The following is a 71,744-nucleotide window of genomic DNA, read 5'->3' as shown; positions in this document are numbered from 1 at the left end:
TGTGTTGCGCGCCACACTTATAAATAGGAGGCTTCAGGGCATCATAGGATGGTTGTCCTTCCTTATTTTCTAGATCATGTAATAGAGCTATGTTGTAAAAATTTAGCCTTCTAACAAAACGTTTTATATGCAGCAATGTCGCCAAAGAGACTTACATCTGCCTAGAAGGGAAAAGTCGTTGCTAGCCAGGGTACTAGCAGAGTACCCCCTAAGTTAGATGAGCATGAGAAGTCCAAACATGAGGTTACATCCGGAGTTTCACAGACTCCGTCTGTTCAGAGAGAGGTTAGGGGTGCTCTAGTTACCGCACCTCTGGCTCCTTAACATGACAACATGAGAGAGGCGTCAGATTGTTAACTAGAATTGTAGCTACTCAGGCTAGATGGCAGCATACAGGTCCTCGGAATGATGATACGGGTTCTAGTATTCATGATTTTCTCAAATTAAAGCCTCAAGTTTTCATGGGATTTAGTATAGCAGAGGAACCCTAGGATTTCCTAGACAAAGTAGCCAGAGCCCTTAGATGTATGCATGCCACAGATAGAAAGTCAGCTGAATTGGCAGCATATAGATTACAAGATCTAGCAACAGGTTGGTATACCACTTGGGAGATGTCTAGGGGAGCAAATGTTGCTCCAGCTACATGGCGGGAGTTCTCAGAGGCATTCCCTTGCCATTACTTACCTACATGGATACGTAGAGCACGATTGGATTAGTTCCTGGCATTGATACAGGGGGTATGCATGCTGTAGACTACAACCTCCGCTTTAATTCTTTGGCGAGAATTGCTCCTACAATTGTATCAGACATAGAGGACAGGTACATAGGTATGTAATGGGACTTGGTCATCACTTATTAAATAAGTGTATGACTGTATCTATGTAGTCGGTTGTGGACATTGCATGTATTCAAGCATTTGCCTTAACACTTGAGGAAAGGAAACAGAAGTAGAGGGCTGACAAATATAGAAGCTCAAACAAGAGAGGCAGATTTTCAGGTTTATTTGGTGAGACATCTGGTTCTAGTAGACAACAGAGTTTCAGGCAGCCAACAGCTAGTACTCCTTCACAATTTTAGGGGCTGAGATCTGATCAAACCCCACAGCCTAGAGTTAGTCAGGCATCACGGGCTTCAGAATCCCATCATCGAGGTGTTTCTAGTCAAGGCGGTTCACTTTACCCTAGGTGTCCTGATTATGGTAGACACTATTTGGGCCGATTCTATATGGGTGTAGATGCATGTTATGTTTGTGGTGATTCAAGCCATTTTATGAGGGATTGCTCATCTAGGGGTGTTAGCAATGCAACTCAGCCAGCGAGATCAGTTGTTGCTTCTTCAGCACTAGCATACCCGCAAGGGCAAGTTTCTCATACACCACCGGGCCATGGTAGAGGCCGAAGTAGAGCTCCTACTACAGGTGGTCCCAAGAATCACACCTACACTATGGTTGGTCATATAGATACATTATCAGTGAATTCTCATAATATGTATGCATTAATAGATCCTAGTTCTACTCTATCGTATGTTACTCCCTTTGTTGTTACTAAGTTTGGGATAGAACTAGATGCAATTAAAACTTTGAGGTAGCCACCCCAGTTTGTGATTCATTAGTAGCTAGGCGTGTTTTAGAGGTTGCGCTGTTGTGATTGGCAACCGTAGTACTACAACTGACTTGATTGAGTTAGAAATGGTTGACTTTGATGTTATACTTGGTATGGATTGGTTATCTTCTTGCTATACTAATGTTGACTACAGTGCGAAGAAGGTCCGGTTCAATTTTCTAGAAGGGTTAGCTATAGAATGGAAATGTGTTTCTACATCGCCAAAAGGTAGATTTATTTCGTACCTTAAGACGAGGAAGATCATCGCCAAGGGATGCTTATGTCATATAGTTCATGTTTGAGACATAGAGAAGGGAATGCTGACTCTTGAATAAGTTCCAATAGTATATGAGTTCCCTCACATATTTCCAGATGAGCTTCCAGGTCTTCCTCCAGAGAGGTGAATTAACTTTCCATCAATATAGTGTTGGGTAAGCAACCAATATCTATTCCTCCTTACAGGATGGGACCATCAGAATTAAAAGAACTTAAGAAGAAGTTGAAAGATATGTTAGATAAGGGTTTCATTAGACCCAACACTTCTCCTTGAGGAGCACCGATCTAGTTGTGAAGAAGAAAGATGGCTCCCTATGTATGTGTATAGATTACAGGCAGCTGAACATGGTCACGATCAAGAACAAATATCCTCTTCCTAGAATTGATGACTTGTTCGACCAACTTCATGGTGCCAAGTGCTTCTCGAAGATAGACTTGAGATCAGGTTACCATCAGGTTAGATTTAAAGATGACGTGATGTCTCGCTTGATGTTCTAGAATAGAGTAAGAAAATCTATGGTGCTAACAAATAAAATAAAGGTTGCGAGTAGTATGAATAAATACGTGTAGGTCGCAAGCTAAAGTATGGTAGAGTGACAAAGTTTTAGGTAGACCAGGGAAAGAATAAGAAAAGGTGAGTGAGGAGGTGACGAGAATAGGTAAGGCCTTGGGATTGAGCCTATCAAAACAAGAGAGTTGATGGTTTCCATAAGTTATAGAAAGCTCAGCATAGCCTGAATAAACTCGGGTGAGTTTATAACTAGGAGCATTTAGAAGATATGGAATGTTGCTCTGGTAATAGAATAAGAGTGTAATTGTGATAAATGATAAGAGGATGATGTTTAGGCATTCGATTGAGTAATGATTCAAATAGAAGGGATTTCATGATTTGCACATGATTAAATACCCCCATAAGATGAATCATGTTGAGATGCTATGAAATACGATTATTGAAGTATAGTATCATCCCTAGGTGGATCAGCAAATAACTTCAAATGTTCCCCGATGAGACGTGAGCCATAATGATAATGTATTATGTAAGAGATTTCAAGTTATCAAATGTAGATTATAGATCAACATTAAGGTGAATCAATAATAGATAGATAAAAGTTCCAAAGTATGAGATGAGATTAGACTGTCATTCTTAAGATGAACAGAATAAGAAAGCATTAAATGACTTAGATTTATACATATAGGATAAGCAGGGAGGGAGTAACATAGAATTGGGTAGCAGAGCTCGGTAATAATAAATTGAAGTAAGTGTTATGGTATAGTATGACCTACCTAGATGCAGTAATACCATAAGAATAGATAACCGAGGTTATGAAACAAAATGTGGCAATAGTCATAAGTTCGACAAAGTACCAAGCGAAGAACTTCAGTACACCTATAGATGCCTAGAGGGACAACATGTCAGAGTTATGTATATGTTCACAAAGTGATGCCTACAAATTGGATAAAAGCTGGAGGAAAAAGGATAAAAGAGTTGCATAGGCGTGCGTGCAATGGCAGAAGGTAGTAACAATTATGAGATTGGAAGAATTCCTACCACAGGTCATGGTGTGAGGAAGAGGCCTAAAGGGGGAATTCCTCGGCCTTTGAATTTGTTCAAAGAATAGTTACCTACATGGCAAGGACAATATTAAAGTATTTGTATGAGCTATAGGTTATGAGACAGATAAGCGCATCAGTCAACATTCGAGGACGAATTTTCTAAAGGGTGGAATGATGTTACACTCCAGGTTTTCGTACGTAAAAGTATGTCGTAAGTCAATTGATGTAAGCTCGAAAATGAGATCATCTTTGAAAGTACATAAAGTAAGTTAATCATGTTACCTTGTAGGCTAAAATATTTAATATCATGAACTGCAAGTGCCAATAGGATTGGAAGGTTTAGAAGCTAAACAAATCGAAGAACATAAGTTTCGTCGAAACAACAAGTTGGGAATGTTATAACCCGTACTTTTGGGGTGATACTATGGTGATTAACATGTTAAGGAGGTGATATTATGAGGTATTTTAGTTGTATTATAGTCGTGTGTTAAATTTTGAAGTCAAACGAGTTAGGAAACAAAAGTCGACAAAAGTTATCGCAAGTTACATTCATAATTTTACTTAAAATTTAAGTCTAATGTTACTGAGATTTTATCTCAATGTAATTGGAATTACGAGGTTATCCATACACAAAATTGAAGATCTACAAGTTTATTTTCCAACACATTAAACCGTTATGGATACAATATCGAAGTGGAGAAATATTTGCATTTTCGTGATATTGCGCAAGCAGCTCCCTTTGGGACCCATAAGGTCGGTTGAGGACTATCTTGGTATGTAAAGTTGTAGCCTTCATCTCTAAGGCTCATTTAGACCCAAATCAAAACTAAAAAGTTTCTCTAGATATCCTAAATACATTCTTAGGATTTTGAAGCAATTCCATCATCTGCAACACTAAGTCAAGAGACGAACATATCAATGCGATCCTTACAACGTAGGTAAGACTTTGTCATCCTCCTTTCTCCTTGTAACTCAAATTTTGGGAAAGAGCTTTGTGGATAAGGAAGATTATCACATCTTTATTTTAGCTATACTATCATGAATAAGGATTTGGATCAAAGGGAACAAGGTTTGGAAGCAAGAACACAAGAGGTATGTAGGGGTTTCATTTCGTTTTCGACATGATTTGGTTTAGCTATGTTCAAGCCTTTCTTCTTGATCTTTTAAGGGTTGTTCGAGGTAAATATCAGCATTTATTGTATCCATGTATATTATTCAATTCCATATGTGAATTATAGAAGAAAATAATTTAGGTTGGAACTTCAAAACACAATAAAAACATCATGGCCGAGCATCCATTCCCATGTATATTGTAGTGATTGCTGTTGTTTTTAGGATTATCTAGTTTTAAGGGAAACTCTGCCAAAATTTTTGGAAATTCAAAAAGTTGGACAAATCTTGAGTTCCTTTGTTCTAAATTTATTACAGAGGGATCCTAATGAGTTAATTAACCTTAGTATCTCATGTACATGCTCAGTTTCTCCCTAAAATGGTTAAATGGGGATAGGCTCCTCCGTCGAATATGCCTCATACATGCTTACATTGATTACGCTGGGGCGGGAGGTGGGGTATAGCCCATAACACCAGCGAGGCCTATTGATTATATGTTGGGGGGGGAGATATTACATAATGTCATGCCCCGAACTTGGGGGGCGAAACCAGCACCTAGTGCCTCACCTATCCTTGCATACCAACTTGCAACTAAGGGACTCTGAACATATGATGTCATACTTTTGGCCATGGGCCACACTGCAACACGACAGCGAATGCTGACTAAATATCAATATAAAACTTGGCCGACAAGGCCGTCATATTTAATATAACTGACAAACCAAACAAATATACATACAAGGCCTGAAAACCCAACATACTACACTAACTGACAAGATATGTCTACAAGCCTCTACTGATGGATATACTGTGATCGGAACGGCTCTCCGACCTACTCATGGCATATATACGTATATAAATAAGATATATATAAGGCTCTAGACCCGAAAACTCCGAAAGGCATGGAGCTTACCGATCAAGCTGAACTCGGGCAACACTTATTGAAGAGGCCTACTCGTATGTCTGTCTGACCTGCACGCATGAAATGCAGCGCCCCCAGAAAAGGGACGTCAGTACGAAATAATGTACTGAGTATGTAAGGCAATATACTGAAAGCTAAAATTGAACTGATAATATAATAACTGCAAGTAGCTGGAAGTCAAAGATAATCTGAAGATATGCTTACCTGCTGATACTGACTCAATTCTCTCAATATAGTAAGTAAAATAGCTGTCCAGCCCTATAAGGCTCGGTATACATATATATATCTGCTCTGCCGTAGTAGGCTCGCTCATAAGCTCTCGGCCATACTAGGCTATGTATCTCGACCAACTGGGCTCACTCATATGCGCTCGGCCACGGTAGGATCATCATATAACTTACCATCTGATCAGAGGTTGCCCAATAAGGGCCTGCCATCGATTATAGCTCGATGGTAATGAAAATACTTTTAATACTGTATATATAAATTCTCTGCTCTCTTGACTGGAAGAGAAAATACTCAATTGAATATAAAGTCCCGATAAGGAGAATATTGTAACTTACAAAACTAGAAAAATATACGTAACTTGCGAGACAACAAAATATATGTAAATTTTGGGATATGAATTTTTCTCTATGGCTCGTTACCAAACTTGTGTAATGACGAGATCATGAAAAATGAAGGAAAAGCTTAGCCTTAACATACCTGAACCTATTCTCTTGATAATTCCTTTAACACACATTGATTGCGACAACACGTAATGGCGAATCGAAATAGGAGAAAATTCGTATGAATTTCTTCACAATTTTAAAAACTGTCATTGCTATTTTAACATGAAGTCCCATATGAACTACAAAATCTCCTCCAATAATGCATTTTTGATATCAATGTTCAATTCTTTCATTTGATTCGGTTGTTGAATCTGCATTATGCATGTCTCATAATTTATAAGTTTGCATGCTTACATGCTGGGCAGCTTTCCCGTATGAAATATTTATTCCAGTGGTAATTGTTAACTTTGGATATAAATTCTTTCTAAGACATTGATGAAAGAGAATGTTGTTGGCTTAAATTGATTAGGAACTTTTATATTGGATATCAATTGGAAACAATTATAAAGATGACTAAATCTTTCCACGTTTTTGAGGGCTAATGTATAGTCCATGTGTCTTGCTAGTTTTGAACCTAAAGCAAGAGTCATTAGACTCCCCCCTACTTGCTGCCATGTGGGTTTTACCCATCCTTATCCAATAAATTCTTTAATTAATTGGGTAATACTCCATTACCCAATAATTAATCAATTACTCGCATAATTAAAAATTATCTCAAATTATTTAAAATACTACTTATCTTAACACACTTTATACATAATACCGTCATGGTCATATGGTAACTTATATGACACTAGTTCATAAATACCGGGTATTTTAGCTCGGACTATATGTTATCCCAAAATGTCAAATTTTGACGAAAATTCATTTTCTTCGATTTCCTTATCCTCTCACCTTCACGGATTTACTCCTCACTTGTTTGAAATAGCATAATGCTTATAATCTCCAAATAATCTTGTCCTAGAACTGAGGTCAATTATCTTACGACAATTTCATGTATATTACTGCAGGGCGTAATATCGACGTAATACTACGAGGCGTAACACATAATGCCAGCGAGGCCTATTGATTATATGCTGGGGGAGATAACCCATAACACCAATCAGGCCTGTTGATTATATATTTACCTGCTGGGGGAATATAGCCCATAACACAGTCAGACATGTTATATACACGTGTATAGTTATAGTTTGCATTGCATGACTATACATAAGGCTAGTTTAGTTGTACAGTTACCTGATTGGGGGGATATAGCCCATAACACTAAACATGTACCAGTTCAGATAGTTGTTCAATTTCAACATAGTTTCAGCTTAAACTTCGGTTCAGTCCCACATTAGTTGCTAGTTTAGACTCTTGTTTAGCTTTCATATTATATTTAGATTTTTAGCTTACAGTCATACTTTAGTATGCTTTACATATGCTTTCTACCCTACATAATTTGTACATATCGTACTCACGCCCCTTCGGGGGCGTTGCGTTTCATGTCGCGCAGGTACAGATAGATCAACGCTTGAGCCACATAAGTAGGTCATCCACCAGCTATTGGAGTCACTCCGCTTACTCCCAGAGTTACTTATCTTTTGGTATGTGTACAGTCAGCTAGTATGGATATGGAAGGGTCCTGTTCCGTCCCAGAGTTACTTATTTTTTGGTATGTGTACAGTCAGCTAGTATGGATATGGAAGGGTCCTGTTCCGTCCAATACTTGTTCAGTTCAGCACTCGTAAAGACCTATAGATATGTACATGTGCAATTAATATATTTTTATACATTAGCTTGTGTTAACCTTGTCAGTTTTCCAGATCGTATAGTTCTTATCAGCTATGCTTATGCTTGTTCAGTTTATCAGTTATATTTGCGATTAATAGATTATCTGTAGATTTAGTGATGATCGGCACTTAGTGTCATTTATCTGTCACGGCACTAGGTTGGGTCGTGACACAATGATATTTTCGGAGCGTTAAATGTAAAATTTTGCCCCAGGGTTAGAAGCATAATAAGTTCGAGTGCGACGAAGAAGCAAGAAACCATAAGTGCCTTTTCTAGTTTTTCTATTTCGCCTATTTTGGGGAGTATTTCATTTGCCGGAGGATGAGGAGAAAGAGGATGAGAGCTTCTGTTTTGTCTAAGGAGGATAAGTGTTTCTTTGGCTTCTAGACGTCACCGTTTGCCGGAGAAGGAGGAGGTGTTTGGCTTACAATAAGAACGCGTCGAATGAAGACGACGAGCCTAGAACAATCTTGTCATAAAAGCCATCGTAGATGAAAGTTCCAACAAAACTAAAAAGAATGTTGGGATTTGAGAAATAAACCCTATAGACAAGAAGAATAAAGGCGAATCTGACCAGAAAAACTAAATAACTAAGACTTTGTTGATTTACTATTTTTACCTTTTTTTATCGGAGATTTATAGTTTCACCCTCTTTTGATGAAGTGCGTGTATCGGGAAAAATTGAGTTTACATATTAAAGTGGAATAAATATGACGTGTCAAGATACGTAGACTAGTCAAAGAGTTACAGCTGGCAAAGAGACACGAGTTGTGACATATACGAGTAAAGGCAAAGGAAGAGGCACAGGCAAATATTCAAAGGACTCAGCGCCCGTACCTATTTAAGTCATTTAGGTCCAGGAATCAAGGGAGAATTTGACAATATATGAGAGTACAGATACAGTATTTAGTGAGCATTAAATACTGAATACGTTAGAAAATCTGTATTAAATACAATGATTGTATAACATAGCATTCAATGTCTTTAATTACTCATAATAGCCTTATTATGACAAAGGCAAAACGCATATCTCCCAAATAGCTATAAAAGGGAGATAACTAATCAATTGTAAGGACACGAAATACTATCTGAATATATTAATTTACTTGTTTTTCTTCTATTGCTAGCCAAATTACTTTCTTTCATATATTCTTTTGATTATCAGTAACCCGAGTTCTTCTAAATTAAAGCTTTGACCTAAATCCCATTTTTTGGTTAAACAAATTGGTTTCGTTACCGAGAATCTGATAATCTATTCTCTTTTAGCTTAACTTTTCTTGTTACATCAATCATGTCGAACAATAATGATAACATCCAAGGAAAACAAGGAAATCAAGGAAACCAACAACTTCACGGAGATCCAGAGGGTACTCACACCCCGGTCCCTTCTCCACGAAGCTCTCCTCGGCGGTCTCGTGAAGGCACTCCTGATGAATCTCATACAAATGGAAACGCTCAATTTGAAAATGTTGAAGCTATCGATGAAGCTTTGCAAAAACTAATTGCTGCTCAGGTCAATAAACCTTTTGAGGCTTTTGCTAGCCAATTACGTACTGCACCAACCACACCCACTCCAAATAACAACACTTTGGAGAACCCTCGGTCCGGGCTTGTTAATTCAGGTAGTGGTGGAACCCCCAGCGAATCACAGGAGGGAGAATCAGGTAACTTAGTCAATTCTAATTTACAAAATTTAGTACTAACCTTGCAGAAACAGCTCAAGGAGCAAAGTGAGCGCATAGAACAAATACCCGGGGTACCGCCCGTAATCAAAGGGGTAGATATGGATAAATATTCACAGCAACCCTGTAAGCCAAGTGTTGCTCTCCTCCCAATTCCAAAGAAATTCAAAATGCCTGATATTCCCAAATATGATGGAACAATAGACCCACGAGACCATGTGACTGCATTCACAACAGGTGTAAAAGGCAACGATTTGACTAAGCAGGAGATTGAAACAGTATTAGTCAAAAAATTCGGTGAAACACTCACCAAGGGATCATTAACATGGTATTCTCTTTTACCCGAAAATTTTATAAATTATTTTGCTGAGCTTGTAGATTCTTTCATCAAAGCACACTCGGGAGCTCAAAAAGTCGAAAAAAGAATGGAAGATATTTTCAAGATCAAGCAAGGGGACTCAGAATTACTTAGAGAGTTCGTGGACAGATTCCAACGTGAAAGAATGACATTACCATGTGTACCAGATGATTGGGCAGCTATAGATTTCACAAGCAATTTGAATGAAAAAAGCTCAGAAGCTACGAGGCGACTCAAAGAAAGCCTTCGTGAATTCCCAGCTATAACGTGGAATGACGTTTACAACAGGTATAGCACGAAGCTGAGGATAGAAGAAGATACTATTCCACGACTTCATAAAGAAGAAAAGGTAAGTCCGAGACATGCGGAAACCGAAAAAAGATCTGGTAAAAACAGGTACGATCCATACATGAGACCTGCGGGAAAAGACTCACGATCAAAGCAAGACAATCAAAGTTATGATCACTGATCAAGGAATAGAGAGTCAGGTTCTTCATCAAGATTTAGAAACGATCGAAATACCTATGAGTCACGAGATGATAATAGAAATTTGAAGGCGAGATTTGGCGGTTATAGTTTCAACGTGAGCACTTCCGAGCTCGTAGTGTTTTGAGAAGCATGGAAGATAAGGTACGATGACCAAAAGAGATGAGATCGAATCCAAACAGGCGCAACCCTGATCATTGGTGCGAGTTTCATAATGAACATGGGCATAAAACGGCAGATTGTAGGTTTTTACAAAGTAAAGTTGATCATTTATTAAAACAAGGATATCTCACTGAGTTGTTCAGTGAGAAAGGTAAGCAAGCTTACATGAAGAACAGGCAGGAGCCCCCGAAGACACTTTCTCCCAAAAGAACCGTCAACGTTATAAGTGGAGGTGAAGACATCAATGACATATCATACACTGCAACCAACCAAATTTCCAAAGTTACAATTACCCAAGGGAAACAAGTATGGCATGTCATAGAGGAAGAAAGCATTACATTTGATGATGCAGATGTAGATGGCGTATTAACCCCTCATAACGATGCACTGGTAATATCTCTAATTGTACATGATACTAATGTAAAACGAGTTTTGATTGATCCAGGTAGTTCCGTGAATATTATTTTTCTAAGAGTATTACGTGAGATGCAAGCAGAAGATAGAATAATACCAAAGGCGCATAATCTATCTAGATTTGACAATTCTAGTGTTGTGACGAAAGGAGAGGTAACACTCACCACATTCGCAGAAGGAGTCGTCAAGGATACAAAGTGTCAAGTAGTAGATATGGAGATGGCTTACAATATGATCCTTGGGAGACCATGGATCCATGAAATGGATGTTGTTCCTTTAACCTTGTATCAAGTCATTAAATTTCCATCGCCCTGGGGAGTATGTCAAATTCGTGGAGATCAACATATATCCAGGAGCATCAATTCTGTAGCAGATTCAAGTACGAAAAATGAAGGAAAATAACAATCACAAAAGATAGTTAATGGCACCACAACACAAACCTCAACTGAACAGGGACGAACAGATGTGGATTCAAGGCCTGACACCATTCAAGAACCAGAAGAAAACGAAAATATCAAAAAAACAATTGAGGAATTGGAGTCTGTTGTGTTATTCGCTCAATAGCCTGATGAGAAAGTCTACGTAGGGGCCAATCTTAGCCAAGGCATGAGAGGTAAGTTAATTGAATTTTTAAAAACTAATATGGACTGTTTTGCTTGGTCCCACTCTGACATGACAGGGATACCACCGGAGGTGATGACTCACAAATTAAATGAAGACCCATCATACCCTCCTGTCAAGCAAAAGAAAAGAAAGCAAGGAACTTTCAAGAATCAGGTGATTCAAGAAGAGGTTCAAAAATTGCTAAAGATTGGATCCATCCGCGAGGTAAAATATCCTAATTGGTTAGCCAATACTGTCATAGTTCCAAAGAACGGTAAGAGGTGAGTTTGTGTAGATTACACAGACCTTAATAAAGCTTGCACTAAAGATTCATTTCCCCTACCACTTATAGATCAGTTGATTGATGCAACTGCAGGGCATGAACTATCAAGCTTTTTAGATGCATATTCAGGTTATAATCAGATCAAAATGGATTCGGGAGATGAAGAAAAAACTTCATTTATAACAGACAGAGGGACTTACTATTACAAAGTAATGTCTTTTGGTCTCAAAATTGCTGGTGCAACATATTAGAGGCTGGTTACTAAAATGTTTCAAGAACATTTGGGAAAAACCATGGAGGTTTATATAGATGATATGCTCGTTAATACTCAACATTCGATAGATCACATATCACACTTGTCTGATACTTTTTAAATTCTGCGCAAATTTAATATGAAGTTAAATCCTGAGAAATGTGCATTTGGTGTTGCATCAGGTAAGTTTTAGGGTTTCTTGTTTCTAACCGTGGTATTGAAGTGAATCCCGCACAGATTAAGGCCATTGAAGAAATCCCTGATATGCTTTCAAGTAAAAAAGAAGTTCAAAGATTAATAGGAAGAATTGTAGCCTTGGGAAGATTCATTTCCAAATCATCAGAAAAGTGCTTTAAATTCTTTTCAGCTCTTAAAAAGCAAGATCATTTCGAATGGAATGAGGAATGTCAGCATGCGCTCAGAAATTTGAAAATGTACTTATCAAATCCACCATTGCTGGCAAAACCAAAGGCTGGGGAAAGACTTCTCATTTACCTTGCTGTTTCTGAAGTAGCGGTAAGTGCTGTTTTAGTCCGAGAAGACCAAGCTAAACAATCTCCGATCTATTATGTTAGTAAATATTTGTTAGATGCAGAGACACGATATCCTCAATTGGAAAAGCTTGCACTTGCATTAATCATGGCATCTAGGAAATTAAAACCTTACTTTCAGTGTCACCCTATTGCTGTAGTAACTGCTTATCCCTTACGTAATATATTGCATAAGCATGAGTTATCAGGTAGATTGGCTAAGTGGGCTATAAAATTAAGTGAATACGAAATCACATACGAACCTAGAACTTCTATAAAATCTCAAGTGTTAGCTGATTTCGTCGCTGATTTTAGCCAAGGGATGCAATTAGAAGCAGAAAAAGAATTACAGGTGTTCAATGGAGCTAACCCAGGAATTTGGACTTTATTCACTGATGGTTTATCTAACGTAAAAGGTGCATGTTTAGGGATTGTTTTGGTACCACCTACGGGTGAAACCATTTGACAAGCCATAAAATGTCATTCTATAACTAACATTGAGGCAGAGTATGAAGCTGTGATTGCAGGTTTAGAACTGGCACGAGAACTCAGCATAAATCAGATTACAATCAAAAGCAATTCAAAGCTCGTAGTTAATCAAATGCTGGGGACTTATACGGCCAGGGAAGCAAGGATGCAGCAATACTTAGCGAAGGTACGAGATTTGTTAAAGCAATTTCAAACCTGGAAAGTAACATTAATACCAAGGGATGAAAATGTTGATGACTCCCTAACTAATCTTGCATCTGCGGTAGACGTGGCAAGCAATAAAAATGCTTCAGTTATTCATTTGTTTCATTCAGTTCTCGACCTCGATAAGAATGAGGTAAATTTTAATAACTTAACTTGGGATTGGAGAAATGAGATTGTTGCTTTTTTGCAGTATGGTACCGTCCTTGAAGATAAGAGAAAAGCTCATGCGCTTCGAAAAAAGGCTACTCGATATTGCTTAAAGCAAGGAAATCTTTACCGAAAAATGTTCGGTGGTCCCTTAGCAAGATGCCTCGGACCTTCTCAGACGGAATATGTAATGAGAGAAATACACGAGGGGCATTGTGGGAATCACGCAGGAGGAAGATCATTGGTAAGAACCCTAATTAGGGCAGGGTATTATTGGCCTAAAATGAGAGAAGAAGCAAAGCGTTTCGTGGCTAAATGCGATAAATGTCAAAGGTACGGTAACAATATGCATAGACCTACGGAGTTACTATATCCGGTCATTGCATCGTGGCCATTTATGAAATGGGGAATGGATATCGTGGGTCCATTACCACAACCAAAAGGACAGGTAAAATTTTTGCTCGTACTCACTGATTATTTTACTAAATGGGTAGAGGCAGGAGCATTCAAATAGGTGCGAGAAAAGGAAATGAAAGATTTCATTTGGCTGAATATCATATGCCGATTCGGTGTACCAAAGGAGATCGTGTGCGATAATGGCCCTCAGTTTATAGGAGCTCAAATCACGGAATTCTTTCAAAGTTGGCAGATTAAAAGGATTACGTCTACGCCTTATCATCCGGTGGGTAATGGACAAGCAGAATCAATAAATAAAGTCATTATCAACAATTTGAAGAAGCGTTTAGAGGAATCAAAAGGTAATTGGCCAGAAGTGTTACCTGGTGTTTTATGGGCATATCGCACAACCGCAAAAACAAGCACATGAGAAACACCATTTTCGTTAGTTTATGGAACAGAAGCTTTAATTCCTGTTAAGATAGGAGAGCCAAGTACGAGGTTTACGCAGGCAACAGAAGAATCTAATGACGAAGAAATGCGTGTAAATCTTGATTTACTTGAAGGAAGACGAGAAGTTGCATTAATAAGAATGGCATCACAGAAGCAAGTCATAGAACAGTACTACAACCGAAGAGCACGCCTCATATTCTTCAAAATTGGGGACTTCGTGCTCAAAAAGGTTTTTCAATCTACGAAGACAGCTAATGCGGGGAAATTAAGTCCAACATGGGAGGGACCCTATAGAATTCGTGATATTGCATGTAAAAGAGCATATGAACTGGAAACAATGGATGGCAAAATACTACCTTCACATTGGAATGTTGTTCATTTGAAGAGATACTACTTCTACGGAATACCTACGGTCATGTATCTATGTTTTAAAATTCTATTTTCGAATTGTTAAAATTTCACTAACGATTTTAGATGATAGGCAAAAAGCTAGCTCGTACTAAATGATGAGCCATGACCTGGAAGGCACGTGGAATACATTAAACTTCCCAGCCCAGGGTTACAAATATTCTGATAGAAATTCAAAACGGGTTAAGCAGTCTTCATCTATAATCGCACCTCCGAAGCCCCGTATGTTTTTCCTTTTTCAGGGAAAGGACCAAATGAGAGGAATAATCAAGTGCTCGAGGCTTCATACTTCAACACTCAAACATTTGGGGGACTACATAATATACACAGGCATGTGTATAAAGAAGGCAAAGAAGTCAAGTGCAGAGTAAAAGTCACAAAGTCACGAACTAAGGCCAAAGAAAACCTTACTATAGTTAGGGTAAAGGCTATGTACTGAAATGAGTTATAAATAAAAACCTCGTGTTTATTATTTTTACTTTATTAAATCTGTTACAATAAATACAGTTACGAGAAAGTTATAGATGTAATTCAAATACATGTAAAGTGTTATTCCAAACTAGACAAGGTTCAAATAAAAACTTGTCAAAGTTATTTCAAAGAAACATGTGTGTTCCTATTTCTTTTATCGTATGTTAAACACCATTATGAAGTTGAGACGTCTTCTTCATTAAGTGTCGAATATAAAAGGGCCTTCTTTTATAAAACTTATGTTTAAATTAATTAGTCATAAGTTTAACAGAAGCATTTTTGAAGAATAAAAATGCAAATTATGTAAGTCCTTAAGAAATAAAGGCAAGAATAAAGTAAACATAAGTTCAAGATAATAACAAGAAAACTTCTTAATATTTAAAAAAAAAAAACTTAAGGCTAAGTACGTACTTAGTTGTAAAGCTACGAATTGTTTATACAAATTGACCCATGAAAAGGTCTGGGGACTTGCGTTTCCAAAATAAACCCTCAAATGAAACCAAGGGTTTGATCACAATTTTCCAAATAAAACAAAAACAAAGAATTCAAACAACTAAAGTTGGTCACTAAGAAGTTGAAGGTACTGAAGCAGGAGCATCAACAGCAACGGGCTCAACTTGGGCAGGAGTATCAACAGTTGCGGGCTCAACTTGACTTGCAGCAACAGGCTCGACTGGGCTTGAAATAGTTTGGATATCCGTATCAACTTAAACATTCACGAAAGCTTTGGCTACTGGAGAAGGAAAATCTTGAGTTTGCTGAGTTTTCTCAATAGTTTCATTGATTTTAGCCAACTCAGATTCCAAATTGAAATTTTCTTGGCCAGCTTCAATTAGGGTATCACGGCGTGAATTCAAAAACGCCCAACTTACTTCAATAGCAGATTTATCTTCAAGGATCTCATAATCTCTTTCCCAATCAGCAATCTCGTTCTTCAACTTCTCATTTTCAGCCAAGACAGATGTGTAAGAAGTCTGGAGAGAGGCATGGGAGCTTTCTAAAGCACACACCTTATCAGAAGAAGCTCGAAGGTCTTCTTGTGCCTGAGTCAAATTTTGTACGAGCTCCCCAGCGTAAGCTTCTTTTTTACTCAAAAGAGCCTTCAACTCTCTGATTTCTTCACTAGCCTTGGATAGCTGCTCTGAGAAAAAGGTTTCAAGGCGAGTTTTTTCTTTATCTGCTTGGCTTGAGGAAGCCTTTTCAACCGCCAACTCTGAAGTTAAAGCCCGTACCTGCTGCTCCAAGGTACTCTTACTCTCTTCTAAATACTCCACATCAATTTGCAAGCTCTCAAACTGTTCCCTCCAATTGCACGCCTCTAACTGAGAATCACACACTAATTGATCTGAGTGGGCAACTCTTTTTATCATCTCTGTGCCGATAAGGTTGGCCTAAAAAGGGAAAAGGAAATAAGAATCCTCAAAGATAGAAAAAGAAAAAAGAGAAGGGGAATACCTTCAAAGTGGCGTGCACAATATCGTTCATCAGGGTCAAAGAACTATGGCTCTCTAGCTTAGCTTTCTAAATTGGGCCAATTAAAGGCTCTAGCCATACATATGCTTGACCTGATTTCCTTAAGAGACTGCCCTCAGTAGGGACTTCAATGACTACTCGCCTCATAGCAGCACTCCTACTTGAGGAGCTAACTTTAGTGCGATGAATGCTTGGAGGAGGAATTGTCGAAAGGGGAACAGAAGAGGTGGTAGAAATAGCCTGGGGAGGAACAGAAACAAACGAGACTGGCAAAGAATGAGTTACAAACACGGGTGTCGAAAAAGAAGCCAAGGGTACTTCATCTAAAACAGGGCCTAAGCCTTCACTACCAAACCCGCTAATAAAAAGTTGCTCAACAGAGTCATGAGCAGCAGCGGGAGCAACGTCATCATCAAGAATCAGTACCGGAGTCTCAGCAGACTCGGTAAGAGGAACAGCACAATGGGGGGATACCTCTGCTTCATCATCAGAAATGATGTGTCTTCGAGCTCGTGGCCTTGTCACCAAAGAGCCCCCGCCTTCCTCCTCTTCAGAGTCTTGTTCCTCAACGGCAACGACTTTTCTTTTTGTAGAAGAACCTAAGATTATTTCTTGAGCCCTTTCCAAAGATATGCGGGAAGTCGCGACTGCCTCGATAGTGACTTCACAAATAGCAAATCCTGATAAAAAGATGGATTGAAATTAGTGCAATAAAAATATATATATATACACGAAAAATGAAATAAAATAAAAGCTCTTACCATGAGTTTTTATTTTCCAACCAAAACGGTTAGAAAGTGTCTTCCAAGACTACCATCCATTGGTGTAGTCCTCAATAACTTGTCTACCCAATCACGAAAACTGGGAACGTCTTCCACAACTCCCATGGTTGCTAAAAAAAAGCAAAATTAGAAAAGTTGACAAACTTGAAGAAAAAAGGTACGAGAAAGTTAAAAAGACTTACGTGCAAAATTCCACTTCTCAGGGAAGGGAACATTATCATCACCCACTAAACCAACAGTGGGGGCATCAATAAACCTGACATACCAGCCACGGTCTTTGTGATCCTCAGGGCTCACCAAAACTCTCTTGCTCCTGGCTACTAGTGTGAAAACACCATTGCGGAAGAGTCTAGGGGAGTAAAGGTGAATCAAATGAGGGAAAGTAAACAGAACATCGACTGTGTTGGTCAAATGCCTCAAACATGCAACAACCCTCCATATGATTGGGCCAATTTGACCCAAACAAACATCGAAGAAATGACAGAACTCAAGAATAACAGGGTCAATAGATGGTCTAAACCCTAAGGTGAAAGGGTATGTATAAACAAAAGAAAACCCGGTTATGTAAGAGGTGATTCTTAGATTTGGACTAGGGATAATAATAGAAAAATCACTACTCTAATGACAGTCTCTACGAACTACAGAAATCTAACCTTCTATAATTTGAGTGGGATAAATATCAGCACGATCTAAACCAGAGACTTGGTTCCTAAGAGATTCTCTATCATGATAAAAAGATAGTTCCATAGGAACTATCTCCTCTACTATAGGCTCACGAAGAGGTTCAGAAGGTTCTTTACCTCTTGAAGAAGATCTTTGTGAAAGTGAACCCATAGTTCTAGAATAAGGGCCAAAACTAGGTAAAGGAGTGGAAGAACCGCGAACAGATCCTAAATTACAAAGCCTACCTCCCCTTCTGCTTCTAATGGGGCATTAGGGAAGGTATCGACTATGGGAACCCTTCTAGGGTTAGAATTTGAAGAAGACATGATGAAGAAGGATGATACGATGAAGAAGCAAACAGGGATTTAAGAGATTGAATATTCAGTAAACTTTATGTGGAAAAGACAAAGAAAGAAGTTATTTATACTGATAAGCTACCGCCGAAGGAAAGAGTGTAATGATGGAAGTACCATAATAATGATAACTGACGCTTCGCGAATAATGGAGCCATGAAAAAGCCTTAAAAGGGGCTGCAAAATTGCAGAACTAATAAAAAGGTGACACGTGTGAAGAACATTAAATAGAAGTGACAATTGAAGCGTCAATTTTGTCATAGCATTAATGGTGACAAAAAATCTCGTTTTAATGAAATCCACTTCCCAAATATTCAATTGATGAATAAATGGCAAGTGGGGGGACTATCTGTATTGGGAAAAATTGAGTTTACATACTAAAGTGGAATAAAGATGACGTGTTAAGACACGTAGACTAGTCAAAGAGTTACAGCTGGCAAAGAGACACGAGTTACAATAGATACGAGCAAAGACAAAGGAAAAGGTATGGGCAGATATTCAAAGGACTCGGCGCCCGTACCTATTTAAGTCATTTAGGTCCAGGAATCAAGGGGAATGAATCTGACAATATATGAGAGTACATATACAGTATTTAGTGAGCATTCAATACTGAATACGTTAGAAAATCTGTATTAAATACAATGATTGTGTAACGTAGCATTCAATGTCTTTAATTACTCATAATAGCCTTATTATGACAAGGGCAAAACGCATATCTCCCAAATAGCTATAAAAGGGAGATAACTGATCAATTGTAAGGACACGAAATACTATCTGAATATATTGATTTACTTATTTTTCTTCTATTGCTAGCCAAATTACTTTCTTTCATATATTCTTTTGATTATTAGTAACCCGAGTTCTTCTAAATTAAAGCTTTGACCGAAATCCCATTTTTTGGTTAAACAGTGCGAATGTGAAATTTTGACAGGGCTTTTTTATATTTTACAATGAAGAAATCAATATAGGGTAGCTATTTATGATCATTCTGATTTTTGTGATGGCAACACATAATTAAATGTGTCTTGTCTATATCCTAATTTACTCACAATAGAGGATATACATCACTATCTAGTCATAAAAGATCCTATGGCCTAAGATACTATAAAATATTTCTCAACAACTTGGAATCTAAAACATGAATAGGAAAGACAAAGGAGTCGAAGGAGTAAAATGGGAGATGCATTTTAATAAAATGACTCTAATCATACGAAAGAACATAAACTTTACCTAATATTATTTTAGAGTCGGGCCGCTGACACCATCACTATAGGGTGTTTGAGCAGAAGCACCACCATCACGGGTAGAAGTTTGAGCAGAAGTACCACTATCGCCACCTCTGAAACCCTAAAATTAAAAATTATTACTACAAGTTTTTATTTAAAAAAACTTTTAAATAGGGTCATGAATTTAAAAAAAAAAACTAAAAGGAAATGGGTTACCTTACGCCAAAAAAACCCATTTACTTCCACTCTTTTGATTCATGGTCATGTCACTTCTTAGGCCGGCCATCTCCTCTTTTACCTCCTCCAACTCTTTCTTTACCCAAGGGTTTTATTTTTAACTGGTAACCTCATATTTGATATCTTTGAGTAGGCCCTTATTGCTGAAATACAATTCATGCGATGACATTCCCAGAGTGTTATAGGAAATTTCACCCAAAATTAGAAGCATATCTGCCAATAAGTTCGAGTACAATAAAGAAACCAGAAATTATAAGTGATTTTTCGAGTTTTTTGGTTTGCTCCTTTGGCGGAGAAGAAAGAAGAGTATTTTCGGTTGCACGAGGAGAAGAAATAGAAGTATTTCATTTTACCGAAGGATGAAGAAGATGATTGTTTTTGCTTGCTAAAAAAGAGGAGTATGAGTGTTTTCGTTTGCCTGAGGAGTAGTAGGAGGAGCATTTGGCTTCTCGCGGATGTTGTCGTTTGCTAGAGGAGATGAGGAGGATTTAGCTTACAGTAAGAACGTGCCGAATGAATAGGATGAACCCACAACAATCTTGCGATGAAATCCATTGAAGAAGAAGATTCCGACAAAACGAGAAGAATTACGGGATTTGGGAAAAGAAACCCCAGAGACAAATAGAATAAAGGCAAATATGGCAAAAACCCTAAAAACCAAGGCTTTAGGATTTACTATTTTATTTTTTTGATGGTGGATTTACTGTTTTATCCTCTTTTGATAAAGTGCAAATGTGAGATTGTGAGGGGGCTTTAAGATATTTTAGAATGAAGGAGTCAATATGTAAGAAAGTCATTTATGAGCATTGTGATTTATGTGCTGCCAACACATAATTAAACGTATCCAATCTACATCCTAGCTGTAAGCACGTGATTTTTGCCCTATATGAGAATTACTCCCAAAAAATTCCAAAAAATAAAATAATTTTTTAATTATTTGCAATTGTTGTGAATTTTGTGTCATTTTTCTTGTATTGTTTGCATTTTTGTCTGTGCATGTTTTTTTCTAAATTAATTAAAAAAATAATACAAAAATATGTCGCATTTGCATTTGATATTTAATATAGTTTGTTTTATAAAATGAAAAAATCATAAAAAATAATGTACGTTGCATTTTTAGCATTTAATATCCAAATTGTATGATTTTATCGTTAATCGCTATTTAATTGTGTGTTAATTGTTATTAAGAGTTAATTAGTATTTCCAGATAATTTTTGGTTTTATAATTTAATCTTAGTATTTTAGCTTTATTATTTAGGAAGTTGAATAAAAAGAAAAGAACAAAAATAGAAGAAGACCGGATTGGGCCTTTTCTTCAATTTTAAACCGCAGGCCCAAAGATACCCAACCTTCCCCTATGACCCGGTCCATTTCAAACCGGGTCGACCCAGTCCATAACCCCAAAGATCCAACCCCTTTCTTCACTTTCTCATTTTTTTCATTTCCCTAACCTAAAAAACCCTAACCATCCGCCCCCCCCTCTCTTCTTCTTCTCCAAGCTTCACCAAGAACCCCTCCCATGGCTGCCCCCCACAGCAACACACACACACCCACAGAAACACACACATACACAGAGTAACACACACACACACAGCAACACACACACACACACACACAGCCCTCGTCTTCGACCAAACAACCCTACTGTGTCGCCATGGCTGCTGCCTTTTCTTCTTCGTCAAGCTCCGGCAGCCATTGCGCGAGCTGCCAGGCTTCACCTTCTTCGTCGTCGTCACGTCGTCGGAAAACCTTCGTCGAGACCCAGCTCCACCAAGCCAGCCCGTCACCTTGCTGTTTCTTCACCGCCTCCATAAACCACCATGAACGACCCCAAGCAAACCGGGCTGCTGCTGCCTTCTGCTTCGTCCAGCTTCGACGGGCAGCCACTGCTTCATTTTCAAACGATACCAAACGACCATCTTCTTTGATTGTCCGTTCGTGGTCATCTTCGGCGTCGAGTTATTTTGGTGCGATAATTGTTTCCGGGCAGATTTGTTTTCGTTCGAGTTCATCGTCGTTCCAATCCGGTTAGTTGGTTTAAGTTTCGTTTCTGTCCATAATTTGTTTGATATTTTCGGATCTAAAATCAGATATGTTTGATATTAATTTCGTGTTTATCATTTGTTATTTTCTTCAGTTTGTTTCATTTTTCTTGTTTATTTTTATGTAGAATTGTTAGTTTAATTATAATGTTGTTAGTTTTAAGTTGAAGTTCAATTAATTATTTCTTCAGTTTATTCTTATTAATTTAAAAGGATTTAGTTTTTAATATAGAAATATGTTAGTTTGATAACTTGAATCCTTCGTCTTGACTGTAATATTGTTAGATTTAGTGTGAGGTTCAATTGGTTATTTAATTTAGTGATTTGAATCTGTTTATTTGTTATGTTTAAGTTTAATTTGAATTTGATGCTAAATGATTTGAATATACTTGTTTGTTATTGTTGTTGAATCTGAAAGTAGATTTGTTGTTTAAAAATATTGTTCATTCAAAATAATTCCAGTTGTTTCTTTGTTGTTCATCATTTAGTTTGAGTTTGTTCGTAAAATTTGCTTAGGAACTGGTTATAGCTGCTATATTTTGGTTAGAATTGATTAGGTGAATTGGTTATAGCTGATGGGGATAGAATGGTCAATTGCAGTATTTTCAGGAGTGAAATGGTAATTTCAGTAATTTCATAAGGGTATTTTGGAATTGAAAAACTGGACAATTTTTTATTTTTGAGTGCTCTGTCCATTAAGATTAAATAATATTTTAATAATATTAAAATAGTACATGGTGGGGGACAAGACATAATGTAGTGAGGGAATAATATAATTGTTTAAGGTAGGCATGGGGGACAAGATATAATGTAGGGGATAATGTATTTGTTTAATGTAGTGGGGAACAAAACATTAAGTAGTGGGATTAAAAGGGGGATGGGTGGAAGACAGTGGGATTTAATTTTTAAAATGCTGAAAGTTGTTAATAAATAGTGGGACTTGGACAGAATTTAGGGACGGGAATGAGCTGAAAATAGAGAGATAGAAATTTGAAAAATATTAAAAGATTTTTAGGGATTCGAATTTGAAGAGAGTTCAAAAGAAAGAATTTTATGAACATTAAGAGAAAATTAAGGGTTAAACATTAACTGGTCTTTCAATAAAAAAAAAGTTCATTTTGTTATTGCCCGTTGATTATTGTCGGTGTTTCTGGATTTTCGTTCGATTTGTTCCTTGAGTTTGGTTGGTTGTTTGCCACTACTTCACTGGTTTGCTGGATTTTTATCTTGATTTTAAAATCTGTTACTAGTTTCTCGTTGCTGGTTGTTACTGGTTGCTGGGTGTTGCTGTTATTGTATGCTACTGCATTCCTGCTGATCTTCCTTTTCTTTTGCTTCCAATATCAGGTACACAACTGACACGTTGGTTATTGTAAACTGAAACATGAAGCATGAACATGAAATGAAGAGTTGAAGTTCTGAATTTATCTTAAATATATTCTGAATTTTATTTGTATATATACATTGTTTAGCTTACTCTAATCAGAATCATGTAGCTGTTTAATATATATAGTGGAACATCTGACGGTAGCTTAGCGAACGAATTATCTATGTATTGCCCAAAAATAAATAAATGGTGTAGTAACTCCGTCTAGTTAATTCGTTATTGTTGGGTGATTATCATGTCTCAAAAAACATGTTAGCTGATTTAGACTATTCTTAAATATTCAACAGTTAGTTCATTAAACGAATAGATCATTTCGGAACTTGTAAGAATATTGTTTAGCTAAATACTATTGGTTAATTTCAGCATGTAAATGGTTTAGGATTAAAATTAGACTGCAAGTTTTTTTAATTTGACAAACTGTGAACATGCCTAGTATAATGTAACTAGGTAGTAACATATGAATGAGATGACCCAGGTCCAATTTTGTGCCATACACGTTGGGCCTGGGTCCGCATTGGCAACGGACTGCCCTGCTTGCATCATTTTCAGATTTTACGAATCATATTCGGAACCCAACTATAACAACTCGTAAGCATGTAAATAAATTAGGACCTTTTCTCTTTCATTTTGTAGAGACAAATTTAATAGAAAAAATGTAGACACTTTAGGATTATCCTGTTAAAATAAATGAGATGAGTCTCACCCAATAAAACGTATAAGTTGCGGAGCCCTCAATAAAAGTTTAATAATTGTATAGACTTCGGGATCGGTCGTTTAGCAAATTTCACGGCCTTACCCAAAATAATGATACGCTAGTCGCTTTAGGCGCGCCTTTAACAATTTATTTTCTTAAACTCGGGTGCACATTTATGTGACCCAAATCCAAATCTCAACAGAGTCGAAATATGTCGATAACCACGGGTACATTGATGTGACGTGGTTCGAGATATATTTTCACGATGTTGCAATTCTCTGTTAAAAATAATAATAATGATAAAAGCGGTTAAAAGTTTAAAGTTTGCACATAAGTTCATAATTGTATAAAATCAGATAATCAAGCCGAATATGACAATTGAGCGACCGTGCTAGAACCACGGAACTCGGGAATGCCTAACACCTTCTCCCGGGTTAACAGAATTCCTTATTCGGATTTCTGGTGCGCAGACTGTTAAACAGAGTCATTCTTTTCCTCGATTCGGGATTCACCTGTGACTTGGGACACCATAAATCTCCCAAGTGGCGACTCTGAAATAAATAAATAAATCCTGTTTCGATTGTCCTTTAATTGGAAAAAACTCCCTTCCGCGTACCTTTGCGGGCGGCGCGGGCGAAAAAGGAGGTGTGACAGCTCTGGCGACTCTGCTGGGGACGTAACCAGAACCACCGGCTTAGGGTTAGAAATTCGAGCTTGATAAATTGTTGTATTTTGACTTTATTATCTGATATTCTCATATGATCTGTGCTTAATATGCAAAATGATGCTTTTACCGCTTTGATATTTTGTGAACTGTATATAAACTGTGCCGAAACCCATTCTCCTCTCTGAGTCTTCTAAATCATGAAGAAGGGTGCACTTCGTGTGACTTCTTTTCTGTTTAGAGTCAATCCCATTTTTAGAACGAGGTTCGGATAAGTTGCAAAGCCGGGTTGAGCTTCTGTATCCCCGGTACGCTGCCCCCCCTCGGCTTGAGCTGTCCGCTTGGGTAAGTTAGGTCTAAAACAAACACCCAGGTTCTGAACCTAGAATAACTCAACTTCATGCCGGATCCCTAGTAGGAACGGTTATCTGCATCATGTGCATTTTTTGACTTAGGGGACTCAACACAGGGGTTGGGTCCATCTAGGAATAGCAACCTGAAACAGAAAAGACCATCCTGATGCATCCTACTTACGCTCTGTGCATTTATTTGTTTTGAACCCGCATGTTGACCGACTTCTAAATCTAAGGGAATGTTAGAAAATTTTTGAAAAAAAAATTGAGAAAAAGAGAAAATAGCAAGGGGAGAGTTAAATGATTAATTTAAAAAAAACAGTGTCTAAGTACTGTCGGAACTCTGCTGAAATTTTGAAAAAAAAATATTTTATTTTTAAAAGTTGTTTGTTTACCCAAAAAACAGAAAGGGTGTAGGAAAAATAGTTTCTTTTGCTATAAAAGAAATATGTTTGTTTTCAAAAATTAGTTGATTTATTTGGCGAACTACGCTGGTTTGATTCTCACCGGATGTGAGATACGTAGGCAGCCCTAATCGGGTCCAACCTCCCCTTTTGCTAAAAAAAAAAGCAAAAAAAGAAAAAACAAACATGTCAAAATTTTAATTTTTGTCATAAATAAGTCGGGTGATGTCCAACCTCTCCTTTGCAAAAAATAGCCAAAAAAAAAAGTGTCGAATTTTTGTCATAAATAAGTTGGATAATGCCGCTCATGTCAAAATTAGCCAAATGTTCCCAAACGGGACGCCGGAAGACTGATTTTGCATAAACAACCACCTTTGGTTATGTTTTGATTTTTAACCCCACAGCCTTAAAATCTTCGTCCCAGAGGCGCTGAAAGGCCGTGTTTGCAATACCGGGTCTTTTATTCTAATTTGAACAAAAACAAGAAAAGAGTCATAAATAAGTTGGGTCACGCCGTTTTGTCAAAAATAGCCGAATGTTCTCGAAAGGGACGCCGGAAGGATGATTTTGCGTAAACGACCATCTTTGGTCATTCTTTTGGGTTGCGACCAGTTATCCCGCATAACCTTAAAATCTTCGTCTCCGAAGTGCTGAAAGGTCATGTTTGCAAAACCGGGTCTTTTATTATTTGAAAAACAAGAAAATAGTCAGTGGTCAAGTGAATACCGTTTGGTTTTTAGTTAAAATAAGCTGGCCCGGCTTTGGTGTTATCTTAAACCGTTCTTGCCGAGATAGCTTTAGAGTATCTTTCAGTTGTCGAAGGGCTATTTTTGTAAAAGAACGAACAAGTTTGTGAAAGGTCGTAAAATAGTCCTTCCCGGCCTTAAAGTTCACGTGAAGTTGAGAAGGGGCCACGTCTGAAAAATAACAATTTGGTTAAAATTGGCATATAGGGGAAGGAATCTGGCTGTTTGTTTTTGAGTTTGTAATTCTTTGATTAGAGTATGCGAGTTATTTGATTTTCGAGTCTGTTTGTTGTCCTTTGTCAAAGTCTGTTAGTATGGTCAGTTTTTTTTAAAACTTTTATAATCAAGTTTGTTTTATTATGAAAATTGAAAAAAAAATTGTTTTATTATTATTTATTTTTTATTGGTCCGAACTACGCAAGGTCTGATTCATGCGGGGTCATGATACGTAGGCAATCTCCATAAGATTCAACCACAACAAAAAAAATGAAAAAAAAATGAAAAAAAAGGAAAAAGATGTTGTTAATAATGAGGACCGACTGAGTCCATTCTAACCTGTTTTGTTTTGAATCGCAAAGAAAGTTAAGGTGGTTGGTTTGTGGTAAGCCGGAAACACAAAATCCAGGAAACCTGATTGTAATCCAAGACAATGACGCCCAGAATATCACGCAGAATCTTTTACCTGCACATCATGATGCACACTTTGTGGGGATGAGGCCTGATGACAGGGAGCACTCGAATCCTATTGGGAACTTGTTGACTGAGGTTGATGATATTGAAGTTGGTAATGGTCTTGGCAATATTGATGCGAAGCTCAGTGGCTAAAATGCAGGTTTGATAAGTGGGAGGACGCTCCGTTCCTTGGTTAGCAAGAGAAAAGCTTTTGGTGGCTTATTTTGTTGTCATTTCTGTTGTCCGGATTATTCTTAGGGTTGTAATCCGGATATTGTCTTGTGTCAAACTTTCTTATCTTTCCATTTTTTGTCATAGCGGTATGTTTAGTTTTGTCCAAGTTTGTTTCAGGATTTTATTCTGGTTTGTTTTTGTTTGTTTTATTATTCAAACCATTTCACCGTTAGTCTAATGCAAAATCCGATCTTTTATTATTTCCAGTCATCTTTTGTTTAGTTCTTTTTGTTCAGCGCCGATTCTAGTGACATGACATGCGCACACGGTTTGAGCCTAATCTTAAAAGTTAATCATAAAACCATTGGGAGGTGATCAGAACATTTAAAGGAAATAAGGACGGTTTGAGATTACTCGGAGCTCGAGTCATGTGGAATTGGGGCAAGTAAAACATAAAGAAAACCGTTAAAGGCAAGATTCACCAAATTGACATGAGGTTCGTTCATGATAATGAGAGTAAGAGTGTTGCCCAACGGAGCTTTAGAGATGACAAATGAAAAAGCAAATGTGTGAATATAATTGTCAAGTCCAGCACCATCAGAAGAGGCTACAAATCTTTTGTGTTGTTTGCACTGGGCTTGTTTTAAAGATTGGAATGATGAAGGCATTTTGTTCTGCTACCTAAACACTTTATCCCTCGTTACCCCTTTTGAGCCTTATTTATTTTCTTACGTACCCCTCGTTCGGAATAAGTAGCAAAGATTAGGAAACACAAACATAAAAAGATAAGAAAAGAAAAAGAAAAAGAAAAAAAAACAAAAACAACAGAAAAAAAAAGAAGAGATAAAGAAAAGGAAAAAATGACAACAAAAACAAAAGAAAGTCACAACAAGGAATTGGGAATTACGTTTGACCTGATTCCTCAAAGAGGATACGTAGGCGCCTCACGGCTCGGTCATAGTGTGCATAAGTGTAACATAGTGTAACAAAAAAAAATCCCCAAGCAAGAAACTTGGGCAGAAGTTGTGGTTTGTTTTAAAGAAATCTGGTTCCGAAGGATGTAATTTTGAACTCAAGGTTAATTTGCTTTGAGCCTTTTAATACCCTTTCTTTCTAGCCCCATCCAAAATCCCACATTAAGGTCCAAAGAAAGACTTTCTGATCAGTCTTCAAAAGATGTCAAGTCAGACAAATGAGAGAGTCTTATCATAACATAACACTCTGATCTCCAGCAGAAAAGACTCTGATCCCCATGCAGAGAAGACTCTGATCCCCGGCAGAAAAGACTCTGGTCCCTTGCAGAAAAGAAATAGAAAAGAGAGTCTCATCGGTAACACCCCAATCCCTAGCTGGAAAGTAATACAAATGAGAGAGTTTTATCGGTGAAAACCTTCACGGGCACCTTAAGGCGATGAAAGCTGAGAGAAAAACCAACATGAGAGAGGCTTGATAGTGAAAACCCTTCGGGCACTACAAGTCGAATAAGATTGAGAATCAGATGGGGAATCACCAAATGAAGATCTTGAAAAACGATTGACGGCAGAGGATAGGCCACATGTGCATGTCATGACCATTAGAGTTGGTATCCGCGTTTGATAGGGTTTTATTTATAGTATCTCTTGTTAGAGTATCATCTCTTCCCTTTGTATTTTATTCTGTCCCCTTTTATCTTTCTCCTTTCATAGAAAATTCCCCAGTAGAGTCTGTTTAGTCAGAACAAGTGAGAAATGACTTCAAAATCTGCCATCAGCTTTCCAATTATGCAAGACGAGATCTGACTAGTACATCCAAGTGGTATGAGTCAGGAATTCTTTGATTTAAAGCAGGTAAAAGAAAATCGAATTGATGGCGGAAATGCGTGCCACGAGGAAGATCATCAAACTGGGGCAGAAAATTTTCCTTTCATTTTGAAAATTTTCTGGAAATCAGGTATCCACTTGGGGAAGAAGGAAGATAAGACAAGCCTTAAGGAAAATGGTCTTTGAACCAGTGTTATCCCCAGAATAACAAGTTTTAATGAAGGAAGTTGTATCCCCAGCGAACAAAATGAAGCACAGATTTTGAAGGAATAAAATTCCCCCAGCAGCGTCATCCTCAACAACATTATCCCCAGATGATAACACTTTTATCCCCAGCGATGTTGAGAGAAAATAAATTTTTTGATGGAAGTAGAAAAGTAGGGGAAGAAAAGTAATTCTCCAGCAATGTCATCTCCAGCAAATAATCTCATCCCCAGCAAGTTTTGATAGCATGATGAAACGCAACGCAAGGAAAGGAGAAAGGGAAAGACCATCCCTAACAGGAGTACCACAACCAACCACCGCACTTTAAACTAACAAATTTTCTTTGATTTGAAGCAGGAAAAGGAAATCTTATTAATGGCGAAAAAACATGCAACAAGGAAAAAGCACCAAAACTGGGGCAGAAAATTTTCTGCCATTGTCGAAAATTTTCTCGGAGGAACGAGGAAATCAATTCAAGTTTTAAGAGATAGCAAGACATCACGATTTTAAGAAAAACAGTCGGAGGTAAGACAATTTCAAGTTTTTGAAGATGGGTCTATCCGCCCTCAAATAGGATATTTTGGGTTCATCCGCCCTCGAATAGGATATTTTGGGTTCATCCGCCCTCGAATAGGATATTTTGGGTTCATCCGCCTTCGAATAGGATATTTTGGGTTCATCCGCCCTCGAATAGGATATCTTGGGTTCATCCGCCCTCGAATAGGATATTTTGGGTTCATCCGCCCTCGAATAGGATATTCTTGGGTTCATCCTCCCTCGAATAAGATATTTTGGGTTCATCCGCCCTCGAATAGGATATTTTGGGTTCATCCGCCCTCGAATAGGATATTTTGGGTTCATCCGCCCTCGAATAGGATATTTTGGGTTCATCCGCCCTCGAATAGGATATTTTGGGTTCATCCGCCCTCGAATAGGATATTTTGGGTTCATCCGCCCTCGAATAGGATATTTCGGGTTCATCCGCCCTCGAACAGGATATTTCGGGTTTATCCACCCTCGAACAGGATATTGAATTTAATCCTTTCTCCAAAGGACGTTTAATTTATTTCGACCCGAGTGGTCCTGCTTGTATGAACATTGCCAAAACATATGTTTCATAAATCATTGTCAGTGGCAATTTATTTTCAAAGTTGTTTTTGAGGTCAGGAGCCCGCCTGAAGAGAGGAATGACGATTTATTTTCAAAGTTGTTGTTGAGGTCAGGAGCCCGCCTGAAGAGAGGAATGTCAATTTATTTTCAAAGTTGTTGTTGAGGTCAGGAGCCCGCCTGAAGAGAGGAATGACAATTTAGTTTCAAAATTGTTGATGAGGTCAGGAGCCCGCCTGAAGAGAGGAATGACAATTTATTTTCAAAGTCGTTGATGAGGTCAGGAGCCCGCCTGAAGAGAGGGATGACGATTTATTTTCAAAATCGTTGATGAGGTCAGGAGCCCGCCTGAAGAGAGGAATGGCGATTTATTTTCAAAGTTGTTGTTGAGGCCAGGAGCCCGCCTGAAGAGAGGAATGGCAATTTAGTTTCAAAATTGTTGATGAGGTCAGGAGCCCGCATGAAGAGAGGAATGACAATTTATTTTCAAAGTCGTTGATGAGGTCAGGAGCCCGCCTGAAGAGAGGAATGACGATTTATTTTCAAAATCGTTGATGAGGTCAGGAGCCCGCCTGAAGAGAGGAATGAAAATTTATTTTCAAAATTGTTGTTGAGGTCAGGAGCCCGCCTGAAGAGAGGAATGACAATTTATTTTCAAAGTTGTGGTTGAGGTCAGGAGCTCGCCTGAAGAGAGGAATGGCAATTTATTTTCAAATTTGTGGTTGAGGTCAGGAGCCCGCCTGAAGAGAGGAAAGGCGATTTATTTTCAAAGTTGTTGATGAGGTCAGGAGCCCGCCTGAAGAGAGGAAAGACAATTTATTTTCAAAGTTGTTGATAAGGTCAGGAGCCCGCCTGAAGAGAGGAAAGACGATTTATTTTCAAAGTTATTGATGAGGTCAGGAGCCCGCCTGAAAAGAGGAATGACAATTTATTTTCAAAGTTGTTGACGAGGTCAGGAGCCCCCTGAAGAACAGAATGGAGATTTATTTTTTTTAGTTGTTGAAATCTCGCCCGCCTGAAGAAAGGAATGGCGATTTATTTTTAAAAGTTGTTGTTGAGGTCAGGAGCCCCCCTGAAGAACAGAATGACGATTTATTTTTTTAAATATTGTTGAGGTCAGGAGCCCCCCTGAAGAACAGAATGGCGATTTATTTTTTTTTTAAAAAAAAGTTGTTGAGGTCAGGAGTCCTCCCTGAAGAACAGAATGGCATTTTATTTTCAAAGTTGTTGTTGAGGTCAGGAGCCACCCTGAAGAATAGAATGACATTTTATTTTAAAAGTTGTTGAGGTCAGGAGCCCCCCTGAAGAACAGAATGGCATTTTATTTTCAAAGTTGTTGTTGAGGTCAGGAGCCCCCCTGAAGAACAGAATGACGCTTTATTTTCAAAGTTGTTGGTTGAAGTTGGGAGCCCGCCTCAAGTCAGTAAAGCAGAAGAATCCAACCGGAATCCCCAACGGGAAACAACAAGAATCCCCATCAGAGGAAGGAAGTCCAACACTCGATGGAAAAAATAATGCAAAGCTCCCGAAAAGGAAATAAGCAGTTCGAGATCGGCAGTCAAGGAAGAATACAAGACAAATCGGAAGTAAAGAAATACCAGAGAAGTCACCAAAACATCAAAGCAACAAGAGACACAAGAGCATGATCTAGATAAGATTTTGTAATTCATATACCATGGTCTAGTCTAGCTTATTGTTTTCTTTCAGCATGGTGTAAAAAGGAGGTCAGCAAGCAGTAAAAGCAGCATGCAACAGCAGTAACATTGCAGTCTCATGGTAGTCCCAGCTACCAAAACTTCCCGAACTACATTAACCTGATTCTCTTCTAGCCAGAGATATGTAGGAAACCTTTGAAGCAAAGGTTCGGTTAAACTTTTTTCAAAAAATGGTTCACACGGAGTACTCAGATAGGCAAAAATCACTCACTTTATCTTTGCACGATAACACTTCGTGTTTTCGGACAAAGAGAGGCAGCTGTAAGCACGTGATTTTTTCCCTATATGAGAATTACTCCCAAAAAAATCCAAAAAATAAAACAATTTTTTAATTGTTTGCAATTGTTGTGAATTTTGTATTATTTTTCTTGTATTATTTGCATTTTTGTCTGTGCATACTTATTTGCTAAATTAATAAAAAAAATACAAAAATATGTCGCATTTGCATTTGATATTTAATATAGTTTGTTTTATAAAATGAAAAAAATCATAAAAAATAATGTACGTTGCATTTTTAGCATTTAATGTCCAAATTGTGTGATTTTATCGTTAATCGCTATTTAATTGTGTGTTAATTGTTATTAAGAGTTAATTAGTATTTCCAGATAATTTTTGGTTTTATAATTTAATCTTAGCATTTTAGCTTTATTATTTAGGAAGTTGAATAAAAAGAAAAGAACAAAAATAGAAGAAGACCGGATTGGGCCTTTTCTTCAATTTTAAACCACAAGCCCAAAGATACCCAACCTTCCCCTACGACCCGGTCCATTTCAAACCGGGTCGACCCAATCCATAACCCCAAAGACCCAACCCCTTTCTTCACTTTCTCATTTTTTTCATTTCCCTAACCTAAAAAACTCTAACCATCCGCCCCCCCTCTCTTCTTCTTCTCCAAGCTTCACCAAGAACCCCTCTCATGGCTGCCCCCCATAGCAACACACACACACACACAACAACACATACACACAGTAACACACACACACACACAGCAACACACACACACACACAGCCCTCGTCTTCGACCAAACGACCCTACTGTGTCGCCATGGCTGCTGCCTTTTCTTCGTCAAGCTCCAGCAGCCATTGCGCGAGCTGCCAGGCTTCACCTTCTTCTTCGTCATCACGTAGCCGGAAAACCTTCGTCGAGACCCAGCTCGACCAAGCCAGCCCGTCACCTTGCTGTTTCTTCACCGCCTCCATAAACCACCATGAACGACCACAAGCAAACTGGGCTGCTGCTGCCTTCTGCTTCGTCTAGCTTCGCGGGCTGCCACTGCTTCATTTTCAAACGATACCAAATGACCATCTTCTTTGATCGTCCATTCGTGGTCGTCTTCGGCGTTATTTTGGTGCGATAATTATTTCCGGGCAGATTTGTTTTTGTTCGAGTTCATCGTCGTTCCGATCCGGTTAGTTGGTTTAAGTTTCGTTTCTGTCCATAATTTGTTTGATATTTTCGGATCTAAAATCAGATATGTTTGATATTAATTTCGTGTTTATCGTTTTGTTATTTTCTACAGTTTGTTTCATTTTTTCTTGTTTATTTTTATGTAGAATTGTTAGTTTAATTATAATGTTGTTAGTTTTAAATTGAAGTTCAATTAATTATTTCTTCAGTTTGTTCTTATTAATTTAAAAGGATTTAGTTTTTAATATAGAAATATGTTAGTTTGATGACTTGAATCCTTCGTCTTGACTGTAATATTGTTAGATTTAGTTTGAGGTTCAATTGGTTATTTAATTTAGTGATTTGAATCTGTTTATTTGTTCTGTTTAAGTTTAATTTGAATTTGATGCTAAATGATTTGAATATACTTGTTTGTTATTGTTGTTGAATCTGAAAGTAGATTTGTTGTTTAAAAATATTGTTCAGTCAAAATAATTCCAGTTGTTTCTTTGTTGTTCATCATTTAGTTTGAGTTTGTTCGTAAAATTTGCTTAGGAATTGGTTATAGCTGCTATATTTTGGTTAGAATTGTTTAGGTGAATTGGTTATATCTGATGGGGATAGAATGGTCAATTGCAGTTTTTTCAGGGGTGAAATGGTAATTTCATTAATTTCATAAGGGTATTTTGGAATTGAAAAACTGGACAATTTTTTTTATTTTTGAGTGCTCTGTCCATTAAGATTAAATAATATTTTAATAATATTAAAATAGTACATGGTGGGGGACAAGACATAATGTAGTAGAGGAATAATATAATTGTTTAAGGTAGGCATGAGGGACAAGATATAATGGAGGGGATAATATATTTGTTTAATGTAGTGGGGGACAAAATATTAGCTAGTGAGATTAAAAGGGGGATGAGTGGAAGATACTGAGATTTAATTTTTAAAATGCTGAAAATTGGCAATAAATAGAGGGACTTGGACAGAATTTAGGGACGGGAATGAGCTGAAAATAGAGAGAGAGAAATTTGAAAAAATATTTAAAGATTTTTAGGGATTCGAATTTGAAGAGAGTTCAAAAGAAAGAATTTTATGAACATTAAGAGAGAATTAAGGGTTAAACATTAACTGGTCTTTCAATAAAAAAAAAGTTCACTTTGTTATTGCCCGTTGATTATTGTCGGTGTTTCTGGATTTTCGTTTGATTTGTTCCTTGAGTTTGGTTGGTTGTTTGCCACTACTTCACTGGTTTGCTGGATTTTTATCTTGATTTTAAAATCTGTCACTGGTTTCTCGTTGCTGATTGTTACTGGTTGCTGGGTGTTGCTGTTGTTGTATGCTACTGCATTCCTGCTGATCTTCCTTTTCTTTTGCTTCCAATATCAGATACACAACTGACACGCTGATTATTGTAAACTGAAACATGAAGCATGAACATGAAATGAAGAGTTGAAGTTCTGAATTTATCTTAATTATATTCTAAATTTTATTTGTATATATACATTGGTTAGCTTACTCTAATCAGAATCATATAGCTGTTTAATATATATAGTAGAACATCTGACGGTAGCTTAGCGGACGAATTATCTATGTATTGCCTAAAAATAAACAAATGGTGTAGTAACTCCGTCTAGTTAATTCATTATTGTTGGATGATTATCATGTCTCAAAAAACATGTTAGCTGATTTAGACTATTCTTAAACATTCAACAGTTAGTTCATTAAACGAATAGATCATTTCGGAACTTGTAAGAATATTGTTTAGCTAAATACTATTGGTTAATTTCAGCATGTAAATGGTTTAGGATTAAAATTAGACTGCAAGTTTTTTTTTAATTTGACAAACTGTGAACATGCCTAGTATAATGTAACTAGGTAGTAACATATGAATAAGATGACCCAGGTCCAGTTTTGTGCCATACACGTTGGGCTTGGGTCCGCATTGGCAACGGACTGCCCTGCTTGCATCATTTTCAGATTTTACGAATCATATTCGGAACCCAACTATAACAACTCGTAAACATGTAAATAAATTAGGACCTTTTCTCTTTCATTTTGTAGAGACAAATTTAATAGAAAAAATGTAGGTACTTTAGGATTATCCTGTTAAAATAAATGAGATGAGCCTCACCCAATAAAACGTATAAGTTGCGGGGCCCTCAATAAAAGTTTAATAATTGTATAGACTTCGAGATCGGTCATTTAGCAAATTTCACGGCCTTACCCAAAATAATGATACGCTAGTCGCTTTAGGTGCGCCTTTAATAATTTATTTTCTTAAACTCGAGTGCACATTTATGTGACCCAAATTCAAATCTCAACAGAGTCGAAATATGTCGATAACCACGGGTACATTGATGTGACGTGGTTCGAGATATATTTTCACGATGTTGCAATTCTCCGTTAAAAATAATAATAATGATAAAAGCGGTTAAAAGTTTAAAGTTTGCACATGAGTTCATAATTGTATAAAATCAGATAATCAAGCCGAATATGACAGTTGAGCGACCGTGCTAGAACCATGGAACTCGGGAATGCCTAACACCTTCTCCCGGGTTAACAGAATTCCTTATTCGGATTTCTGGTGCGCAGACTATTAAACAGAGTCATTCTTTTCCTCGATTCGGGATTCACCGGTGACTTGGGACACCATAAATCTCCCAAGTGGCGACTCTGAAATAAATAAATAAATCATGTTTCGATTGTCCTTTAATTGGAAAAAACTCCCTTCCGCGTCCCTTTGTGGGCGGCGCGAGCGAAAAAGGAGGTGTGACACTAACTTACTCAAAATAGAGGATATACATTATTATCTAGTCATAAACTATCATATGACCTAAGATATCATACACTATTCCATAACAATCTAGAATATAAAAAAATAGGAAAGAAAACGGGGTTGAAAGAGTAGGACGAAAGATGCATTTTAATAAAATGTACCAAAGCATACGAAAGAATATAAATTCTACCTAATACTATTTAGGAGCCAGACTTATGACGCCACCACTAGAGGGAGTTTAAGTAGAAACACCACCATCGCAGGTTGAAGTTTGAGCAGAAGCACCGCTATTGCCGTTTCCGAAACCCTAAAACTAAATATTAATACAAATTTTCATTAAAATAAACTTTAAAAAAGGAGTTGGGACTTAAGCAAAAAACTAAATAGCTAAATTAGCTAAATAGCTTTAAAACACAAAATTCATTTTTATGATTATTATGGGTCAAAATGCCATGTCTTTATTTACTTCTTTCTTTTGCCACATTATCCCGTGTGTGTATTACACATTTTTTTTCCGACAAAGGCCCAAATATACTCATGTACTATAAGAAAAAGTTTAATTATATCCTTCATTATACTTTGAGTCCAAATATACCTTTTTCGTAATATTATTGGTTCAAATATACCCTTATTCTGTTAAGTTTGTTCAAGGTGGATATCAAATCTTATGTAGCACTGATATTTTATAAGGTGGATGCCACATGACATGCCATCTCAGCACCCATAATCCGTATATAAAAGTTTTTCATGGTAGCGGTAATGGTGGCAGTGGTGGTGGAGGGTAAGGAAATTTTAGTGGTGGAAAAAAATAGAAGGGAGGGGTAAAATAGGTTAGGGGCACTGAGGTGGAAAGCCATATGACATCCACCTCATCAAATGTCAGTGTCGCGTAGGTTGAATGTCCAATTTGGATAAACTTAAAGAAACATATGTATATTTGAACCAATAGTATAACGATATGTATATATATATGGACTCAAAATGTAACGAGGGTTATATTTAAACCTTTTCTGACATTACAAAGATATATTTGGCCCTTTTCCATTTTTTTGACTGGTTGCTAGAAAAGGGTTTAATAGGTTTATTAAGATTGAAGTATCAAATAAGAACAAATGTATGTTGAGGTGTTTAAGTGGAAAAATAAGGACAAGTTTATGGGATGCTTTGACTTTAGCCTTTTAAAATAGATAAATGACACTGTATAGCTGCTCTCAAAATGTTATAGCTGAAAAATGAGTATATTTTTTTGTATATATAAACATGGGAAAAATGCCAGATTTGTCCCTCTACTTTAGTAAAATATCCACGTTTATTCCTAGTTCTACTATCGGTCCAAATACGTCCCTACCGTTAAGAAAGTAGATAAAAATATTCCCAACCCTAACGGTTGTACACAGTGGCAAGGGACCCCTCAATAAAAAATGCCATCTAATTAAATAATTCACATAATTAACTCTAAATCTCTATTCTTTTTATTTTACTTCTTTTTTTCTTTTTTCTTTTCCCTACCATCTTATCCCTTTCCCTCCCCTAATTATAGTAGCCTCATCTTTTCCACCACGAAATGCCATAATATATTCCTTCGATCTGTACCAAATCTCTCCACATAAGAACTATTTACTACACATTCTCATTACTTATCTAAATATTTCATGTACTAACACCTGGGTTTTACCAACACTATCTTTCAATTTTCAGGTGTTTCTCTTCTAATTTAAAGAATAAAGGAGAATAATTTTAATCAACAAAATTGTGCGCCCGTTGTGATTGAGAGAATTCTAGACGAGGGTTGTGTGTAAGTCCAAAAATAAGAAAATTACAAAGGGTTTTGCAATGGCGGAGGACGGTCGGCGACATGCAAAAGAAACAATAAACGAGATTACAGTAGCATAGTAAAGAAGTGCCCCATATAGTTTTCTCCAACAAAGAGATAACATGGACGAGATTAGTGTTGGTGTTTGCCGTGGTTAGTCGACTAATTGATCTCGTCGGCACCAGCTACTGCTAATGGAGAGAGAGACCCCTTTTTTGGCAAAATTTTATTATCTACTTTAATGGTAGCTTGATTAATAAACAATATAGTATTGTTCAAATCAACCATATCCATGGAAGGTGAATCATGGTCAAAGAGTTTTGGGATCTGATGGATTCCGGTGGTGTTCAGACGGATCTAGGTTTTAGTGGTGGTGGGAAATTTTCGGTAGATTACAGGCGGATATAGTAGGAGGGAGAGAGAGATAGATTATTTTCTGGAGGTGAGCTGTCCAGTTACTCTCGCGGCACCGACAATGACCATTTTTTCCGGTGAAATTTTATTACCTACTGTAATGGTGGAGGGCAAGGGAGAAGAGGGGTTCTGATGGTAGGGAAAAGGAGAGAGAAAAAAGAATAAAATTTAGAATGAATATGAAATATTAAGAAAGAAAGGTAAGGGGTGAGTTATTTAATTATGTGGCATTTTTTATTAAGGTGGTCCCTAGCCATAGTGGACAACCGTTAGGGTTAGGGATATATTTATCTGCTTTCTTAATAGTAGGGACGTATTTGGACCGATAGTAGAACTAGGGATAAACGTAGACAATTTACTAAAGTAGATGGACAAATCTAACCTTTTTCCCTATAAACATTATGTATGTTATATACAAAAATTGTAAAAAATTTATACATTTTTTCGGCTATCGAATATAAATAATTTATAGCACGGGTTAAAAGTGAAAAAAAACCATTTAAAATACTTTGCTACTCCCATATCCACAACCCGAATATTAAGGACAAATTAGTCCGTCAATAATCAACTCCGGATTTGTTTTTTGGGATTAACATATCAGAAATTCACTCGCCCAACTTATCCAATTCATGCCAGGTAAATTCACTAGGAAAACTTCTTGGCAAAATACCTTACCACCCCCATAAACTTGACACGAATTATTAGTTATAGCCTTAAACTATTCATGGTCTTAATTACCCTCTCAACTTGGCCTTTTGAGATTCATTACCCCCTTGGACACTGATATGGCAAAGAGTGTGGGTGCACTCGCCTGTCACGTGGATTTTTTTTTTGTATATGTGGCATTTTTTTGAAAAATAAAATATATTTTACCTTTCAAAGTATGTTACTTTTTTAGATAATTTTTTCCGAAAATAATTTATAATAATACTTGGATAGAACTACATTATTTAGACTAAATTTTTTTATTTGGCTAAAAATAATAAAGTTTTAGTTAATCTTTTTTGAATTTGACTTGATAATAAAGATTTAGACAATTGAAATAAATAGTCAAGGCATCTAAGAAATTATAAAAATACATAATTTAAAATTAATTATTGTGGCTATAATTTTCTATATAGCTCTAACTTATGGTGCTCTAAAAATATATTTTCTACAGATTTTATCTGAAAAAGCAAAAATATACAGTTGAAATAAATAGTCATTGCATCAAAAAGAAAAAATAAAAAGAGTGTACAATTACAAGAAATAACTTACTCTATGGATACACTCTTTTCAGGTAAAATATTATAGGCAAAATAAATAATTTCAAACTATGTATTATAACTTTTTAGATGCCTTGACTATTTATTTCAATTGTATAAATCTTTTTCTTTAGGTCAAATTCAAAAAAAGATTAACTAAAACTTTATTATTTTTAGCTAAAATTTTTTTTAGCATAAATAATATAGTTCTATCCAAATATTGTTATAAATTGTATTCGATAAAAATTATCTAAACGTAATATACTTAAAAAGGTAAAAATATATTTTATTTTTAAAAAAATTTCCACATATGCAAAATGATCCACATGGCAGGTGAGTGCACACACACTCTTTGCCACATCAGCGTCCAGGGGGGTACTGCCTCTCAAAAGGCCAAGTTGAGAGAGGTAATTAAGACCACGAATAGTTTAAGGATGTAACTAATAATCTCTGTCAAGTTTAGGGGAGTGGTAAGGTTGTCACACCCCGTTTTTAACCACACTTCACTTAACCCTCTTAAATCAATAAAAAGATTTAGTAAAGCTTGAAAAGGATTTTCCAATTAGAACGTGACAAAAATTGTATTCAAAAGGAAATAACTTAGAGTCGCCACCTGACTTTGATTTCGGTGTGCCAGGTCACCGTTTTTAAAATGATTTTTTCCTTTTAAAACGTTTCAGACTCTAAAACCAAGTCTGCACTAGAGATTCGGGTAAGGGGGTTCATTTGACTCGGGGAGAAGGTGTTAGGCACTCCCCAAATCCCGTAACTAGTACGGTTGCGCACTCGATCAAATTGGTTTTTAAAATAATCAATTGAGGTAAAAATAAACATGGAAAAGCAAATAAACACACGAGGCTCGAGGTCGTCCCACCTAATAAAAAATGGAAAAATAAAAATACAAATAAAAATAAAATACTACGAGTTCTACTTTCGTCCTCCAAATACAAATACTTCGGGGCATTCCCCGGATAAATTTAACTAAGGGAAACGACCTCTTGCCTCAAAATTGACAAAATCCCTAAAGTTTGCCTACCCAAGTGTGGTCGGCCTAAGCATACTCCAACCGATCAAAGTAACAAAGCAAAAGTAAAGAACAAAAATAATCCAAAGCTCAAACTACTATTAAAAAAAATTCAAATGGCTATTTAGATCAAATTTTGAAGCCCAATATTATTTGTTCTATTAATCCAATTCCGTGGCTTCTCGAACAATTCAGTTTTCTTTATTTATCAATAAAACAAATTCAGAACCTATCTAACTACAATCTCAATCCAGCAACATCATCAAGAGAACAATTCAATGTCAAATCATGAAAATGCAGCAAACATGATATAGTCCATAAAAGCATAAAGCAAATCTTCACAAGTAATTAAAACAATAACATTAAGGGGAAAGACGAGATGGACCTTCAACAGCCTTTAACGACTCTCTATTTGGAAATACAAGCAAAAGCCAATGCGGGGACTCGAGCAAAATCGGAATAAGCCAACAGGAATCCGCAGACCAACTCGAACAAACTGGGAACCTTGACTCCTCGAACGCGCACCAGATCTCAAGCATAACCCATTTTCATTTCACTTGCTCATCCAAATCTAATTTTTGAAAAAAAAAAAAAGAAGAAGAAGAAGAAACTAACGCAGTTTTTGTGTGATTTTTTTATCTGAATGGCTAAAGATCTGTTGGATTTCAATGGAGAAAAATGAAGTTTAGCTATTATGGAAAGCTCATTTCTGAACTCAGGTGATGCGGCGCAAGGAATTTTCTCGCCTTTCCTCTGGCTCTCTCGTCCTCTCTGTCACTCTCTATGCGTTATCCTTCAGATCTGTGTCCTCCACTCTCTTTTCTCTCACTGTTTTTTTTTTTCTGTTTCTATTTTTTTTTTCTCTTTTTAGAGGAAGGCCCCCCAATTGAATTAGTGGCTTGGGAAAGGAGCCAGACCCCAAAATGTGTGGCCCCATTATTTTTGTGTATAAAAAAAAGTCCTTGAAATTAACATGGGGTCTAATTGGCAAGGGTAGTGTGTTGTGCATTTATCTGATATGTGTGTATTTGTCATGGAGTGCACATGAAAATTGTTGGATTTGTGAGATGAAACTATAAAGGTCGGTGAGGTGTCAAGATTTTATTGGTTAAATGAGGACATGAAACATGTGGGAAATTTAAAAGAAATGACAAGTGAGTATAGGCGTGAAAAGGGGTTACGGACAGTTTTAAATTTTCTCTTCTCCTTTTTGGCATGTGTATTTTCGTTCTTTTCCTTCTTTCTTCTTCTTTTTGATTTTTTGATTTTTTTTTTCTGATTTTCCTTTAGCTAAATCAAAAGTAAGTACATAAAAACACTACTCCTAAATGAAAAAAAATATATTAAGGAAAACAAAATAGCTATATTCTTAAGGTAGTATAAAATCTTTCAATCTACTTTTAAAAATTTAATTTAAGACTTACACTACATCAAATAGACACAAATAAAAATACATATATTTTGAATTTTTCTTTTTATATTTTGCAAAACAAAAATATGATTCTTTTTTTTTTTTAATTTTATGAAAAGTAAGAAAAACTAAAAGTTACTTGTCAAAATAACAATTAGCTAGCGTAAAGGAAAATAGTTTTGTAATTTTTATTTTAAAGATAAACTAAAGCAAAAAAGTAAAAAATAATAATCAAAATAGCAATACTAGACTTAAAATAAATATCTAAATACTAAAATGAGTAAAATTTTGGGGAGGGTTAAAAATTACATGTCTACAAAGGTATTTTGCCTTAAACTTCTTATCAAAATCTACATTTACTCTATCTTAGTTCGTCCATTTCACAACTCCCGTAAGTGATGGCTAGGGGTGGCAAATGATCGGGTCGGGTCGGATATGAGCATGTCAAAACGGGTAATTTTAAAAAAACGGATAAATTATCCGACCCGACTCGTATTTTAGTCGGATAAAAAAAGTGTTTATCCGGCGGATAATATGAATATCCATATAATTCATGGCTTCTTAAATATGATCACTTGTAAGAGAATTCCTTGTCTTCCAAACTTGAGGAACTCCAGTTTGAGGCTTTGCAAATGGAAAAGTTAAACACATTAGTTGTCCATTGATTATCCATTTGGTTAACCATTTTCTAAGTGGATAATATGGTTCTTTATCCATATTCAACCCGTTTTAAAATGGTTCGATATTCAATCCATTTTAATGGCTGCAGTAATGGTTATAGGTGTAGTGGCTGCAGTCTGGGATGATAGAATAAGGGCATGTCCTCGGGTGGGGCAGAGTGGGGGGCTGGGGTTAGGGGGTGGGTCGGGTAGCAGGGGAGGTAGAGGGGGCAAGGGAGCCTATAGGTTGAGAATCGGGTCATGGAACATAGGTTCACTGACGAGTAAATCCATAGAGTTGGCGAAAATCCTGCAGAAGAAGAAGATTAATATAGCGTGTGTCAGGAGACTAGGTGGGTCGGATCGAGGGTGAAAAACGTGGATGGGTATAAGTTGTGGTACTCTGGTATCCTGAGGGGTAAGAATAGAGTGGGTATCCTGGTAGATAGCCATCTTAGAGAGTCCGTGGTAGAGGTCAGGCGGGTGAATGATAGACTAATGATTATTAAGTTGGTGGTAGGTGAGGGTACTTTAAATGTCGTTAGCGCGTACGCACCACAAACAGGCTTGGATGAGGATATTAAGAGGCGCTTTTGGGAGGGGTTGGATGAGATTGTTCATAGTATACCGCCTTCTGAGAGGTTATTCATAGGAGGAGATTTCAATGGTCATATTAGGTCATCTGCAGGTGGGTACACTGAGGTGCATGTCGGCTTTGGTTTCGGAGAGCGGAACGGAGGGGGCATTGCGCTGTTGGACTTTGCCAAGGCTTTCGATCTAGTCATTGCGAACTCGAGTTTTGCGAAGCGGAATGAACATTTGGTTACTTACCAAAGTTCGGTGGCGAAGACTCAGATTAACTACCTCCTCATCAGGAGATGCGACAGAAGGTTGTGCGAGGACTGCAAGGTTATCCCAGGTGAGACCCTATCAACGCAGCATAGGCTTTTGGTGATGGACATTTGTATTAGGATAAGGAGGAATAAGAGGTCAGTACAAGGACGCCCCAGGATTAGGTGGGGCGCCTTAACTGAGGATAAAGTTAACGAATTGGACGGAAGGTTATCGGCAATGGGAGCTTGGAGAAGTGGTGGGGACGCGAACACAATGTGGTCGACGACGACGGACTGTATAAGAAAGGCGGCGAGAGAGGTGTTAGGGATATCTACGGGCCGCAATGGTGGTCACAAAGGATATTGGTGGTGGAATGCAGTTGTCCAAGGTAAAATGGAAGCGAAAAAGGCGGCTTACCTGCGGTTAGTAGGGAGAACTAATGAGGAGGAGAAGAGAGAGAACAGTCAAAGGTATAAGGTAGCTAGGAAGGAGGCAAAAATGGCAGTGACGGAGGCTAAGACGACAGCTTTTGCTCGTCTGTATGAGGAACTAAGGAACAAAGGTGGGGAGAAGAAGTTATTCTGACTCGCTAAGGCGAGAGAGAGGACGACTCGAGATCTAGACCAGGTGAGGTGCATAAAAGATGACGACGACAAAGTTTTGATGGGAGATGACCAGATTAAGAGGAGGTGGCAGACCTACTTTCATAAACTTCTAAATGAAGAAGGAGATCAAGATATTAGACCTGGGGAATCGAGGAATGCCGACAGTCACCATGAATTAAGTAATTGTAGGGACATTCAGATCGATGAAGTCATGGAGGCAATGCATAAGATGAGAAGGGGCAGAGCTACCGGGCCAGACGAAATTCCGGTGGAACTGTGGAGGTGTGTGGGTAGAGCAGGCTTGGAATGGCTTACTGCAAATAGGATGTCGGAAGAGTGGAGGTGAAGTACAATGGTCCCGTTGTATAAGAACAAAGGTGATGTCCAGAGCTGTAACAACTATAGGGGCATCAAATTACTAAGTCATACCATGAAAGTTTGGGAGAGAGTGGTAGAAATGAGAGTGCGAAGGACGGTGTCTATTTCAGACAACCAGTTCGGGTTCATGCCGGGGCGATCTACCACAGAAGCTATCCACCTTATTAGGAGGATGGTGGAACAGTACAGGGATAGGAAGAAGGATCTCCACATGGTGTTTATTGATCTGGAGAAAGCGTACGATAGGGTTCCTAGGGAGGTCTTATGGAGCTGCTTAGAGGATAAAGGGGTCCCGGTTGACTATATTAGGGTGATTAAAGACATGTATGCTGGAGCTAAGACTCGGGTTAGGACAGTAGGAGGCGACTCTGAACACTTTCCAGTTATTACGGGGTTGCACCAAGGGTCTGCGCTCAGCCCATTCCTATTTGCCCTAGTGATGGATGCACTGACTCATCATATTCAAGGGGAGGTGCCATGGTACATGCTATTTGCTGATGACATTATTCTAATTGACGAGACACGAGGCGGCGTCAACGAGAGGCTAGAGATTTGGAGACATGCTCTTGAGTCTAAAAGTTTCAAGTTGAGCAGGACGAAGACGGAATACCTCGAGTGCAAATTTGGAGTTGAGCCGACGGAAGCGGGAGTTGAAGTGAGACTTGACTCTCAAGTCATTCCCAAGAGGGGTAGTTTCAAGTACCTTGGATCGGTTATCCAGGGGATCGGGGAGATTGACGAGGATGTCACACACCGTATAGGGGTGGGGTGGATGAAGTGGAGGTTAGCGTCGGGAGTCTTGTGTGACAAGAAAGTGCCACCGTTACTAAAAGGTAAGTTTTATAGAGCAGTGGTTAGGCCTGCCATGTTATATGGAACTGAATGTTGGCCGGTAAAGAACTCACACATCCAGAAGATGAAAGTAGCAGAGATGAGGATGTTGAGGTGGATGTGCGGGCATACAAGAATGGATAAGATTAGGAATGAAGATATTCGAGAGAAGGTGGGCGTGGCCCCCATGGAGGACAAGATGCGGGAAGCAAGACTCAGATGGTTTGGGCACATTCAGAGGAGGAGCACTGATGCACCGGTGAGGAGGTGTGAGCGACTGGCTGTAGTGGGCACGCAGAGAGGTAGAGGACGACCTAAGAAGTATTGGGGAGAGGTGATCAGACAGGACATGGCGCGACTTAGGATTACTGAGGACATGGCCCTTGACAGGGAAGTATGGAGGTCGAGTATTAAGGTTGTAGGTTAGGGGAGAGTTGTGAATATTTCTACAGCACAATAGAGTGAGACTAGCCAGTTAGAAGTTGGACTAAGAATGTCATTGGTAGTCTATTGATGCATGGCTTTACCTGCTAGTTTTACTATACCAGCCATCGTTTTAGTATTTCGTATTCTGTATTTCATATCTATTGTATTGCTGGTATTTTATTATGCATTTTTATTATGCATTTTTATGGTACTAATATATCGGCTTCTGTTGTTTTTGAGCCGAGGGTCTCCTGGAAACAGCCTCTCTATCCTTCGGGGTAGGGGTAAGGTCTGCATACATATTACCCTCCCCAGACCCCACTTGTGGGATTATACTGGGTTGTTGTTGTTGACTATTTTCTTTTAAGAAAAGTTTACCTCCTATAGTAAAGGTATACAACCTATTTATTGTAAATCAAAACTATTTTAAGATATTATTTTCTATAGCTACCTTTTATATTTTATAGTAAAATAAGTATTTATGGTATATATTATCATTGAGGCATGAAATTACACTATTTATGTTTTTCCCCTCTCTTAGACAACTGGACATACCTATTTTTAAGGTGATTGGCGTTACTGTGTTCATGATTACATGACGCAAATACATGTGAATACATGAGCATACAGTTGGACTGCCTTGATTTTAGGCATTTTTTACTGCTGTATTCATGAATACAACAGCGCGAATACATGTGAATACATGCGTGTACAATTGGACTGCCCTTATTTTAGACGTTTTTTGCTGTTTTATTCATGAATACATGGCACGAATACATGTGAATATATGCGCGTACAACTGGACTGTCATGATTTTAGGCCTTTTCTATTGTTGTATTCATGAATACATCAGTGCGAATACATGTGAATACATGCGTGTATGACTGGACTGCCCTGATTTTAGGTGCCTTTTGTTACTGTATTCATGAATACATGGCACGAATACATGTGAATACATGTGCGTACAACTGGACTACCCTGATTTTTAGTCGATTTTTGCTTTTGTATTTATGAATATAACAACGCGAATACAACAAATACACTACCGTAACAACTGAATAATAGCTATAAAAAATAATTATATAATAGCTATAGAAAGTTAATAGCCACTAAATTTGTTTCTTTTAACCATTGTTTGAACTGGGTTAATGCACGACATAAAGTAAAAAAACAAAAGATTTTCCAAGTTACCGCGACGTTTCGTGTGCTGGGTGCTAAATTCCATAACAAGATACCATCCATTCGCCTTTGCCACATCATTGTCAGTTGCCTCCTACTTAAAGCTATCTATCGTCATCTGTAGACATAAAAGTCACAATCGCGATTCAACTCGGCTCCACGAAACGTACTTCAACAAACATCAACAACAAAGGATGCAGAGACCCAGACGCCGCTGCGAAGGCACAGCCATGGGCGCTATCGTTCTCGATCTCCGCCCTGGTGTCGGCATCGGTCCTTTTACTCTCGGTAATTTCAATTTAGTTACCGATTATGTCATCGATTGTCAACTAGGTTGATTAATTTGTCTTATTTTATGTTTTATTTTCTAAATTGATTGATCAATTATTCAATTCTAGTTACCTAATGGTTGAATTGTGATTGTTGTGGTTTAGTTTAGTTGATTTTACATGTAATGATCTGTGTTAATGCCTGCAAATGTTTCAGGAATGCCTATTTGCGAAGCTTTTGCTCAAATAGAACAGCAGCCTAACATTTACGATGTTGTTCATGTTAAGTATTATGATGAGGTATGATTCAGCGAGTCTGTCCTAGGACAATATTGTTGCTGATTTGTTCTATCTTCTATTTTACTATATCTGTAGGAGAATTTTATAAAGTTCATCTTTTTGTACATTTTCCATATTACAGTGTGATTCATTCCTTGTATCAGCTAGGATATGAATAGGGCTTACGGGAACAACAACTGAATATCGTCTTTGTTACCGGAGGACCTCATTAAATTGTGCATCTTAACATTTAGTTGCTTTGAAGTTCAAAACAATTTTTTTTCCGAATTGCTGACCACTTCGCTTTTTAAATAATCCCTTTTCCGTTATTTAGTGTCCTGCTGTTTCTTAGTCACACGCTTGTACCTTTCTTGGCTGAATAGAAAATTTCCATAGCCTGTCATCTTAGGAGTCATAGTGGGTTTATAAACGAAATTCTGCAATCTGCATGCATAACATGGTTCTGAGATTTTCAGGTTTTACATGTTATCCTAATATGATACACCATAATCAATAGCGTGGCCATGGCTAGTTTTGCACACCTGCATCATGAAAATTAGATAACAAATAGCTCAATGCTCAATTTTATGTTTTGCAGGAGCCCTTAAAACTTGACATTGTCATTAGCTTCCCAGATCATGGATTTCATCTGCGGTTTGATCCTTGGTCGCAGGTATTAGGTTTGGTGCATGCATTTCTCTTACTGATGGGGTCTTGTTAATGAGAAGATTCATTTTCCTTGTACGGGAAGATTATTGAATGTAATTTGTTCAGTTGAACTGTTGATATTTTATTTATGGCTCATTCTTTACTAGTGCATGGGTAAAATGTGGTGGCACTGTCAGTGTTTCCTGGCATTATATCGTTTATTTGTAATCTTGATCATTTATTTTAATGCACATTAGATTGGCAAACTTTATTGAACTGAATGGTGTAGAGCGCGGGAAGAAACAAGTGCACGTTACTGCAGTTGGAGAAACAATAGATTTATTAAGCTGGAGTATGCTGGCAGTGGCGAAGCCAGAAAATTCAATAAGGGTGTTCAAAATCTGTTTTTAATTAATAACACATAATATTTTACCTTATATGTAGTATAATTTTTCGGCGAAGGGTGGTCAGTTGACCACCCTTAAACCAAAGTAGCTTCGCCCCTGTATGCTGGCAGCAAAAATATGAAAGTGGACAAGAGAGGGTTGCTCAAGTGGTAAACACCCTTCACCTCCAACCTTGAGGTTGTGGGTACGAGTCACTGATGGAGCAAAAATGGGGGGAACTCCTAGGGAGGGTAAAAAAAGTGAAAGTTAATTTTGTGCAAGATTGCTAGTGCCGATACACCTATATATAGTAAAAATTTCATCAGGAGTAATATGAGTTTTTCTTTTCTTAGGGTGTGGTGAAGCTTTATAATTAAACTTTAAGCTGTAAATTTAGGAAATAGTTCCAAGAGAACCTTCAAAATTGTGAAATGTATGGATGAATTCATCTTTTGTTTTTGTCCTTGTTACCTTTTGTGGATTGTCCGAGTTGTTGTCTCCTTTCTAAAAGGAGAATTCATCTTCTCTATGGCAAGGAATAGTGAGGGGAAAGATCTATTTAAAAAAAATATTGATTTCATTGGAAAAAGGCAATTGTATCCTATTTTGGCTTGACATGTGGTGCGGGAAAATAATTAAAGGTCAAGTACCCTCATTTATGCTTAATTGCATCAATTTCAGATCTACTCAGAAAGAATACCTGTGGAATTTCTTGGGATATATCTTTGAGAAGCCCAGAAAACATTGGGAGTGGTAGGAAATGGAGCAATTCCCTTGGAGATTAATAGTGTAGTGACTATGGAGGGGCAGTATAGGATGGTATTGAAAGCTGACATGGGGAGGGGGGAGGATGTTCCCGTTGGAGCCTTTCTACATGTATATGGATGGTTCAAAAACCACTAAAAATTGGCTTTCTTTGCTTGGTGCGCTTCATGGGACGTTATCCTTAACAACAACAACAACAAAAAACCCAGTGAAATCCCTCATGTGGGTCGGCCGTTATCCTTAGGTTGCAGCAATTATAGGAGGAGAAGTTACATAGTGGCTATAGTCAGTGTTGCATGTGCAAGAAAAAAGGGGAAGACAGTTGTCTTTTGCTCCTTCATTACTCTATTCGCTATGCAGGGGAGGGAGGAGTTTTGTGTAATCTGTGATTATTTTTCTGCATATTCGAAGATGCCATTGCAACGTGGAGGTTGAGCGAAACAGGGAAGGAAAGGAGGAAGTTTTAGAAATGACATCATGATGCACTTTTCCAAAAGCTTGGTATTTAAGTGGAGAACGGTAGAGGAGTGGGCCCATTATCCGCCGAGTTAACTGCACGTCATTAGCCCTATGGGATTTCTGGTTATCAAAAGAAAAAAATGCATTGTGATACAATTTTTGTATGATACGTAGAGAAAAAAGCAGGACGATGCCTGAAGGGGTTGAACGAGGGATGTCGAAGATCAATATTACCTTGTTTTTACCTATATTTTTGTTTAAATAAGAGATCAAGTTATTTCTAGATCGTTGGATAGTTTTCTGGAAGCTCAACGCTAAACACCTTTTCCCCATTAGCACTTCGCATCATCTCGGTTCGCATTAATGAAATTCCTTTGATTTACCCCAAAATAAAGAATATACTTGGAAAAGTATCAATAATGTGATGACATCTCTAATCTCTAGTTTTCTTGATCATGTACATTTCCGAAGAACGTGGTTGGGGATAGAATGAGTTATGGAAATACCTTTCTGAAAATATTTCCAAAATTATGTGATTCTCTTTTAAATTTACTTCTTTTATAATTTTCTTTCTCATGATTTTATTTCTTTGTTTCTTTTTTTAGAGAATTTATTTCATTTTTAAGTTAGCTCAAGTGTAGGGATGGCAAATGGGCGGGTCGAATAGTATATGAGTGGGTTGAAAACTCGGTAATGCAAAGCAGGATAAACTATCCGCCCCACACATATTTAATATGAATAGAAAATGGGTTAACCGGCGGATAATATGGATACCCATATATGGATGGCTTCTTGAATGTGATCATTTTTGGGAGAATTTCAAGTCTCCCAAGTTTGAGGAACCTCCAATTTGAGTCTTTTGCAAATGTAAAAGCTAAACCCGATTATTCATTAATTATCCATTTTTAAGTGGATAGTATGGATCTTATCCATATTTGATCCATTTTTAAAAAGTTTGTTATCCAACCCATTTTTAATGGATAATAGGGATGGATAATTGTTTTGTTATCCATTTTGCCACCACTACTCAAGAGATTTCTGCTTGCATAGAGGACGTCTGGAACTTATTTCAAGTATCTCTGACTCTCTAAGTTTTCACCTGTTTCAGAGGCTGCGCCTTATTGAAATTTTTGATGTAAAACGGCTCCAGATGCGCTATGCAACTTCTGTAATAGGGTAAGTTTTCATAGTGTTGCTCTCACAACTCTTTAAATGGATTGGTTTTCCTAATCCTGTGTTTACACCCCCCTACATTTCTGTTCATTAAATTGTCTTTCGATTTTGTTACTATCAGCGGGCCGTCCACTTTAGCCACTTTTGTAGCAGTCTACTCTCTTTTTGGGCCAACCTATCCAGGAACATATGACAAGGATCGAGGAGTTTACACTCTATTTTATCCGGTATGTGTGGCTGATGTCTATGGAATAACACATTTATTTCCAATTCTTTTATCCATCATTTAGTTCTGTGTTGAGGCTTCTGATGGTTTGCAACTTTGCAGGGTTTGTCGTTTGCTTTTCCAATTCCCTCCCAGTATACAGATTGCTGTCGTGATGGAGAAGGTATTCCTGGTTATTTTTGTTGTTCACACTTGTGCAGATTCAAATTATCTACGCTTATAATTTTTTTTTCCTCCTTTCTTTCTCTCTCTTTCCACTTCAAAAGCGGAACTACCTCTGGAGTTTCCAGATGGCACAACTCCAGTTACTTGCCGTGTATCAATATATGATAGTTCTACTGGCAGTAAAGTTGGCGTTGGATCTATGATGGACAAGGCCTGTACACCTCCTCTGCCTGCTGGCAGCCTCTACATGGAAGAAGTGCATGTAAAGGTTTATTTCGGTCCTTCTCATGTCCGCACTGAAGTTTTTGTGCAGTCTCTTCTGATGTTATATGTGATTTCTTATTGAATAATGTATTAATAATAATTCTAGTCCTCCTACTTCAAGCTGCATCTCTTAGTTGTTTTTCACGGAGAAAACTCTTTAGGATGTCCACTTTGCGTGCGTGTGGTGCTTTTCATTACATAGAGCTGATCTTTAAGGAAGTTCACGTCTGGAATTTATTCGTTTTAGCTTAGATTAATTTGCTTAAATTTGGCCGTTCACAGCTCTCTTTGCCAGGAGAACCGTTGGTTAGCTTCTTCATGATTTCGTGTTGCTTTTCCAATTATATAGCCATTACAAAAGGAAGTTGACCTCTGGGATTTTGCAGTTATGGCTGATATGTATTTCTATCTCTGTTATAAATCAATCTTCGGAGAATTCAAACTTGTGAGCAAGAAAATTATAGTATTGCATGAACTTGATGGTGCTTTTGTTTTCATCTTAGTGCTATCTCAAGTTGTGAAGGAAGGGACATGGAATTAAAGTAAAATTGAATCTGGTGCCATTCCATTTGATAGTTCTTTCTCCACTTGCAATGCCTATTATTTTTGAGGTTAGAATCCGTAAAACAGCAGTGTCTACCGTCTACCCCTTCTCCTTGTCTACCGTCTACCCCTTCTCCTTTCTTTTAAAACAGATCAGGTATGAAATCTAGTTTGATTTTGTTGTTAGATTTTTTTTTTCGTGCTCCGTAATGCTGAATCTAATGAATAGTTTAGTTGTATTTTCCAATTTCGAAGATAAAAGAGACCAGAGTTCTTGTATCTTTGTGTACAGTAGTTTAGATCAGAAAAGATGTGTCATAACATCTATTACGTTTGACAATGGATGTTGCTCCGACATGCAATTCAGCTGATTTACAGATGACTATGTTGTATCTATTTTCTTTAGCTGGGGGAAGAATTATGGTTTAGCATTGGCGGCCAACACATCCCCTTTGGTGCTTCACCGCAGGTAACTCCTCTTTCTTTAGATTTTTTTGGGTTAATTATTTGCTACAGTTGTGTAAATTATCTCTTTCTTCCATTGAATTATTTTTTCCTTGATGTTGTGAAAACTCTAATGGTGTTCACATGAATACTCTCTTCAGTCTAGATTCCATCTAATTATCATATCCTGATTACTGAAAATGAAGTTCAGGAAGGGGCTGCAATTCAGAAGTTCGACTTTTCCTGAAGTTAGAAGGGGCTTAAAACCTATTTTAGGTCATATATTGAACTTGGTGATGGCTTAGTTCTTTTAGCAGTTCCACTTTTGGTTTTAGAACGCTTGGATCTAGTTGTGCTTATATGTTGTGTGGCAGTCTGGTGTAGCATTTTCTGTGGACTGCATTTCGTCCTATTCCTTTATTATACACGTTTTGATGACTGAGTCAACCATGCAATCTTATCTTGTCTTTATGCAGGATGTTTGGACTGAGTTAGGTCGACCATGCGGAATCCATCAGAAACAGGTAGTGTTATCTTTTCTTCCCTGTCCAACAGAAAATTGGCATACACAACTTCTTGTGAGTTTTTGTCATTTTCTACATGTTAGATCTTTGGTGGAGATTGACTTCGTCCTCTATACAGGTCGATCAAATGGTGATTCATTCTGCTTCAGATCCCCGACCAAGGACAACCCTTTGTGGTGATTACTTCTACAACTACTTTACTCGTGGCATAGATGTACTATTTGATGGGCAGGTATATCATCCTCTGGGTTTCTGTGAGCACTTATGAAGTCGATGTTGGTTCTCAGATTATTGTGCTTATTTGCAGACACATAAGATCAAGAAGTTTGTCTTGCACACCAACTATCCTGGGCATGCTGATTTCAATTCATATATGAAGTGCAATTTTGTAATCCATTGTTCTGATTGTGAGTTGATTCTTTCAAGACTAAGTCCCTCTTGATTATATCAATGTAAAAAAGTTGGATATTCGTTTTAATACTTTTTGCATCATTTGTCTGCAGTTGTTGGGGCATATCATCAGGATGTAAACTCCTCTAAAGGCACTATAACAGCCAGCACAAAGTGGGAACAAGTTAAGGTGGATTCTTCCTTTCCTGTTTCATATGTATCTATTCTATTTATTTATTCATTGGTATTCCTTTGAGGTTATCAAGTTGGGAGTTCTTACTGATTGTGTTCTGAATAATTGTTACTCGCCCTTGTTCTAGAACACCCCCCTCCCCCCCCCCCCCACACACACACACATTTTTTTAACTCACAATATCCTCCTGTTATAGGATGTTTTAGCACTAATGAGCAAATGGTTAGTGTAGTCTTGCCTGCGTATCCATAACTATCATCAGATATCTTCTTTTTCTGGTCTCAATTTCAAGCTGACTCATCGTTAAGTTGCAACGATTCTGCAGGAGATACTCGGGGATTGTGGTCGAGCTGCTATCCAAACGCAAGGCTCTACAAGCAATCCGTTTGGATCTACCTTTGTATATGGCTACCAAAATCTTGCCTTTGAGGTCAATTTTTTGTTTCAAATAAATGTCTACATACCACTTTATAGTGACCATTCCCCGCTGTGATTCTGCTTTACACTTTATGTTTTTTTTTTTTTTTGTGTTTTGTTTTCGTATTACTTTACCAGGATCTTCCTTATTTGTCACAGGTGATGAAGAATGGTTACATTGCGACTGTAACTCTCTTCCAGTCTTGATGATCTGTGTGGTGCGTTGCCTCTGTTCACTTTTCAGTTTTCTCTGATATAGGGAGACATTCTTCTAAACAGGACATTAGCATTTTCCTGTAGTTGTTGACAACTGTTTGCATTTTGGTTGCAAAAAATAGATCATGCTATTGCTGTGTGTCTTGATTAGTTCCCAGTAATTTCTCTCCCTTCAATTATTTTTTCCCTTTTTGTCTTTAGGGGTGGTGTATATCCAGAATTCCTGTTTAAGAAGGGTCCATTCTCTTTAGTAGTGTTGGTTATCTTCTCCACCACAATCTGGAACATGTCCCAAGATGTTGATATCCCATGTTCTCTATATATGATGATTGACAAGAGTGGGTTGCTCTAGTGGTAAGCACCCTCCACTTCCAACCAAGAGATTGTGAGTTCGAGTCACCCCAAGAGCAAGGTGGGAAGTTCTTGGAGGGAGGGATGCTGAGGGTCTATTGGAAATAACCTCTACCCCAGGGTAGGGGTAAGGTCTGCGTACACACTACCCTCCCCAGACTCCACTAGTGGGATTTTACTGGGCTGTTGTTGTTGTTGGTGTTGTTGTCTATATATGATGACTAGTGGACTTATATTTGTTTCAGTAAATGCTAGCATGTCTTTCTCTGTTGACCTTTTTATTTCATCTCCGTAAAGGCTTGTATGTTTCTTTTAGTTGTTGACTTTTCCAGTTCTCTTTTTGTCAGGCTGCCTGTTGGTATTGTACTGTTCAATTACGTGAAGAAAGCAACTGACCGTCATGGCGGAATTGTATAACATGTACATTTGTTTATAGTTGTACAGTTTTTTATTTTTATTTTTTATTTATATATAATCGATGTCTCTTTTAAACTTGTATACATAGCTCCCAGCCTCTGTAATACAATGCTTGTTGCATCATTCCTCAATTACGTGTAGTTTGGTGGCATGTTATCTTTCAGCTGGCTTGCCCAACTTAGGTGGTGAAAGATTTTGACTTTTTAATCAAAACTGAAAATTATTTTTGAAAAAATTGGAAGAGCTTTTTGAGAAAAGTTGCAACAGTTTTTGAAAGCAACTATCACCTTGTAAGTGTTCGGGTATATATCGTATTCTTGCATGACTGTAATTCGGCAAGCAAAGCTACTTTAAAAAATGTTTCTTCATTTGTTAGCTGGAGTTGCAGCTTTAAATAGCGACTATGCATGTCTGGATGAGAAAGTTGATCCATATTATGGTGGTTGGGGACAATCATTTTCTGGTGTAAAATTTAAATGTTATAGATAGATTGAAGACTAATTATACAGGAGTATGACTGCCATGGCTTGCTAGGTGATAAAGAAACCATCAAATATTGAGAAGCCATTCATGACCATCGATGAAGCTGAGTGAGACAAACGGATTAGCTTCTTGTTCAGTGAGCTCCCTGGACCATTTCACCCTGCCACCGTGGTTTGCCCCTGGTCCCGAACACTTGAATTGCCCATAAAATACCGTCCTGTAGAGCAATATAAGCTACTCAGTAAATTCATGAAATTTGAAATTTTACAATATACCTAAAGCATCTTGTTTATTTTCCGAAAACAGTGGTAAAACTTAATCAATGGGAACATTACCAATCATATTAGACGAACAAAAGGGGTAAAATGTGCAGTAAGAAGTAGGAATTTTACATAGAAAAAAAAAGGAACGTACATATGCCTGTTCTTATCCCCCCAGTCATACCATCCCTTTGAAGTGATGATCTTATCCATGTAAGTGTAAGCAAATATGACCCTTGAGAAAGTACCCCAAGCCCTGCCCAGGTAAAGAGCACCAGATCCAGTAACCTTGCAATTCACAAAAGAGAATCCAGTTTCCTCCAGCATGCTCTCCCTCTTCTGGGCTGTCAATGCCCCATAGCTTTTTGTTTTGGCATTTAAGTGACAATTCTCGTAGAGGGACAACCCATCTCCAAATATAAAATCCACAGAACCTTGTATATAGCAGTTCTTGAAATAATGCCTGCCCCTGTGATCATACAATGTATCTTGTGCTCCTATGAATTTGCAATTTATAAACGCCGCTGTGTCTGCGGAGATTCTTAATGCCACAGCTTGCTTTCCCAGTGCCCCTGATGGTGGTGGTGGTGCTACATTCTGTTCCCGGAGGAAATAATTATGAATTTATCTTACATTCACTAAGAATGTAAATGAACTTTTTAGAAAATTAGTGCAATTGAACATGTTAAACTGAACACAGAACACAAATTTTCTAGTTACGATCGTCAGTGGCGAAGGCAGGATTTCTGCTAAGGGAGTTTAAAAAAAGAAAAAGTTGAAAAAATTAGAAGAAACTGTGGCCAGCAAGAATTGAACCAGCAACCTAACAAAAATTTTGAACCAAACTATGCTTTTGGGCTATGTCAGGGGGACTTTTTCAATTTATCTAGTGAACATAGGCTTCGAGTGCGTACCAGGCGAAAATTGCTCTTACTTCATGAAGGGAGGTTGAAAATCTGTTACAGATTCAAAATATAATATATAGAGGTACAAACCGAATTTGCCTTATATGTAATTTTCGGACGAAGGGGGTTCGAGTGAACACCCTTCCGCCCCCTAAATCCCCCCTGACAATCGTTGCCTTTAATTACCTTCAACAAGTAACTTAAAAAGTATACCTTGACAATACATGCATCGCTATTCCCTAAAAATGAGCATTACTACATGCATCTTATTAAACTAAACACAATACACAATTTACCTTAAAGGTGATGTTTTTGGCAATGAAGTAGGGGGAATTAACAGCAAACGTTGCAGAACCATACGTTCCCATTGGCTGGCCATCTTTTCCTACCCTATCTGCAGTGTCATCCCATTTGATAGTCGTTTTGCGCGAACTAGCACCTTCCAGTGTAATGTATGCCATTGTTGCTGGAATTTCAATCTTCTCCCTGCAAATTTTTAACCTCACTTAGACAAAACTTTCACGTAAATAACTAGCAACGTTGTTCAAAAATGTCCTGTTTAATGAACATGTTTTGTCCTGTGCAATCTGAAACACAATAATTGAATGCCTTATCGTATACAATTACTCAAGATGCAGAAAACAGGACAATGGGAGTTAATTTACCTGTAAATCCCAGGACTAACAGAAATAACCACTCGACAAGAATTGGCAATTGGAATTGAATCAATAGCCTCTTGAACCGTAGTAAAATCTCCATGCTTTGGGTTTTTATTCACCTTAATAAATTTGCAAGGCTCAAATTTGTTCTTCGCTTCGTGGAAGACAGAATGATTGCGAGAACTAATGCGATTAATCCAATTCAAGAAACCATCTTCATTAGCCACTTTCAACTTATTCTGCCTCCTAGAATGTTTACCCCTTTTAGCATTTGCACTAATAGCAAACAATAAAATTAAGATAAAAAGCAACTCTAGTAATCTCGTCCTTGAAGTAGCCATTCCCCAATGTGATAATGATTATACTCGTGAGGAAGTTTGAAGATAATGAGAGTCAGAAATTGGAGTACTATATAAAGGGCCAGAGAGTGTGAAAAAATAAAAATAATAATGTACGTACGTGTATGAGATAAAAATGATTGGTCCGGGAGAAAGAATAAGAAAGAGCATAGGAAGGGAATCTGACAAGTCGTGGCTGTACTCGTATTCGGTAGTCATATTATCTTTTTGTTTCTTTGCTCACGGAGACCAATCTATCCTGAATCTTGATTTTACCCTATGTCCATATGCCATAAATGATCATAAACGAACCCAAGATTTAAACTTGATTAGTTCAGTTATTAATTAGCTTACGTTCTTAGCGTTGAACCTATTGTACTTTTAAAATTATGTGTTTAGAAAAAATTTACTAAGATTTTAGTGATTTTAATTACATGTATTTATGTTCCGTGTAGAAAATATTGAGTTTAGTTGGCCTATTGTTTGTCATCTTATCACTGTTTGATAGCGAAGTGTCTGTTTTGGTCAGCTGGAGAGTGGGACTGTGAGGAGGAAACCGTGACTATATTGCAGGAAAAAAACACAAACCACCAACCTGTACACAACTCCAATGGCCAGTATAGGCCATCCTCTGGTATTATATGTGCAATAAAAAATATGATCTCTCTCTAGAGCTATTGCATCATTTTGCATGGATTTCTGCTTGTTTGCGGCAGATAAATGATTTTAAGAAGAAGAAGGTTGACTAAAATGATAAAGCAGTAACGGATTTTGAGAAACTCTAGCATCATTCATGGGACCCTCATGCACGAGTTTGGTGCAATTATTTAATTTTTCATGTGACCCTATATTTTTTCAAAGGAAGTTGGGAGGAAGAAAAACTATTCATGGGTCGGAACTACAGTATAAATATTAATAATAAAGTTTGGGATTTTGAGTAGGTTTGGTTTCTTGAGTTAGAAAGTAGAGGTTGGAGTTTGGAGAAAGAAGAAAAGGGAGTGTATTAAATTAGGGGAAGAGGCGTGAATGGAGTGGTTGCATGAAGGTAATCATGATATATCTCATCCGTGATGAAGAATTGGAGGTATTTCATATGCAATGTGTTTGACCATCGGATGTGACATATAAATTTAAACCCGAAAACTAAGGTAGTTGCAGCAAATTCATAACATTGAACATACATTATTAAAGGTTTATGTATACATCTAATTTTTATAATTAAGTCATTTGTAAATTAAATGTTCCATTGGCTAAGTATAAGTCATGTGTTCAATTGATCATAAGCTTAGTGTAGACGTTTAAATGACAAATTTGATCAAGTTTAGAGGGATGTCTATGTATTCAACCAATAAAAAAATTGAGGTACAAGATGTGTGATTTTTGCCTAATAAACTTACCGAAGTCATTTACTAAGTAGTCATCAAAATGATATGTTTAAACGGACCCTTTTAGTTATATATAACAACTTGATTAAGATTCCAGATGATAATAGACATATATCATGTCCTTAGTTGTTAACTAAGTACACGTGCGGCACTTGACAACTCGCTCACGATCTTGCACAACTTGCTCACGTTCTTGCTATGTCAAGTCAGCCTTACTACATTTAAGATCGCTAAGAGAATGGAAGAAAGAACACAAGAGAATTGCTAAAGGAAGCTTTGTATTAGAGAGAACTTGAAATGTTTGCTTGGTTGATGAATTACAAATGAATGCCCCCTATTTATACTAATCACCTAGGGGCTAGTATGTAAATAATAATTGTTCTACAAGTCGTTCCGTATTTACAAAAAAGTCCTTCTCTAGAATATTCTACATAGCTAGAATCTTCAAAGGACTTTCCTAACAATTCTATAGGGTTCTAGGGTCTTCCTAAGGAAACCTCTATATTTCTCTAGAACTTTCCTATAAGTGAATAAATATCTAGAACATTTCCAAGGAAATTCTCCATAGTTCTAGAATATTCCACCAAGATCTAGTCCCTAACTTATGTAACCATTCTATATGGTAAAAATATATGCCAAGTGACACCTACGTGGCATGATGATGTGGCGGGCCATGACACTCTCCTCCACCCAATTTTGTGCCGTCCTCGGCACAAAGCATCGACGCATATGCGCGCACCTCGCCTTGGCGTCGCTAGAGATCTTTATCCATTAGCCATGATGCCCTATGAAGCGATTCTCCTTCCCATTTCACAAGGTACTAGCCAGTAGCTACCTTTCTTCTTACATATTTGTACTTTGGATGGCTAGCAATGATGACCTCCATCCTCCGCCCATCGGATGCCCCTCCTTGCTCTTAGCCTAAATCTTCCTATGACTCAACCAAGTTTAGCAGCTTCTCAAGCATCGAGTCCATGCTTCCACTCCCTATTTGGCTGCCCTCCTTGGTCCAACCTTACTGGCAAACTTGAACCCTTTGCTTGGTACATCGTCTGAGTCTGATAGCATGCCATCACTTTATAACTCGCCATCCTTTTCAACTATGTCCGTCCAACATTTCTTGCTGCCGCCATGCTCCATTTGAATGGTGCCAAGATAGGCTTTGGAATCCCTTACTTTCGGCTTAGATTCCAAGCGCATCCCTCCAATACAGGCGGTTCCCCCTGTGTCGCCCGTATGTGCTTGAGCAAAGTTTCCTATCATTGCTGCAAGCTTCCTCAACTCTGAGCATTCCCTTGCCCGATGTGATCCTTCACAGAAGTAGCACCCTTCCTTAGGTACGTACTCCCTACCATTTTCCGGCCCCTTGTCGTTTCTCTTGGACCACTGTCCGTTATGGGATGGCCCCTTGCCATTACCCTTGTATACCTCGGCTATGCATTTCCCGTTGTCCTCGTCATGATCTCCCTCATCCCTCTTGGCGTTGCCTTCTTTGGACTTGGCAGGCTCCATCTTGAATTCAACAATTGACTAGGCTACTCCGATGGCCCCGTTCACGTTGGCTACTTGATGTCTTTTTAATTTCCGCTTTGCCCAACTTTGCAACCCATCCATGAAGTAGAAGAGGGAATATTCCTCGAACAATGGCCTGATTTGCAGCATTAAGGCAGTGAACTCGTGCACATACTCCCGAATTGTGGCCTCTGTCGTAGCTCCCTTAACTTCTGCCAGTCTGCCATCTCGCGCGTCCCGTGCACCGCTATACTGCTTTCGATTAGGGACCTTCATATTGATCCCTTCTGCAAGTACCAAACCCTTAGTAATTTTGGCCATGGTTCCCTACAAAATTTCCTTATAGCAATCTCTTCTATTCTTTCTAATATTTCTTAGTCATAACCTTTGCTCTGATACCACGTTGTCACGTCCTTAGTTGTTAACTAAGTACACGTGCGGCACTTGACAACTCGCTCACGATCTTGCACAACTTGCTCACGTTCTTGCTATGTCAAGTCAGCCTTACTACATTCAAGATCGCTAAGAGAATGAAAGAAAGAATACAAGAGAATTGCTAAAGGAAGCTTTGTATTAGAGAGAACTTGAAATGTTTGCTTGGTTGATGAATTACAAATGAATTCCCCCCTAATTATACTAATCACCTAGGGGCTAGTATGTAAATAATAATTGTTCTACAAGTCTTTCCGTATTTACAAAAAAAGTCCGTCTCTAGAATATTCTACATAGCTAGAATCTTCTAAGGACTTTCCTAACAATTCTATAGGGTTCTAGGGTCTTCCTAAGGAAACCTCTATATTTCTCTAGAACCTTCATATAAGTGCATAAATATCTAGAACATTTCCAAGGAAATTCTCCACAGTTCTAGAATATTCCACCAAAATCTAGTCCCTAACTTATGTAACCATTCCATATGGCAAAAGTATATGCCAAGTAACACCTACGTGCTATGATGATGTGGCGGATCATGACACATATCTAAGATTATACAAATGTCTTTCTCCTTTAGTTGTAGTGTTATGTTTATGTTTTTAAACATCATAGTTGAAACGCTTTACAATCCTAAGTTCTAGTACTGTGCATCTTGAAGGCATTTGCACATGTGAATTTGGAGGAAGGAGTAATAGTTTGAGGAAAGTGGGCGTAGGCGTAACCAGTGGCGGCGCTGAAAATTTTACTAAGGTGTATTAAAATATAAATAAGTAAACACACGAAGAAAATAAGGGGACTCAATATATATATTTTTTTGGGGACTCAATATACACACACATAAAATATTTTTTTTGACATAGCTAAATAGTGTAATTTTTAAACAAAAAAGTGTCAATGGACACCCCTTAATTTAAGGTGGCTCTGTCACTGGGCGTAAGTTGTGCAAAAAGTAGTTAATGATGCATCATATCACTGATGGGATTTTCTGCAGCCTTGTGCAATTGACAACACAGAAGGTGATATGAAAACCTAAAACCATGGTATCTGTCGTCCAAATTAAGTTGTTCATCTTCAAAAATCCAACAACGTTTACGCATAAGACGTTTGATTTTGATCTATTGCCTTTGCTGTCAGCTAGTGGCACGGTAAAGCCAAAAGCTACGGGCTAATGCCAACAGTTTTCAGGATAAAATACATAAATAGGAAGTGCATGTTTGGTTACAAGAAAATTAAAATGAGTCCCTCTCTCTTTTGTGCACGAAAGTCGTTATTCGTATTGTATTATACTAGTCTCTATTTAAGTGCTTTGCACGTATATTTCTCGTTATAATTAAAAGATAAGTTGAAAAAATATTTCTTTCTATGACTTCATATAACAAACATTTTTCGCTTTATTATGTCACTTTACCCTTCCGATTATTAAGTTATTATCTTATCGCAAAAAGCTTCTGTGGTGAAGGGTCCTTTGTCGCTAAGTATCTACATATCTTCCTAGTAATACTATAATAGTTGCCGGTATCATCTTAAGCAAAGTCAAAACTAAGAAATATTTTACTTCTATTAGGGAACTTGACAATCAATATCGCATTTAATTGATCAACACATTGTGCTAGCTAAGATTACTTTTTGCATCATGTATTTTGGACAACTCGTATTTTTATTTGATGATACAAATATTTTATTTATTAAGCAACTTTCATTACTATCATCATTGGGCTTGACAACCAATTGTTCTTAATGAGGACTAAAATCTCTTATTGTATGCTTTTCTCCATTTCCGAAATGAAGAAAAATCGTTGAATGTTGGATTTATTTTTGTTTTCATATTTTCTATTAGCTGAATGATTTTCATTTGATGTCATAAGTATGATTATATCATGTATGTATTTATAATCTATATTCCCGTTAAATTTGAAACTATTGGTACTACTTGATGGTACACCTCTAAAACCATTACTTTTTCTTCCATATAATATTTTTAGTCTAAATATTAAATGCCTTATCGGTAGTGATTTGATCAATTGGAATCCAATTATAAAACCTTTTTCCAATCTTACTGCGACCCAAAAAAAATAGGGGAGAAAAAAAACACATTTTAAAAGTTGGTACCCCAACCTAGCAAATAGCACTAAAAATTCCTATTTTCGATAAAGGTTAATTACTTAATTCTTATGGGAATAAAATTAATGAAGAACTTTATTTGGTTTCAAAGTCCCAAAAATAGTTTTAAAGTTGGCTAATGTTAACGTTTGGAATCCTAGTTTTGCATACGTCAAAATTCTAGTGCAACCATGCTATTAAATTTAAAGGTAATTACAATTGTATCCTATATAAACTTATTTGTACTTTAAATTTTCAAGGACATAAAATTCAATTAATATTTTAAGGATATTTTAGTCATTCAACATTTAGTGTTTTAATATTCATGCTTTTATAATAACTAGTTTTAGGGTACACACTTTACGCGTGTATACTATATTTGTGAATATACGATTTTGAGAAAATCTCTCTCTCTATCTTTCTTATATATACCACATAATATGTTTGAGTTGTAAAATACAAATTAGAAAAAGTAATCTACCATCACATAAGTTCTCAAATGTCTTATTATTATTTTTTTCTCATTTGCCTCCGCTAATGTTGAGTTAGTATTTTACAAGAAGTAATGTATAAAAAATATAAGGAGTTACCATTCTTTATAATGAATGATGAAAAATTACAACTCATTTAGAATACGTTTTATCTTCTAATATTTTATCCTTGTCGCTTCAAGTTTGCTCTATCTCTAATTTCTCTTTTCACCAATATTTTTCTTATAAAAATAAATTTATGTACCATATGAGTTTTATCAACTTGAAAAATAATTTTTCGTATATGAATAGTTTTAAAAGAAGTGAAATGACTTAATTTTGCTATTAGTTCTAAAAACTCAAGTATTTATTTAAGAAATCATTTATTTTTATTCATATTTTAGTATGAAATCGTCTAGAATTTTACATTTTCAACTATAGTTATAATTTTATCCAATAAAAAATTATTTTTAAAGGGTAAAATGTCTATCAAATATTTTACTTTGGATCATCATATTTGCATAATTATTAGTGTCATTAACTCTTGTCGATCACGTCTCTTTATCTCTCGTTTAAACTCTAAAATTTTTTACTATAAGTTCCAGATTATTAATGGTAATAAAATTATCATGTAACTTAACAGTTATATTAGTTAATTCTCTTTTTCAACAAATCTTCTTATTCACTTTTTTCTTTTATGGATTTGGGAAGGATATACTTTTAAAGACCTTGAGGTTTAACCTTTACATCACTAAAATTAGGGAGTATACTAACTTTTCATCACCAAATACTATAAAGAACATTCATAAGCATTATAGAATTAGAAGAGGAAGAGAAAATCGAGTGGTTGGTATAAATGGGGCAACTTGGTAAGTAGTATATTTTAGAAATATTTATAAAGTTCAAACTATTGGGCTAGGGATTTATATATATTTTGAGTTGCTACATAATAGTAGTTTTTACTTAGTTAAAATATAGAAAGCATTAATGATCAACCTATTTTTAAAATTTCAAACTCCTAAATATTAGGATTTCAAATTCCTAAATATTAGAAAAATAACGTAAATAACAATTTAGTCCCGTGTGAAATCAACAAATAAAAAGTAAAAAAGCGACCGATATTATATCCAAACAATAATTTCTTACTTATTCTTTGTTGACTTTGTTATTTTTGGTTTCCTTGATCGTCATTATATCCAAACTCATTTTTCTCATTTGAACTGATGATATAATAATTTTTGATCGAATTTTTCAACCAAAAGCGAAGATAATATATCTTGATATTCTCGGTTATTCTTTGATCCAAAGAAAAATTATTAAAGTATGTGCAACTTAGTTTGGTGATATTCAATATTCACGATTGTTATTAGATCTTGATAAATAAGGAATTGAATTTAAATTTTTTCTTTTTTTCTTAGGATATGAATTTGACTAAAGATTATTTTACGCAATTCAGATAAGAAAATAAGTTATATAAGTTAAAATTTTATTCGATGTTGAATTTCTAAATATTAGAACTCCCTCCGAATAATCCAAATAAATAAAAATTAATAGCAAAATGTTAGTTAATTTTAAAGTTTTAATGTTATAAATATAATTTGAATGATATAATATCTGACATAAGATATAACTTACATGTTATCCATCATTAATGATTAAAAGATTTATATTAAAAATAGCAAATTTATAAGTCAAGTTAAACTCGTTGTGCACATGTAAAAATTTGGATTAACATTGAAAAATGCTAATGATTCCTACAAAATTAAAACGAAGGCAGAAACTTGCAAAAGTCTTTTGTTATAATTCCAAAAGTGTTAAAACTTGTAAACATGAAAGAGTCAAATTTGAGAAAGATTGTTACACGATTTAAATAAGGAAAAAATATTTATAAGTAAAATTTTACTCAAATTAGATTCGTAAATATTAGGAGTTTTTAGATACCTTAAAGGAAAAATATTTAATAAATAAAATTTAGCTTATCTTAAAATATTAGGTAAAGTTTATTTTTAAGGAATAAAAAAGGCAAACGATATTTCGCTAAGAGCTTTCGTGCTTTTAATATAGTATAGATATAGATAGATTTATTGCAAAAAAAAAGTATTGTATTATATTTAGAACTTAAAATTTATATTATATACCATGTGCTTTGTACTCTATTTGCCTTGCCCAACAACGAGGACTACTTCTTATCACAATACAAGGATATTATGAAAAATTTAAAAAAGAGGTAAATGTTAAGAGGCTCCTTAAGGTATTTATTCGATACATAATGGGTCGAAATCAGAAATTTATCTTTCAAAATGATTTTTGTTTTCTATTTTAATGATGACGACAAACAGCTAATACGTCCATAAATCGTTTGTTTGTGATACATGAAAATTAGAAAGAAAAAAGGAGAGATTTCCGTTGCCGGGAATTGAACCCGGGTCTCTCGGGTGAGAGCCGAGTATCCTAACCGACTAGACTACAACGGAGTTGTTATTTAAAATTTTAGATATTTATTTAATTAATGATATATAAGGAGGGGTAGAACGCACCTCAAGTTCATAATCTATATGTTTCTTTTAAATCCTTACCTATGTATTTTCTTTGCCAGATTAATTGGAAATCGTCTCTCTTTTCGCATTTTGGAAGTTGGTAATGGGACCTGGAATGTTCTTGGGATATGAGGGATCAAATTGTACACAATAAAAGTAGAGGGGAGTTGTTTAGAGTTAGTTGATATTAGTTAGTTATTAGTGGCTGTTTTGACAGCTGTGAGTGAGCTGTTAATTAGTTAGTGGAGTTAGGGGTATAAGCACTATATAGTGCAATATTGTATTGATCGACAATTAATAGAAGAATACAATTCTGATTTCTCTTCTTCCTCACTTCATTTTCTCTATTCTCTAGGGCTTGAATCGAACATGGTATCAGAGCGTATACTGTAATTCGGTCAATCTCCGGCGAGATCCAAGCTTTCTGAGCTCGATTTCTTAACAGCTATGGCGGAGAGTGAAGTCAATTCTCTAAATCATAATCATCCACTGTTTCTGCAAGCTTCAGATGCACCGGGGTTAGTTTTAATTCCGCTCAAGCTCACGGGCCTAGAAAACTTGCGCTGTGGAGTAGACCGATGAAATTGGCACTCCTAGGAAAGAGCAAGTTGGGATTTGTGGATGGATCATGTGTGAAAATCATGTATAAAGGTAAATTGGCAGAACAATGGGAGAAATGTAATGCAATTGTTCTTTCATGGATTGGTAGTACTGTTTCTAATGAATTGATGGCTAGCATCATATATGCATCGAATGCAAGAAAGGTTTGGGTTGATTTTCAGGAGAGATTTGATAGATCAAATCTAACTAGGATCTATCATCTATGGACTGCTATTGCAACTCTGAGACATGGGACTGATTCAGTTACTAGCTACTATTCTAAAATAAAAGATTTGTGGGATGAATTGGATGTAATTGCACATTTAGCATCATGTGATTGTGAAGAATCTAGGCCATCTATAGAGTTATTAAAAAACATATGATTACTGCAATTTCTCATGGGGTTGAATGAAAGCTATGGAAATATTAGGAGCAATATTTTAGCTAATAGGCCTGTAATCACTGTGAATGAGGCTTATACAATAGACACAGACGAGGAAAGCCAAAGAACTATGGGGGTTACAGACACATTGAAGGATCCACTCACAATGATGGCAGGAAAGAGTCATGAGTTTAGACAAAAAGGCTAGGATTAGTCTGTGATTACTGTGGTTATAAAGGACACCTCAAGGAGAATTGTTACAAGATAGTAGGGTATCCACCAGATTTCAAAAGCAAGAAGAAAGGCAAAAACTCAGGAGGAAAGACCTATGTAAACAATGCAACCACCAATGAGATGAAGCAAGAAGTTATGATGCCAACTCAAAGAAATTTCTTTACCGAGGAACAATATAAAGAATTGTTAAATTTATTGCAGAAAACAAACACAAGTGACTGTTCTACAAATATTGCAGGTATTATTGCTTTAATAACAAATGTAGCTGCTAATGATCATGTTTGGATAGTTGACTCAAGTGCGACACATCATGTGACACATTGCAAGAATGCTCTAAGTAATCTTCAAAGAGTAGACAATAAAACAGATGGACTACAGTTACCAACCGGCTATAAGGCAAACATAACACATACATGAGATGCAGTAGTGTTAGGAGACAAAACTATTGAAGGAGTTCTATATGTACCAGATTTTAAATTTAATCTATTATCAATATCTAAACTTACTAAGCAATTGTGTTGCTCAGTAGGTTTTTACCCTGATTTCTGCATATTTCAGGGGCTCTACAATGGCAAGGTGATGGGGATTGATAGAGAAAATAATAGATTGTACTTGATAAAAGAGAACCTACTAATAACAACAACAAGCTTCTTAAAGGAATATGAAGATACAAGACTACGTCATTTGAGACTAGGCCATGCATCAGCAAAGTCTATGGAACATATTTCAGCATTGAGGAATAAAACACATACTGGAATGCAGGACAATTGTGAAGTATGTCCTTTGGCAAAGCAGTATAGATTACAATTTCCTACTAGTAGTACTAGGTTAATAGGTTGTTTCCAGCCTATTCACATGGATGTTTGGGGACCTTATAAGGTACCTACATATGATAGAAAACTCTATTTTGTTATAATTGTAGATGACTATAGCATATTTACTTAGGTATGCTTAATATAATCTAAGTGTGAAGTAGTTGTTGTAATAAAGAACTTCTTTGCTATGATAAAGACTCAGTTTGAAATCACTGTGAAGGTTGTTAGATCAGATAATGGTACTGAATTTTTCAATTCTCAATGCAATACTTTATTTGCTTCTCTTGGAATAATACATCAGAGTAGTTGTCCATATACCCCACAACAAAATGGGGTGGTTGAACGAAAATACAGGCATATCTTGGAGGTATCAATAGCCTTAAAATTTCAAAGTGCAGTTCCTAGAAGATTCTGGGGTGACTGTGTAAGAACTGCAGTATATTTGATAAAGAAGTTGCCTACTAGTGTGTTATAAGGTAAATCACCTTATGAGTTATTATATGGAAAACCAATTAAGGTTGATCACTTAAGGGTATTTGGTTATTTGCGCTATGCAAATAACCTACATAAGGGTGATAAATTTACAGTCAAAGCAAGAAAGACTGTACTTATTGGATATTCAGAAACTCAAAGGGTTATAGGCTATATGATCTTGAGAATAGGAGAATATTTGTTAGTAGGGATGTGGTGTTCAAATAGAAGATTTTTCTTTTTAGCAATACTATATGTCTAGATGATGTAGAGGATTTTTTACTTCTCAAAATTGATTGGAGGAAGAAGAGATGCAACAATCACATCCAACTGTGATTCCACCTACATCTCAGAACATTCAGCCATAGATTAAAGACACTACTGCTATAGTAGGAAAAATCACAAATGATGCAAAAGTTTTAGACAATGTCATATCAGATGGAGAGAATAAGAGTGTAGATCAAATAAATGACAATTTTATTGATGACCAAGCAACTGAGCCAACAGAAATCCAACAACATTCTTCAGAACCAATAGAATCTGAACAAGCAGTTAAGGCAATAGAAGCTCAGGAGCATTCTTTAGATCCAACAGAGGAAGCAAGTGATAGAGTATTCTTTTATTAATTGCTAAAAAGAGATGCAACCTGTTTTCCAATTACCTCATGCAGAAATCCTAGTATGACCATTTGACCCACGCATAATTGCATTCACCTGCCAATTGGACACCACTTATAGTTGCATTATTGCTAAAAAAACTGTCTTCATCAGTTTTTGAACGTTTGGCAACGGTAATGGGACTGTGCAATTTTGATAGAGACCTCAACAAGCATCTGCAGATGTGGAAACTAGGAAGTCTGGTCGATAAGGAAAGCCTTCCATTTGGCTTAAGGATTACATCACTACTGTTAAGACACACACTAACAATCCCTACTCAATTTCTAATGCCATTTCCTATGATAATTTATCTCCTGCATATCAGTCCTATCTTAGTGTTTTTTCAGTCTTAACTGAGCCATAATCTTTCAAGGAAGCTGCACATGATCCAAGGTGGATAGAAGCTATGAACCAAGAGTTTAAAGCACTTGAAGAAAATCACATCTTGGAGGTGGTAGACTTGCCAGAAGGTAAGAAGCCAATTGGTTCTAAGTGGGTATTCAAAATCAAATACAAGTTAAATGGTGAGGTTGAGAGGTTCAAGTCACAGCTGGTTGCAAAAAGATACACTCAACAAGAAGGGTTAGACTACCATGAGGCATTTTCTCCAGTTGCAAAAATGGTAACTGTGAGAACTGTCCTTAGCATAGCAGCCTCAAAAGGGTGGATCCTATATCAAATGGATGTCAACAATTTATTCCTATAGGGTGATTTATATGAGGAAGTGTACATGCTCTTGCCACAAGGTTTCCAAATCTAGGGGAGAATAAAGTCGCCAGACTAGTGAAATCACTCTATGGCTTGGAACAGACTTTGAGACAATGGAACATTAAGCTCACATATGCCTTAGTAGGAGCAGGATACCAGCAGAGTACAAATGATCACCCCTTATTTACTAAGCAATCAAGACAGGACATTGTTGTCATCTTGGTGTAAGTTGATGATCTTTTAATCACAGGTAGCAACATGTCCTTAGTAGAAGAGGCCAAGAGTACTTTGCATACCAAATTCAAGGTCAAGGATTTAGGGGAACTTAGATATTTTTTGGTTATAGAAGTAATGAGATCAGATAAGGGCCTACTGCTAAATCAAAGAAAATATGCATTGGAGTTGATTTCTACCACATGATTAGCTGCAGCTAAACCTGCTTCTACTCATGTTGAGACAAATCAAAAACTGACTACCACAAAGTATGACAAATATGTAGGACACAATGGAGATGAAGAATTGCAGGATATAGCAAGTTACCAGACGTTAGTGGGAAAACTGCTCTATTTGACCATCACACGTCCTGACATTTGTTTTGCTGTGTAAGTGCTAAGTCAGTTCATACAACATCCAAAACAATCTCACATGGATGCTGCACTTAGAGTAGTCAGGTACATCAAAGGCTCACCTGGGCTTGGTATATTCCTAAAGATGAGTCCTATCTCTCATCTCACTGCCTACTGTAATTCTGATTGGGCAGCATGTCCAAATACACGAAGGTCAATTACTGGATATGTTATAAAACTGGGGGAGTCTTTGCTATCATGGAAGTCCAAGAAGCAGTAGGCAATAAGTCGTAGCTCAGCTGAAGTTGAGTATATGAGTCTTGTAGTAGTAGCAGCTGATATCACTTGGCTAGTTGGGTTGTTAAAGGAATTGAATGTCGATTTACAGCAACTAGTTGATCTCTAATGTGTCAGCAAAGCTGCTCTCCAAATCGCAGCAAATCCTATATTTCATGAACGAACAAAACATATAGAACTTGATTGTCATTTTGTCCGGGAGAAGATAAAAAATGGACTGCTCATGCCTCATCATATCTCAACAAAACTTCAGCTGGCAGACATCATGGCAAAAGGACTTGCTGTTGCGCAACACTGTTTTCTTCTTTCCAAGCTAGGAGTTTTCAATGTATTTTACTCTCCACCTTGAGGGAGAGTCTTGGGATATGAGGGACCAAATTGTACACATAAAAGTAGAGGGGAGTTGTTTAAAGTTAGTTGATATTAGTTAGTTGTTAGTGGCTGTTTTGACAGCTGTGAGTGAGCTGTTAATTAGTTAGTGGAGTTAGAGGTATTAGCACTATATAGTGCAGCCTTGTATTGATCGACAATTAACAGAAGAACACAATTCTGATTTCTCTTCTTCCTCACTTCGTTTTCTCTGTTCTCTAGAGCTTGAATCGAACAAATGTGCTTCTTCCCATATACAAGTTTCAGGCAAAGGTTTCGCTTCATGTGCTAGGTACACTTTATTGAGGTTCAAAGGTAATGCTTAGGAGTAGCTTTTTTCTTTCCCAGCAACATCATTAGATTTTTATTATACCGGAAGATATCACATAAATAAGAAAAGTGTGCCCATTAAATCTATTTATCCGCAATGCAAAGACAAGGAGATATTCATCCGTTTCAGTTTATGTGAACCTATTTCCTTTTTGGTCCGTTTAAAAATGAATGACCTCTTTCTAAATTTAGAAACAATTTAGCTTAAAGTTCCAATTCTACTCTTAATGAGATATTTTTA

At 37.0% G+C, this 71,744-nt stretch overlaps 4 protein-coding genes, 1 long non-coding RNA gene and 1 other non-coding gene across 9 annotated transcripts in view; 4 read left to right on the top strand and 2 right to left on the bottom strand.

Annotated features, from left to right (window-relative positions):
* LOC138886350 (uncharacterized) overlaps positions 1-7,756 on the top strand; it is a 21,315-nt gene extending 13,559 nt beyond the window's left edge. The window contains exon 3 of the long non-coding RNA XR_011405033.1: positions 7,570-7,756. This is a non-coding gene — a long non-coding RNA (uncharacterized lncRNA). The remainder of the gene's footprint in view (positions 1-7,569) is intronic.
* A 4,471-nt stretch (positions 7,757-12,227) lies between these two features.
* LOC138885134 (uncharacterized) lies at positions 12,228-15,874 on the top strand. Its single transcript, XM_070166036.1, has 6 exons — positions 12,228-12,270; positions 12,456-13,034; positions 13,146-13,444; positions 13,502-13,645; positions 14,336-14,719; positions 15,779-15,874. Exons 1-6 carry the CDS (start codon positions 12,228-12,230, stop codon positions 15,872-15,874), a joined length of 1,545 nt encoding a protein of 514 aa, XP_070022137.1.
* A 31,036-nt stretch (positions 15,875-46,910) lies between these two features.
* On the top strand, positions 46,911-55,125 carry LOC104248013 (PHAF1 protein At3g51130). 4 transcript variants are annotated; one of them, XM_009804185.2, is made up of 15 exons: positions 46,911-47,153; positions 47,352-47,434; positions 48,012-48,086; positions 50,780-50,847; positions 50,966-51,071; positions 51,173-51,233; positions 51,337-51,503; positions 52,449-52,511; positions 52,963-53,010; positions 53,129-53,242; positions 53,318-53,417; positions 53,514-53,590; positions 53,919-54,023; positions 54,170-54,228; positions 54,925-55,125. In XM_009804185.2, the coding sequence occupies exons 1-14, from the start codon at positions 47,060-47,062 to the stop codon at positions 54,215-54,217; spliced, it is 1,209 nt and encodes a 402-aa protein (XP_009802487.1). In that variant the 5' UTR covers positions 46,911-47,059; the 3' UTR covers positions 54,218-54,228; positions 54,925-55,125. The 4 variants fall into 4 exon arrangements, with proteins under 4 accessions (XP_009802487.1, XP_009802488.1, XP_009802489.1 ...); XM_009804186.2 differs by having other exon boundaries at positions 46,951-47,153; positions 51,337-51,497; XM_009804187.2 differs by having other exon boundaries at positions 46,951-47,153; positions 53,514-53,584.
* Positions 55,126-55,450: 325 nt separating this feature from the next.
* Positions 55,451-57,740, bottom strand: LOC104248014 (probable pectinesterase 53). The gene is made up of 4 exons (XM_009804188.2): positions 57,308-57,740; positions 56,939-57,128; positions 55,892-56,334; positions 55,451-55,694 (listed from the first exon to the last, which is right to left on the bottom strand). Exons 1-4 carry the CDS (start codon positions 57,640-57,642, stop codon positions 55,544-55,546), a joined length of 1,119 nt encoding a protein of 372 aa, XP_009802490.1. The 5' UTR covers positions 57,643-57,740; the 3' UTR covers positions 55,451-55,543.
* An 8,199-nt stretch (positions 57,741-65,939) lies between these two features.
* Positions 65,940-66,012, bottom strand: TRNAE-CUC (transfer RNA glutamic acid (anticodon CUC)). The gene has a single exon. It is a non-coding gene; the product is annotated as a tRNA-Glu (tRNA).
* Positions 66,013-66,653: 641 nt separating this feature from the next.
* LOC138885133 (uncharacterized) lies at positions 66,654-67,058 on the top strand. The gene has a single exon (XM_070166035.1). It carries the CDS (start codon positions 66,654-66,656, stop codon positions 67,056-67,058), a length of 405 nt encoding a protein of 134 aa, XP_070022136.1.
* The last annotated feature ends 4,686 nt before the right edge of the window (positions 67,059-71,744 follow it).

Source organism: Nicotiana sylvestris, chromosome 2, assembly GCF_000393655.2.
Source record: "Nicotiana sylvestris chromosome 2, ASM39365v2, whole genome shotgun sequence".
Taxonomy (NCBI): Eukaryota; Viridiplantae; Streptophyta; class Magnoliopsida; order Solanales; family Solanaceae; genus Nicotiana; species Nicotiana sylvestris.
This window is presented reverse-complemented; position numbering and strand designations above follow the sequence as displayed.

Excerpts from the sequence above, each read along its gene's own strand:
- LOC138885134 (XM_070166036.1), top strand. The coding sequence starts at position 12,228 with ATGAAGTTAAATCCTGAGAAATGTGCATTTGGTGTTGCATCAG. Across the intron at positions 12,271-12,455 it reads TGCATTTGGTGTTGCATCAG|CTCTTAAAAAGCAAGATCAT; the intron begins GTAAGTTTTAGG and ends AATTCTTTTCAG. Across the intron at positions 13,445-13,501 it reads TCGACCTCGATAAGAATGAG|TATGGTACCGTCCTTGAAGA; the intron begins GTAAATTTTAAT and ends GCTTTTTTGCAG.
- LOC104248013 (XM_009804185.2), top strand. The coding sequence starts at position 47,060 with ATGCAGAGACCCAGACGCCGCTGCGAAGGCACAGCCATGGGCGCTATC. Across the intron at positions 51,504-52,448 it reads TGGAAGAAGTGCATGTAAAG|CTGGGGGAAGAATTATGGTT; the intron begins GTTTATTTCGGT and ends TATTTTCTTTAG. Across the intron at positions 53,243-53,317 it reads ATGTACTATTTGATGGGCAG|ACACATAAGATCAAGAAGTT; the intron begins GTATATCATCCT and ends GCTTATTTGCAG.
- LOC104248014 (XM_009804188.2), bottom strand. The coding sequence starts at position 57,642 with ATGGCTACTTCAAGGACGAGATTACTAGAGTTGCTTTTTATCTTAATT. Across the intron at positions 57,129-57,307 it reads GTTAGTCCTGGGATTTACAG|GGAGAAGATTGAAATTCCAG; the intron begins GTAAATTAACTC and ends AAAAATTTGCAG. Across the intron at positions 55,695-55,891 it reads GGGGATAAGAACAGGCATAT|GACGGTATTTTATGGGCAAT; the intron begins GTACGTTCCTTT and ends ATTGCTCTACAG.
- LOC138885133 (XM_070166035.1), top strand. The coding sequence starts at position 66,654 with ATGAAATTGGCACTCCTAGGAAAGAGCAAGTTGGGATTTGTGGATGGA.